The sequence below is a fragment of the Phyllobates terribilis genome, unplaced genomic scaffold (genome assembly GCF_046119375.1).
Source record: "Phyllobates terribilis strain yellow unplaced genomic scaffold, ASM4611937v1 Scaffold_5__5_contigs__length_657084704, whole genome shotgun sequence".
Taxonomy (NCBI): Eukaryota; Metazoa; Chordata; class Amphibia; order Anura; family Dendrobatidae; genus Phyllobates; species Phyllobates terribilis.
The window spans coordinates 378,549,110-378,621,198 of record NW_027362765.1 but is presented as its reverse complement, the minus strand read 5'-3'; the positions used below and the strand labels follow the sequence as shown (position 1 = coordinate 378,621,198).

General features: G+C 49.0%; 1 protein-coding gene across 4 annotated transcripts; it reads left to right on the top strand.

Moving 5' to 3' along the window:
• The first annotated feature begins 12,602 nt into the window (after positions 1 to 12,602).
• On the top strand, positions 12,603 to 49,610 carry ATN1 (atrophin 1). 4 transcript variants are annotated; one of them, XM_073684815.1, is made up of 10 exons: positions 12,603 to 12,949; positions 28,664 to 28,815; positions 29,089 to 29,229; positions 29,315 to 29,425; positions 29,771 to 31,485; positions 31,605 to 31,797; positions 31,996 to 32,809; positions 32,894 to 33,037; positions 43,226 to 43,406; positions 48,429 to 49,610. In XM_073684815.1, the coding sequence occupies exons 2-10, from the start codon at positions 28,789 to 28,791 to the stop codon at positions 48,460 to 48,462; spliced, it is 3,360 nt and encodes a 1,119-aa protein (XP_073540916.1). In that variant the 5' UTR covers positions 12,603 to 12,949; positions 28,664 to 28,788; the 3' UTR covers positions 48,463 to 49,610. The 4 variants fall into 4 exon arrangements, with proteins under 4 accessions (XP_073540916.1, XP_073540919.1, XP_073540917.1 ...); XM_073684818.1 differs by having other exon boundaries at positions 12,604 to 12,949; positions 29,092 to 29,229; XM_073684816.1 differs by lacking the exon at positions 12,603 to 12,949 and adding an exon at positions 12,985 to 13,328.
• Positions 49,611 to 72,089: the final 22,479 nt, after the last annotated feature.

Genomic DNA, 72,089 nt, shown 5'->3' with positions numbered 1-72,089 from the left:
TGTCAGCAGATGGCCCCCCATAAACAATAGCGGTAATGATCACTACTCCAATCATTGTCACATAGAAAGACATAAAAGACGTGCAACCAAGGGGGATGAGAAAAGATGGAGGAAGAGAAGGGGTGCGGGTGGTAGGTACCAGCAGGCATTGCTGAAGATTGTCTACACCGCCTGGAGCCTCGGAGACACCCCCCAATTCTTCTTTCATTTTGAGAAATGCAGACAATCCTAGACAGTAGTTATATGGAGGTTATCATACACTCCTGGCCTTAGGTAGGGTCACTATAAATAAACTGGATGAAGGTTTTCATTCTAATGAACTTTGCCTAAATCAATAGAACAAGCAAATCTATAAAGCTTTGTAATATATCTTATTAGAGAAATATGTTTCTTTATGCACTTATGAGCCACTTCTCCTACTTGCCCCCCCTTGAACTCATCATTCACCCTAATAAATACTGCTAATAATGGGATCAGATTATAGCTTCTATTAAAGTATATAGAGAGGACCTATATAAAGGGAGAAGGTGCTGCTGCTTTATAATAATTTTTTTTCACCTCAGAGCTGGATTCACAGCTGCACTTCTGAGTACTGCTGTATATTGTCCTCCAAGCTGCTGATTTCTAGTAAATGTTTTATCTCAGTCAGAGGTGGATCTGCACCCAGGACAAAAATTCAGTTTGCTGCCTCCTCCTATGCACAGTTTAAGTAGTTTGTGTAGTCGTCACGTGTGCGATTTGCAGTTACAAGCACGTGAGGACGAGCTGATCTTTCTAATTCTCTCAATATTCAGTGAAATTCTACAGCCCCTGTTTCGTTGAGAGAATTAGGAAGAAAAGCTAGTCTGTACATGACATTATGGCCATGGCCCCGCTATCAGTATTTGGTCAGTATTCGGTCAGTATTTTTTCCTCAGGAGTAGGAGCCAAAACCAGGTGAGGAACAATCAGAGAAAAGGTAGAATAGAAACAAGTCACCAATTCTGCATTTATCACCCATTCCTTTTTTGGCTCCCACTCCTGAGAAAAATACTGACCGAACACAGATAGTGGGGCCGTGGCCTAAATGCGATTTTCATACTAAGTGATCATGCGATGATCGCTGGAATCGGCAAGCAGAACCGAATCCTGACCAGTGAGTATATTACACACTATTAAGATTTGGCACTCTACAGTGCATAATGTTATAATGAATGCTCCTAACATAAATACAGATGTAGCAACCCTTAACTTGTCAGATGACATAATATTTTGTCAACATGGCCATGTATCACGTTATCTGACAAATTATTACATGTGTACAGAATCAGAACTAATAACAGTACATGAAAACAGCTCCAGAACCACCGTCAGTACAGGAATACATCACCTGAACCAATGTCAGTACAGGAATACATCACCAGAACCACCGTCAGTACAGGAATACATCACCAGAACCACCGTCAGTACAGGAATACATCACCAGAACCACCGACAGTACAGGAATACATCACCTGAGCCACCGTCAGTACAGGAATACATCACCAGAACCACCGTCAGTACTGGAATACATCACCAGAACCACCGACAGTACAGGAATACATCACCTGAACCATCGTCAGTACAGGAATACATCACCAGAACCACCGTCAGTACAGGAATACATCACCAGAACCACCGTCAGTACAGGAATACATCACCAGAACCACCGTCAGTACAGGAATACATCACCAGAACCACCGACAGTACAGGAATACAACACCGTAACCACCGTCAGTACAGGAATACATCACCGTAACCACCGTCAGTACTGGAATACATCACCAGAACCACCGACAGTACAGGAATACATCACCTGAACCACCGTCAGTACAGGAATACATCACCAGAACCACAGTCAGTACAGGAATACATCACCGGAACCACCTTCGGTAAAAGAATACATCACCAGAATCACCATTGGTACAGGAGTGCATCACCAGTACTACCGTCACTACAGGAATACATCACCAGAACCACCATCATCAAGCTTAGTACAGCAATCAATTGCAATGTGAGGCTAGCCCCATATACAATAGGTATATCCTTAAACAATGGTAATGAGATGTTGGGAGTTGTTGTTACCAGCTATCATCAGACTGCGTGCAGAGGGGAAAAGTGCTGGAACTAGAAATATTATTGTTCCTCACGTACACACATGACAACCTACACATAAGGGGAGACCTGTCAGTTTAGGGAAGCGGGGTGGAGAGAAGCCGCTGCGAACCTGCGTAAAAGATACAAGGCTGCAATAACAGAGCCAGGCTCTGATTCGTGCTGCTCGAAGTCTGGGCATCAATAATCTACTGTCAGGTTCTCTTTAAATGCTGCGGTAAACCTATGGCAAAAGCATTTATGTGGTGCAATGACTTACCTTAATTATTCTGGTTCCCATTGACCACCCGCGTCCCTGTCACAGGGTGCCAATGGATTCCCACGGTGGCCAAGGACCTCACTTGCCGCCATCTTTGTACTCCCATGACAACCCAGCCACAGATTGAGCCTCATATTGGAGATCGTATTTTCATCTATGTAAAGCAATACTAAAGGACTGCAGTATACGGACAATTGATCAAACGATCGCAGGTTCAAGTCCCCCAAAGGGACTAAAAAAATGAAGTAAAAATTAGGAAAAAATGTTTTAGAAAATATATATATATTTTTTTTTTTTTACAAAATATCCATATAAAATGAAACGCCTGAGTTACCGTTTTGCCCCCAAAAAAGAATTTGGAAGAATGGCGGTTTTTATTTTTTCACCCATCTTGGAATGTTTCCCCCCCCCCCCCATTTCTCAAGTCCATTATATGGTAAAAAGAATGAGGTCAATAAAAACAGCCCTCATACGGCGATGTGGACGGAAAAAATAAATAAGTCATGGGTCTGGGGAGGAAATAACGAAAGTGCAAAGAACGAAAAAATTACCATGAAAGGGTTAAAACCCGTCTTTTATATGGGATTGTACTTGGAGATGGGAATACCTCTTTAACTAAGATCCTATACCAATATGTAACAGGTGTAATAATAATATTAGCAAATACCTCCAATTAGAAATGTAGTATAGTTCTTCTGATTAGCTATGTCGCTTACACCATGTGCAGGGCATTGCAGTAGCTTAGGTATCCATGGTTATGACCACTAGTAACTAGCTGACTGTCACTGGATGAGTGGTTGTAACTATGGATACCTACAATGCCCTGCACATGAGGTAAGCGACATAGCTAATCAGAAGAACTATACTACATTTCTAATTAGAGGTATTTGCTAATATTATTATTACACCTACTACATATTGGGATAGGGATGTTGGAGATGTCATTCCCAGCCATTGCTCAGTGTAAGAAAGTTCATCACGCTAACGACCTGCGATAATTCATTTGATTATCGTTCATCCGATCTTTTATGCTCAGCTATAAAATTGTTGTTCGTAAGACTCGGACCACCGACGTGACCCCCTGGACCAGGGTCCTGCAAACCTTTTTGCTCAACTCCTAATATTAGTGAATTGCATAAAGAAGTAATTCCATAATGGCGTGTAATCCCCAGATTGTTCCCATTCACTGACTGCAAGCAGAGAACTGAAACATCAAAATGGGTCAAATATTCATCACCGCCCCTTTAATAGTGTCTCCGAGGCTGAGCCCCCCGTGTAACATGGACCGTCCTATAATAAAGGCCTAGAGATGGAGGGAAGCGGATAATGCAGAGGAATAGGAGGCTGCCATTTATATCTGGTGTTACAGTAACGGGGGAGGGGTGCACGCGGGATACAGAATCTCTCGGATCCATTTTCCGGAGGCTCCACGTTCCGCACTGTGAAGACTTCAGCAGGAGGAGGGGGCAGAGCGACTGCCAGGGGCCTAGTCAGGGTGACACTATAGAAATGTACTGACACAGTGCTCAGATATATATACATCATACAGTCTGCCTATGGGGGAGGTACGGGGAGTGGGCTGACGGAGGAGCGCGGGGGGGCTCATTGCCCCTCGTACAATCTTATTCATTCATTTTCACTATATGTACCACCCTTCTGAAGGCCCGGGTACGGGGAAAAGTGACCCCTGCCCTAGAGCATATGAGAACCCCCCCCCCCAACTGGCACATCGAAGCCCCGAGCGTCCCTGTATGTATGCATTATATATCCTATATGCCCTGTATTTATCATGTATCCTATATGTACCGTGCAACCCCCTCAAAAGGCACATAAAAAAAACATTTACTGCCCCGTAACATTGTCATCCAGTTACTGCCCCGTAACATTGTCATCCAGTTACTGCCCCGTAACATTGTCATCCAGTTACTGCCCCCGTAACATTGTCATCCAGTTACTGCCCCCGTAACATTGTCATCCAGTTACTGCCCCTGTAACATTGTCCTCCAGTTACTGCCCCGTAACACTGTCATCCAGTTACTGCCCCGTAACATTGTCATCCAGTTACTGCCCCGTAACACTGTCATCCAGTTACTGCCCCCGTAACATTGTCATCCAGTTACTGCCCCGTAACATTGTCATCCAGTTACTGCCCCCGTAACATTGTCATCCAGTTACTGCCCCCGTAACATTGTCATCCAGTTACTGCCCCGTAACATTGTCATCCAGTTACTGCCCCGTAACATTGTCATCCAGTTACTGCCCCCGTAACATTGTCCTCCAGTTACTGCCCCCGTAACATTGTCATCCAGTTACTGCCCCGTAACACTGTCATCCAGTTACTGCCCCGTAACATTGTCATCCAGTTACTGCCCCGTAACATTGTCATCCAGTTACTGCCCCCGTAACATTGTCATCCAGTTACTGCCCCCGTAACACTGTCATCCAGTTACTGCCCCCGTAACACTGTCATCCAGTTACTGCCCCCGTAACATTGTCATCCAGTTACTGCCCCGTAACACTGTCATCCAGTTACTGCCCCGTAACACTGTCATCCAGTTACTGCCCCGTAACACTGTCACCCAGTTACTGCCCCCGTAACATTGTCATCCAGTTACTGCCCCGTAACATTGTCACCCAGTTACTGCCCCGTAACATTGTCATCCAGTTACTGCCCCGTAACATTGTCATCCAGTTACTGCCCCCGTAACATTGTCATCCAGTTACTGCCCCGTAACACTGTCATCCAGTTACTGCCCCCATAACATTGTCATCCAGTTACTGCCCCCGTAACATTGTCATCCAGTTACTGCCCCTGTAACATTGTCATCCAGTTACTGCCCCCGTAACATTGTCATCCAGTTACTGCCCCCGTAACATTGTCATCCAGTTACTGCCCCCGTAACATTGTCACCCAGTTACTGCCCCCGTAACATTGTCACCCAGTTACTGCCCCGTAACATTGTCATCCAGTTACTGCCCCGTAACACTGTCATCCAGTTACTGCCCCCGTAACATTGTCACCCAGTTACTGCCCCGTAACATTGTCATCCAGTTACTGCCCCGTAACATTGTCATCCAGTTACTGCCCCCGTAACATTGTCATCCAGTTACTGCCCCCGTAACATTGTCATCCAGTTACTGCCCCCGTAACATTGTCACCCAGTTACTGCCCCCGTAACATTGTCATCCAGTTACTGCCCCCGTAACACTGTCATCCAGTTACTGCCCCCGTAACATTGTCATCCAGTTACTGCCCCGTAACATTGTCACCCAGTTACTGCCCCCGTAACATTGTCACCCAGTTACTGCCCCCGTAACATTGTCATCCAGTTACTGCCCCGTAACACTGTCATCCAGTTACTGCCCCCGTAACACTGTCATCCAGTTACTGCCCCGTAACACTGTCATCCAGTTACTGCCCCGTAACACTGTCACCCAGTTACTGCCCCGTAACACTGTCACCCAGTTACTGCCCCCGTAACACTGTCACCCAGTTACTGCCCCGTAACATTGTCACCCAGTTACTGCCCCGTAACATTGTCACCCAGTTACTGCCCCGTAACATTGTCATCCAGTTACTGCCCCCGTAACATTGTCATCCAGTTACTGCCCCCGTAACATTGTCACCCAGTTACTGCCCCCGTAACATTGTCATCCAGTTACTGCCCCGTAACATTGTCATCCAGTCACTGCCCCCGTAACACTGTCATCCAGTTACTGCCCCGTAACACTGTCATCCAGTTACTGCCCCCGTAACATTGTCATCTAGTTACTGCCCCCGTAACATTGTCATCCAGTTACTGCCCCCGTAACATTGTCACCCAGTTACTGCCCCCGTAACATTGTCATCCAGTTACTGCCCCCGTAACACTGTCATCCAGTTACTGCCCCGTAACATTGTCACCCAGTTACTGCCCCCGTAACATTGTCACCCAGTTACTGCCCCCGTAACATTGTCACCCAGTTACTGCCCCGTAACACTGTCATCCAGTTACTGCCCCGTAACACTGTCATCCAGTTACTGCCCCCGTAACACTGTCATCCAGTTACTGCCCCCGTAACACTGTCACCCAGTTACTGCCCCGTAACATTGTCACCCAGTTACTGCCCCGTAACATTGTCATCCAGTTACTGTCCCCGTAACATTGTCATCCAGTTACTGCCCCATAACATTGTCATCCAGTTACTGCCCCCGTAACATTGTCATCCAGTTACTGCCCCGTAACATTGTCACCCAGTTACTGCCCCCGTAACATTGTCATCCAGTTACTGCCCCCGTAACATTGTCATCCAGTTACTGCCCCCGTAACATTGTCATCCAGTTACTGCTCCCGTAACATTGTCACCCAGTTACTGCCCCCGTAACACTGTCACCCACTTACTGCCCCCGTAACATTGTCATCCAGTTACTGCCCCCGTAACACTGTCATCCAGTTACTGCCCCCGTAACATTCGCAGCCATAGTCAGTGCCCTATAACATTGCCGGTCATAAATAGTGCCCCCATAATATTACCAGCCATAGTCAGTCAATGCCTCATACCATTGCAGGCCATAGTGTCTCCGTAACATTACCATAGTCAGTGTCCCCGTAATACTGCCAGTCAAAGTCCGTGTCACATAATATATTTAGTGCCCCAATCACATTGCAAGCAAGTCAATGCCCCCACAACATTGCCAGCCACATTGGTGCTATTTAGACTGCTTGCGCTTGGTGATAATAGTATTTTTATATTGCTCAGCTCTCCTTTCTCTTCCATTGTAAAAAAAAAGGGACAGGGAATAAAACTGACCTATTTAAAGGGGTATTCCCATCTCCAAGATCCTATCCCAATATGTAGTAGGTGTAATAATAATAATAATATTAGCAGCTACCTCCAATTAGAAATGTAGTACAGTTCTTCTCATAAGTTATGTTGCTTACCCCATGTGCAGTGCATTGCAGTAGCTTAGGTATCTATGGTTATGACCACTCACAACTAATTAACTGTCACTATATGAGTGGTTATAACCATGGATACATAAGATACTGTAATGCCCTGCACATGAGGTAAGTGACATAGCTAATCAGAAGAACTATACTACATTTCTAATAGTAGGTATTTGCTAATATTATTACTCCTACTACATATTGGGATAGGATCTTGGAGATGGGAATACCCCTTTAAGCATCAAAGCCGCCGTTCATAGGCTAATTAAAGTTAGGTGAGCACGAACAAGATGGGGACAGGCGAGTCTAATTAATCACGAGTTAGGCCGATTTTGTCCTTTGTTTGAAACAGTGGGAATTATTTTATTATTTTATTCATATTTATGCATTTTTACTATACAGCTTTATTTCAGGAGATATTTTACATGGTGTACTTCATATTCAGGGGGGGGCAGTAATGTTGCCGACAGCTGTATTTGCGACTACATTACATTTCTTGTGCTGATCTTGTACAATTTTTACACTCCAGAGCTGCATTCACAATGCAGTCAGCTCCATTCAGGTTAATAGGGTGGGTTGCAGTTCCTTGGCTGGAAACGTTGCTCTACACTGAACACTTGCACAAAAAGATGTCTTTTTTTGACCATTTTGACAGCGCAGGGGTCAATTCTACCAGATGGGGACCTGGATGGGGCATTACTACCGGATGGGGGACATTACTCCAAGACGAGGACCAGGATGGGGCACATTACTGCAAGATGGGGACCACCAGGATGGGGCACAATACTGCAAGATGGGGACAACCAGGATGGGGCACATTACTCCAAGACGAGGACCAGGATGGAGCACATAACTGCAAGATGAGGACCACCAGGATGGGGCACATTACTACAAGGTGGGGACAACCAGGATGGGGCACATTACTCCAAGACGAGGACCAGGATGGAGCACATAACTGCAAGATGAGGACCACCAGGATGGGGCACATTACTCCAAGACGAGGACCAGGATGGAGCACATAACTGCAAGATGAGGACCACCAGGATGGGGCACATTACTCCAAGACGAGGACCAGGATGGAGCACATAACTGCAAGATGAGGACCACCAGGATGGGGCACATTACTACAAGGTGGGGACAACCAGGATGGGGCACATTACTCCAAGACGAGGACCAGGATGGAGCACATAACTGCAAGATGAGGACCACCAGGATGGGGCACATTACTCCAAGACGAGGACCAGGATGGAGCACATAACTGCAAGATGAGGACCACCAGGATGGGGCACAATACTGCAAGATGGGGACAACCAGGATGGGGCACATTACTCCAAGACGAGGACCAGGATGGAGCACATAACTGCAAGATGAGGACCACCAGGATGGGGCATATTACTACAAGGTGGGGACCAGGATGGGGGACATTAATACAAGATGGGGACCACCTGGATGGGGCACATTACTTCAAGGTGGGGACGAGGATGGGGCACATTACTGCAAGATGGGGACCACCAGGATAGGGCACATTACTAGATGTTTGCCAGAATTACTAATATGGTGCTAATTGTAAAACAATATTACTGTATGTGGCCAATTGGAGGAAACAAAATTGTAAAAAAAAAATTAAAAATAAAAGCATGAAAAAATATTTTGCCACTAAAAATGCTGTTTTATATATGAACTAGAGTAAACACAAAAAAATACACGTTTATTATAGCCACATCCGTAACGACCCAAGCTATAAAAAAATAAAATAAACACAGCAAAAATGTTCAGACGGTGTATACAAAAAAATAGTATCACTAAAAATATCACTTTGACCTGCAAAGAATGCGGCCCTCCAAATTCAATTTTTTTCCATGTGAGGCCCATATACCCAGCCGAGTTTGAGACCCCTGCCCTAGAACATATGATGCCTTCAAGTTATTACACTCAGATCCTTCTCTACAAGTGACTCTCCTAGTTTTACTCCACCTAGAACATATGATACCTTCAGATTATTACATCCGGATCCTTCTATACAAGTGACTCTTCTGGTTTTACTCCTCCTAGAACATATGATGCCTTCATATTATTACACCCGGATCCTTCTATACAAGTGACTCTTCTGGTTTTACTCCCTCCTATAACACATGATGCCTTCAGGTTATTACTATCCAGATCCTTCTATACAAGTGACTCTCCTGGTTTTACTCCCCCCTATAACACATGATGCCTTCAGGTTATTACTATCCAGATCCTTCTATACAAGTGACTCTGCTGGTTTTACTCCACCCTATAACATATGATGCCTTCAGGTTATTACTATCCAGATCCTTCTCTACAAGTGACTCTCCTAGTTTTACTCCCCCCTAGAACATATGATGCCTTCAGGTTATTACCATCCAGATCCTTCTATACAAGTGACTCTTCAGGTTTTACTCCACCCTATAACATATGATGCCTTCAAGTTATTACTATCCAGATCCTTCTCTACAAGTGACTCTCCTAGTTTTACTCCCCCCTAGAACATATGATGCCATTAGGTTATTACACTCAAATCCATCTCTACAAGTGACTCTGCTAATTTTATTCCTTGTGGAACATATGATGCCTTCAGGTTATTACACCCAGATCCTTCTCCACAAGTGACTATTCTAGTTTTACTCCCCCCCCTAGAATATATGATGCCTTCAGGTTTTTACACCCAGATCCTTCTCTACAAGTGACTCTCCTAGTTTTACTCCCCCTAGAACATATGATGCCTTCAGGTTATTACACCCGGATCCTTCTATATAAGTGACTCTCCTAGTTTTACTCCGCCTAGAACATATGATGCCTTCAGATTATTACATCTGGATCCTTCTATACAAGTGACTCTTCCGGTTTTACTCCCCCCTATAACATATGATGCCTTCAGGTTATTACACCCAGATCCTTCTCTATAAGTGATTCTCCTAGTTTTATTCCTTGTGGAACATATGATGCCCTCAGGTTATTATACCCAGATCCTTCTCTATAAGTGACTCTCCTAGTTTTACTCCCCCTAGAACATATGATACCTTCAGGTTATTACACCCAGATCCTTCTCTACAAGTGACTCTCCTAGTTTTACTCCTCCTAGAACATATGATGCCTTCAGATTATTACACCCAGATTCTTCTCTACAAGTGACTCTCCTAGTTTTATTCCTTGTGGAACATATGATGCCCTCAGGTTATTATACCCAGATCCTTCTCCACAAGTGACTCTCCTAGTTTTACTCCCCCTAGAACATATGATGCCGTTAGGTTATTACACCCAGATCCTTCTCTAGAAGTGACTCTCCTAGTTTTACTCCTTGTGGAACATATGATGCCCTCAGGTTATTATACCCAGATCCTTCTCTACAAGTGACTCTCCTAGTTTTACTCCCCCCTAGAACATATGATACCTTTAGATTATTACACCCAGATCCTTCTCTACAAGTGACTCTCCTAGTTTTACTCCCCCCAGAACATATGATACCTTTAGATTATTACACCCAGATCCTTCTATACAAGTGACTCTCCTAGTTTTACTCCCCCTAGAACATATGATGCCGTTAGGTTATTACACCCAGATCCTTCTCTAGAAGTGACTCTCCTAGTTTTACCTCTTGTGGAACATATGATGCCCTCAGGTTATTACACCCAGATCCTTCTATACAAGTGACTCTCCTAGTTTTACTCCTCCTAGAACATATGATGCCTTCATATTATTAGCGTCTATGTGCATAACTTTACATTGAACCTCATCTGACATGTGGTTGCACAAACACTCAGTTTGTCCAAGTCAGCCTGAAACTTATGACCATCTTCTACACAGTTTGGTATCATCTGCAAAAATAAAAACAGAAACAGCACCATTAATCGTATCTTCCATATCATTCATAAATAAGTAGAACAATAGCGGACCCTGTACTGAGCCTTGGGGTCACCACTTACCACCAGAGACCATTCAGAGTAGCCATCATTCTCCACATCTCTCTGGCTGCAATATTTGAGCCAGTTTTCGATCCAATTACAAACCTTAATTTCTAAGTTTATAGCCCTTAATTTACCCATTTGGCGTCTATGTGGGACAGTGACAAACATCTTTGCAAAGTCCAAAAACACAATATCAACAGCTCCCATCAGTCCAGGTCATTGCGGGAATTGTCCTGGACAGGAGGATCCCTGGGCCCTACGTAAGGTCTGACAACAGATCAGAGGATTTCATCCCAGTATCTAAAGTAGTCAGGTCATCGATGTGCAATCCTTCAAGAATATGCTTCGTCAGACCATTACTGACCCAACGGCAAAATGGTCAGACTGCAGAATTATAAATGCAGCTCTGCAGTATACAGAAATAGAATGCTATCACAAATTGTTATTAAAATTACTACTTACTCCCCCCCCCCTGATTCTAGGGGTCAAATCTATAAAATGAGTACCCCTTTAATATAGAATTACGTAAGTGAGGTCATAGGTTTCTCTGGAGTGACACTGGCGGTCACAGACAGAAAAGGGCCCCTGTGCAAGGACAATATATGGGCCCTTTGCAGCCCAAGAGCTCCTAAAATGCAAAATTGCACCTGCTTTGGAGGTAGAAATGGGCCCCCGTGCGGCCGAACAGGATGAACCAATGATATGTCTGCCCCTGCATTAGGGGCCCCCCCAGGTGCAGCTCATGTTTGGGGCCCTAACACTTGGCAGCCCCCTATTTTGCTTGTACAGACCTTTGCGCCATTTTTTTTGCAACATTAAAGCAATGCAATTGTTAAAAGTATTTGAAAGGTTCGTCGTATGTAGATGCAATTTTTGCAAAACCTGAGAACGAGGCCTCATGCGCTGCACGGCGCGCGTACATCCAATGTAATACCTAGCACTCACACAGTTACTTTCTCGTCCTGCAGATAAGTCCCCCCCCCCCCTTTTGTGTTAGAAATTACAGGAAGAGCAGGGGGAGAGAAAAGCGAGGAGGGGGAGAGAGAGAGAAAGAGACAGCTAGTGGGAGAAGGACAACATTCCTGTCTCTCCTCCCTCTTACATATGGAGGAGACATGAGACATCTTAAGCCCCCCAAAAATACCAACTTTGCACCCCCCCAACCCCCATCTATATCTTCCCCCTCCACCCTTCCAGTTTTGCTCCTTGCTGCTGTTTTCTGAGACCTCAAGGAAGAGAGTAGAGAGAGGGAGGGTTAGACAGGCAGGGAGATGCAGAGAAAGAGAGGGAGGTAACAGGCAGGGGGAGTAACCAGCAGGAGGGGGGAGGGAGCAGTTTAGGAGGGGGGGAGGAGGAGGTAAAAAAAAAAAAAATTCGTCTTTTGTGGGATTTTCACTGCACAACGGATTAAAAAAAAAAGCAAAAAAAAGGCAAAAAAAAAAAAAGAAAAAGCTTTTTTTTTTTTTATTCTTTCTGCCGTGTGGCTGGTTTCCTGCGCACCCACTTTTTCTTTTTCGGCCTCGGTCATCATCGCAGGCACAGAAAACCCTGGGCACAATGATTCGTCAGGGCTCGCACTCCGATATCCCGCTCGGCCCTGGATGACTGCGATCGGAGGGATCGGAGACGCTGCAAATATAAAGACGAGTGAGGGCGATACGTGAGGATTCACAGCCTCCTGCGCCCCCCAATCCTTTTGTTAGGTGGGTGCCCTTCTGGATCCTTCCAGATATTCGCGAGCCGGGATTGAGATGGAGGTGTTAAGAGATTTACACACGTACACACACACGCACGTATCCATGTAACCGTCCAAAGCCGCGGAGGGGACGGACGCAGGCGACACGCTACATGACACACGTATGAAGCCATCCATCGTGTAGGTGGACGGGAAAGATATTGAGGGCAGAGACAGACAAAAATACACACACACCCCTCTCCGGTGTGATCCCCTCCGTGTACACACCCCCGGCACCAACATACACAACTGCGCAGTACACACAGAGGGGTAAGCGTGCACCCCTGGGCTCAACAGCTTGCAATCTACATGGAGAGAACACGGGAGAGGCCTACGAAAGGGAGCAGGTATTGCTACATTTTTGGAATACTGCTGAAGGGTTCTTGGGTTTAATTGCTTACTGTTTCTTTAAGACGTACTAACCTATTCCACCATGTTATTCTCATTCTATTATATGTATATATATATATATATATATTCGTACGGCAGAGATAGAATTGTGTACGATCACGTAATGAAATGTTAGATCGTCGATGTACCCCCTGCACTGCCTTCATGATGGTATAGGTGGAATCTCATGCAAATGATTGAAAGGGTTAATCGATATCGCTTCTTGGTGTCGTGCATAAGACGGGAGGTCAGATAAGGTTTGCCGGGGGACCGATGCTTTACAAAAATGTCACGTCGGAATCTAAAAATATCGAGAGAAAAATATATATGTATTAAAAAGAGAATCTCCAATTTGCACCCAAGTCCTTGCGTCGTCCTCTCCTGCTCAGCTCTCCATCACTTTCTGGGAAAGCTGAGTGACGCTCCATATGACGGCCGTCACATTCCGTACAGAGATGGTCACCCGGCTTTCCTGCACTCCTGAAAGGCAGATCTGCTCCTGGATCTCCAGCCGTGGAGGCAGATGTGTCATATTGATTGTCCCCCAGCTTTCCCAAAATTGGTGTTAGTATAGATAATTTTTTTATTTTAGGGTATTTTTTTGTCTGATACTTTACGTATAGAATACACATGGCTTGTCCATTTATGTTGCTACCCTTTACTAGGGAGTATATTCATCACTCCAAAAGTGAAGGATTTGTCTGATGTGTTCCTGTTGTTACATGTATTGGGGACGTACATAGAAAAATGGGGACCCCCCAATGTTGTGCAATAGACTATGACTTCATTCTAGTAAGAGGAGGGTCCTCGTGTAACCTTTGGACCCCCATTTGCTCTGGTGGGGGGGGGTTCATATTACTCAGCTGATTGCTAATTTGGGGCCTGCCCTATAAACGCCATCTCTTTTTGCCCTAGTGTACATGTCAGGAGTGTAATTATAGTGAAAGTGCGGGTTGCGGTCAAACCCGGGCCTTGGAGCCTAGTAGGGCCCAAAAAGGTCCCTCTGGCCCAAATGAGAAGACCAATAATATTGACGACCTGTGATAATTGGGGTCCCCCTGTTGAAGATTTTGCATTGGGGTCCTGAACATCAAGTTATGGAGAAATGCCAAATACGTCCTACAGTAGTGACTGGTGGGGGAACAAGTGCACCGGCCCATGCTGAACCCCAAATTGTGGTAAACCTGTTGATGGAAAATCATTGGAAGCTATCGAAACTTCAAGTCACTCAACCCTAGGAAATAGTGAGCCCCATTTTCCATTCTCAATGCCTAACTTTCCAGTAAGAGTTGGGTAGAGGACTCCCTTACTCTATAGACTGTTGGGGTGCACAACACCTAAGCCCACCCATGCCCACTGATCAAATGTGGATGCAACACTGGCCTCTTTACCTGGGGCACAGGCAACATCCGGTACCCCTCTTTAGGCTGCATGACCCATATGTGACCCCAATTCTTATCCCCTTCATGGGAGAGTTTCCACACATTCATGCTCAAATCTATGTAAAAAATCAGGAACAGGACCCCCACATTTTTGAAAATGCAAATAATCACATGACTAAAAAATCAGTATTACAGGTAAATGGTAGAAACGTTGTCATATATCTTATTGAGTGAAAGTGTCATTTTTCAGTAGTTTGTACGTTTCATTTTCTGCTGCAGAATTTCTACAAGTGTTCACGAACATTCTAAGTTACCCCCCAAAAATTATAAATCTAGAGTAAAACAGTAAATAGAAGACGGGGAGGAGGGAGATGCAGCTGCAGCTTCTCTCACTCTACTCTGCATGCTGTGAGAGGGGAGAGGGAGCAGAACAGGGTGATACTTGGTTTGCTCAGCATCGGTAAAACATCAGGAAGAGCAGATCCAGTACGGGCATGATAAAAGAAAGCTCATACAAAGGAATAGCAAGAAAAAAACATCTTAAATACAGGTGAGACGCACTGGCTGTGTCTACTTTATTTTTTGCGGGGTTTTTTTTTTTTTTTCTCTACTTCTTTGATGTATGCATATTTCTAATTATATGCTCTGATCCAATCAGATGTCTCCCCTCTTCTGCTCCTCCTCCCCTCTCACAGCATATGATGCTCTGATCCAATCAGATGTCTCCCTTCTTCTGCTCCTCCTCCCCTCTCACAGCATATGATGCTCTGATCCAATCAGATGTCTCCCCTCTTCTGCTCCTCCTCCCCTCTCACAGCATATGATGCTCTGATCCAATCAGATGTTTCCCCTCTCCTGCTTCTCCTTCCCTCTCACATCATATGATGCTCTGATCCAATCAGATGTCTCCCTTCTCCTGCTTCTCCTCCCCTCTCACATCATATGATGCTCTGATCCAATCAGATGTCTCCCCTCTCCTGCTTCTCCTCCCCTCTCACATCATATGATGCTCTGATCCAATCAGATGTCTCCCTTCTTCTGCTCCTCCTTCCCTCTCACATCATATGATGCTCTGATCCTATCAGATGTCTCCCCTCTCCTGCTTCTCCTTCCCTCTCACATCATATGATGCTCTGATCCAATCAGATGTCTCCCTTCTCCTGCTTCTCCTCCCCTCTCACATCATATGATGCTCTGATCCAATCAGATGTCTCCCCTCTCCTGCTTCTCCTCCCCTCTCACATCATATGATGCTCTGATCCAATCAGATGTCTCCCCTCTTCTGCTCCTCCTCCCCTGTCACAGCATATGGTGCTCAAATCTAAATGATGTCTCCCTTCTTCTGCTCCTCCTCCCCTCTTACACCATAGGATGCTCTGATCCAATAAGATGTCTCCCCTCTTCTGCTCCTCCTCCCCTCTCACAGCACATGATGCTCTGATCCAATCAGCTGTCTCCCCTCTTCTGCTCCTCCTTCCCTCACATCACATGATGCTCTGATCCAATCAGATGTCTCCCCTCTTCTATTCCTCCTCCCCTGTCACAGCATATGATGCTCTGATCCAATCAGATGTCTCCCCTCTTCTGCTCCTCCTTCCCTCACATCACATGATGCTCTGATCCAATCAGATGTCTCCCCTCTTCTATTCCTCCTCCCCTGTCACAGCATATGATGCTCTGATCCAATCAGATGTCTCCCCTCTTCTGCTCCTCCTTCCCTCACATCACATGATGCTCTGATCCAATCAGATGTCTCCCCTCTTCTATTCCTCCTCCCCTCTCACAGCACATGATGCTCTGATCCAATCAGCTGTCTCCCCTCTTCTGCTCCTCCTTCCCTCACATCACATGATGCTCTGATCCAATCAGATGTCTCCCCTCTTCTATTCCTCCTCCCCTGTCACAGCACATGATGCTCTGATCCAATCAGCTGTCTCCCCTCTTCTGCTCCTCCTTCCCTCACATCACATGATGCTCTGATCCAATCAGATGTTTCCCCTCTTCTATTCCTCCTCCCCTGTCACAGCATATGATGCTCTGATCCAATCAGATGTCTCCCCTCTTCTGCTCCTCCTCCCCTCTCACAGCATGCAGCCTCACAGTCACAGAGAGAGGGAAACTGCAGCTGCATCCCCCTCCTCTATGTCTACCATTTACTATTTCACTCCAGTTAGATTTTTTGGTGACCGATGAAGATTTTGAACATTTAGAGAGATCTTATATACAGGGAAAGGGGAACTATAAGCTGCAAGAGGTGAGGAAGATATGACATAGAGGTTTCCTGTACTCACATAGTTTACTTATTTAGGCAAAATCGATATTATAATTCTAGATGGTATTTAAATTATTATAATGTGCTGAAGATATTGTGGGCCGTGTCTGGTGGTACTGGAGGTACTATTTGGGTTATGTGGTCACTGCAGGATACCGTTATTTTTGCAATGCATGGTAGTTTTTGAAAGATTGTTCTTATAGATATTAGTATTGTCTGAAAATATTTAGTAAATATATAGTTGAGCAAATTTAGCAAAGGGACTATATGCTACATGGCAACAGCAGAGGGGATGCTGCAGAGTAACAGGAGCCAGGACTCTGCAGAGTATTATTTACTATTATGCTTACTTATATAGCGCCATCATATTCAGCAGCTCTTTACAGACATTGGTATCGCTGTCCACATTGTGGCTCACAATCTAAATTCCCTGTCAGTATGTCTTTGGAGTGTGGGAGGAAACCTTTGAACTTGGAGGAAACCCACGCAAACACGGGGAGAACATACAAACTCCTTGCAGATGTCGCACTTGGTGGGATTTGAACCCAGTTCTCCAGCAAAGCAACAGTGCTAACCACTGAGCCACTGTACTGCACAAGAGAAGTAGGGACGCTGCAGAGTAACGAGCAGGGGCGCTGCACAGTAACAGGAGCAGGGACGCTGCACAGTAACAGGAGCAGGGACGCTGCACAGTAACAGGAGCAGGGACGCTGCAGAGTTTCAGGAGCAGGGACGCTGCACAGTAACAGGAGCAGGGACGCTGCACAGTAACAGGAGCAGGGACGCTGCAGAGTTACAGGAGCAGGGACGCTGCAGAGTTACAGGAGCAGGGACGCTGCACAGTAACAGGAGCAGGGACGCTGCACAGTAACAGGAGCAGGGACGCTGCACAGTAACAGGAGCAGGGACGCTGCACAGTAACAGGAGCAGGGACGCTGCAGAGTTACAGGAGCAGGGACGCTGCAGAGTTACAGGAGCAGGGACGCTGCACAGTAACAGGAGCAGGGACGCTGCACAGTAACAGGAGCAGGGACGCTGCACAGTAACAGGAGCAGGGACGCTGCACAGCAACAGGAGCAGGGACGCTGCAGAGTTACAGGAGCAGGGACGCTGCACTGTAACAGGAGCAGGGACGCTGCACAGTAACAGGAGCAGGGACGCTGCACAGTAACAGGAGCAGGGACGCTGCACAGTAACAGGAGCAGGGACGCTGCACAGTAACAGGAGCAGGGACGCTGCACAGTAACAGGAGCAGGGACGCTGCACTGTAACAGGAGCAGGGACGCTGCAGAGTTACAGGAGCAGGGACGCTGCAGAGTTACAGGAGCAGGGACGCTGCACTGTAACAGGAGCAGGGACGCTGCACAGTAACAGGAGCAGGGACGCTGCACAGTAACAGGAGCAGGGACGCTGCATAGAAACAGGAGCAGGGACGCTGCACAGTAACAGGAGCAGGGACGCTGCACTGTAACAGGAGCAGGGACGCTGCACAGTAACAGGAGCAGGGACGCTGCACAGTAACAGGAGCAGGGACGCTGCACAGTAACAGGAGCAGGGACGCTGCACAGTAACAGGAGCAGGGACGCTGCAGAGTTTCAGGAGCAGGGACGCTGCACAGTAACAGGAGCAGGGACGCTGCACAGTAACAGGAGCAGGGACGCTGCAGAGTTACAGGAGCAGGGACGCTGCAGAGTTACAGGAGCAGGGACGCTGCACAGTAACAGGAGCAGGGACGCTGCACAGTAACAGGAGCAGGGACGCTGCACAGTAACAGGAGCAGGGACGCTGCACAGTAACAGGAGCAGGGACGCTGCACAGTTACAGGAGCAGGGACGCTGCACAGTTACAGGAGCAGGGACGCTGCACAGTAACAGGAGCAGGGACGCTGCACAGTAACAGGAGCAGGGACGCTGCACAGTAACAGGAGCAGGGACGCTGCACAGTAACAGGAGCAGGGACGCTGCAGAGTTACAGGAGCAGGGACGCTGCACTGTAACAGGAGCAGGGACGCTGCACAGTAACAGGAGCAGGGACGCTGCACAGTAACAGGAGCAGGGACGCTGCACAGTAACAGGAGCAGGGACGCTGCATAGAAACAGGAGCAGGGACGCTGCAGAGTTACAGGAGCAGGGACGCTGCAGAGTTACAGGAGCAGGGACGCTGCACAGTAACAGGAGCAGGGACGCTGCACAGTAACAGGAGCAGGGACGCTGCACAGTAACAGGAGCAGGGACGCTGCACAGTAACAGGAGCAGGGACGCTGCACAGTAACAGGAGCAGGGACGCTGCACAGTAACAGGAGCAGGGACGCTGCACAGTAACAGGAGCAGGGACGCTGCACAGTAACAGGAGCAGGGACGCTGCACAGTAACAGGAGCAGGGACGCTGCACAGTAACAGGAGCAGGGACGCTGCACAGTAACAGGAGCAGGGACGCTGCACAGTAACAGGAGCAGGGACGCTGCACAGTAACAGGAGCAGGGACGCTGCACAGTAACAGGAGCAGGGACGCTGCACAGTAACAGGAGCAGGGACGCTGCACAGTAACAGGAGCAGGGACGCTGCAGAGTTACAGGAGCAGGGACGCTGCAGAGTTACAGGAGCAGGGACGCTGCACAGTAACAGGAGCAGGGACGCTGCACAGTAACAGGAGCAGGGACGCTGCACAGTAACAGGAGCAGGGACGCTGCAGAGTTACAGGAGCAGGGACGCTGCAGAGTTACAGGAGCAGGGACGCTGCACAGTAACAGGAGCAGGGACGCTGCACAGTAACAGGAGCAGGGACGCTGCGCAGTAACAGGAGCAGGGACGCTGCGCAGTTACAGGAGCAGGGACGCTGCAGAGTTACAGGAGCAGGGACGCTGCAGAGTTACAGGAGCAGGGACGCTGCACAGTAACAGGAGCAGGGACGCTGCACAGTAACAGGAGCAGGGACGCTGCACAGTAACAGGAGCAGGGACGCTGCGCAGTAACAGGAGCAGGGACGCTGCACAGTAACAGGAGCAGGGACGCTGCACAGTAACAGGAGCAGGGACGCTGCACAGTAACAGGAGCAGGGACGCTGCAGAGTTACAGGAGCAGGGACGCTGCAGAGTTACAGGAGCAGGGACGCTGCACAGTAACAGGAGCAGGGACGCTGCACAGTAACAGGAGCAGGGACGCTGCACAGTAACAGGAGCAGGGACGCTGCAGAGTTACAGGAGCAGGGACGCTGCAGAGTTACAGGAGCAGGGACGCTGCAGAGTTACAGGAGCAGGGACGCTGCAGAGTTACAGGAGCAGGGACGCTGCAGAGTTACAGGAGCAGGGACGCTGCAGAGTTACAGGAGCAGGGACGCTGCAGAGTTACAGGAGCAGGGACGCTGCAGAGTTACAGGAGCAGGGACGCTGCGCACTAACAGCAGCAGGGATGCTGCAGAGTATCAGGAGCAAGGATGTTACAGAGTAAAAGCAGCAGGGATGCTGTAGCATAACAGGAGCAGGGATGCTGCAGAATATAAGGAGCAAGGATGCTGCAGAATATAAGGAGCAAGGATGCTGCAGAATATCAGGAGAAGAGATACATCAGAGTAAAAGAAGCAGGGATACATCAGAGTAATAGGAGCAGGTATGCTGCAGAATAAGGGGAGCCGGGATCCTGTAGAGCAACAGTAGCAGGGATGCTGCCGAATTACAGGAGCAGATATGCTGCAGAGTAACAGGGATGCTGCAGAATATGGGTGGGGCTTTTCCTAGACTTTTTGTTGTGCTGCTGATGGCTTTCACACAAGTGACAGCTGCAGTTCACAAGGTTACATATCACTCTGTGGAGGGAAGACCTGCATTTTATACGCTGGTCTTTGACGCGCCCCCAGGGCCGTGGGGTACTCGGCAGCCGGGCCTCTTATGGATGCCGGGGAATATCACGGTGGCTGGCCCGCTCTGTGACCCAAGGCGGTCAGTGCAAAAGGGGGGATACTTATATATGTGGGTTTTTTTGGGGATTGTTCGTGATGCCACCTTTGGATTGCGGCTAAAGGGTGCCTCCGCTGCGGAGCAGTCCTCTGGAGCTGGTGTTACGGCAGCAGGGATGGCGTGGCTCTCCACAGGAAGAGCTAGCTCCAGGGCAGTGTAGAAAGATGGTGGTTGCGCTGGGCGTTGTGGTGAAGGGAGGGAAAGATGGCGCAGATGAAAGAATGGACGGAGGCAGTGCGGTGCAGTCATCCGAGTCTTTACTCACAGTTCTTATGACAGTTCCACTGGTGCACAGTACAGGTGTCAGCCTCCCCCGTCACGCTGCGTTCACCAAGCAGGGGTTCAGAACTTCCTCAGGTAGATCAGGAGTACCTGGCAGAACCCCACTTCCTCGTGTTCTTAACTAGACCGACTTCACGCTGGGTCTTTCTCCCTCCAGCCCTGCGCTGCCCACTCTCAATCCCGCTCGGGTGCTCTGATGTCCCTCCTGTCCGTCGGAGTTCTCGGACCTGCTTGACCATTACGGGGATTAGAATGCATCTTCGACAACTGACTATACAAGCCAGAAGCCTCCGGTTTTTCCAGCCGAGACCTGGAGTACACGACTGGGCCAGGAGCCGGTCCCCTTCTTGGGGCCTACGATCCCTCTGTCTTCTGGCAGAATTGGGGCTTACGGGTGTTTCCTGCACTCGCCGTACACCCTAGGATCCCTTCTTAGAGCGGAGCCTACTCCTCTGCTCCCCTCCTGGGCCTCTATCTCTAGGCCCCTACCTGTGGAGCAGGTTCCCCGTGGTGGCGTGTGTAGGTGACTCTATCACCAGGGTATAAATTCCGGTTGGGATGGCCCTCTTCCAGCTCGGACTCAACATCCCGCCTGTTAACAAAGATGTCCCTTGCAAAGTTGGGATCTCTTATAAAGCCCCACCCAGCCTTCAGATCAAACTTTACCACGATTCCCTCGTCGCGGGGGCTGGGGTGGGCTGACTCCGCCTGGTGGACTTGGGCCTTTGCGGCCTTGTCCCGGGCCTCCAGGCGTTCACGGCTCGCCCGCCGAGCGCGCCACTCCTTTTCCAGCTGCCGGAGCTCCCGCCTGCAGAACTCCTTCCTCTGCAGGGCTTCGGCCTGGGTCTCCCACGGGAACCCTATCAGGTCCCCCCCTGGTTGTCCCAGCAAAACTCCTCTCCGCCGGAATAGGCAACCAGGGGTGCTGGTGTCGGGAGTAGCATGCTCGGCTGCTGGTCCTCGATTCGGGCAGACCAATCGAAGACCGGAGCGCCGTACACCCACTCGGGTGCCGGAGGTGGAGGCGCCGGGAAGGAACCAAGTAGAAGGCTCCCAGTTTCCGTGCTCGGGAGTGAAGGTTCCGGGAGGGCACTAGGTGGAGGCTCCTCAGGGTCAGCGCCCGGGGGTGGAGGTTCCGGGCTGAGCAGCTGCTCCAAGGAGGGCATGGTGGCATACGGGGAGTGCTGGTGAAAGAGGTCCAGGATCAGGTTGGCGCTTGCAGCGCCCGGGACAGGGGACTCTTTCCTACCTGCTCCTGTGCTGCATCCGGCCTCCTGGTACTCAGGGGGCTCCGCCCTGGGCTGGGGTGCCGCTGCTGGCTTCCGGTGCTGCTCTCCGCCGTGCTGCCATCTTTTCCAACAGTTCGCTCCTCCATCTGGTGACCGCTGCCTGCTGAGCCTGTTCCACTTGCCGGTTCAGTTCCAGGACTTCACTCTGGAGGAACTCCGCGTCCTCCAGGGACAATTTTCCGGCTGCTCCCTCCTGGGTGAGGGGGGTCGCTTGCCATTGCAGCAGGCCAGAGGCGGAGGCTTGTTCCTGGTGTCCGTCTATGCTGGCTGCCGGGTGCGGTCTGTCTAGACTGGTTAAGACCACACCCTGTCTCCATTCCTTTTCTCCTCCTCCTCTCTTTTTTCGGGGGCGGTCCCATGGCAATCTGCTGTCGGTCACTCCCTGTGACGGCCTCCCTGCCTTGACGGACACATCTACACGGACAGTCACTGTTGCAAGGGGCAGGGTTGGCTTTTAGCGCCATTCCGGGACCCGGCCCACGATGGGAGGTTCCATTTTGTTGTCTTTGAGCATGCACATAATGGCGCCCGTTCTTCTGAGGCGGGCGCCACATTCAGTAACATAACACAGTTCTCTAGGCACACTTCACCCGCCGGTACGGGCTGGTCATGTATCCTGTTCGTGACGCCAAACTCTGACGCGCCCCCAGGGCCGTGGGGTACTCGGCAGCCGGGCCTCTTATGGATGCCGGGGGATATCACGGTGGCTGGCCTGCTCCGTGACCCAGGGCGGTCAGTGCAAAAGGGGGGGCACTTATATATGTTTTTTTGGGGGGATTGTTCGTGACGTCACCTGTGGATTGCGGCTAAAGGGTGCCGCCGCTGTGGAGCAGTCCTCTGGAGCTGGTGTTACGGCAGCAAGGATGTTGTGGCTCTCCACAGGTAGAGCTAGCTCCAGGGCAGTGTAGAAAGATGGTGGTTGCGCTGGGCGTTGTGGTGCAGGGAGGGAAAGATGGCGCAGATGAAAGAAGGGACGGAGGCAGTGCGGTGCAGTCATCCGAGTTTTTACTCACAGTTCTTATGACAGTTCCACTGGTGCACTGTACAGGTGTCAGCCTCCCCCGTCACGCTCCGTTCACCAGGCAGGGGTTCAGCACTTCCTCAGGCAGATTAGGAGTACAGGACAGAACCCCACTTTATCGTGTTTCTAACTAGACCGTCTTCACGCTGGGTCTTTCTCCCTCCTGCCCTGCACTGTCCACTCTCAATCCCGCTCGGGTGCTCTGAAGTCCCTCCTGTCTTGTTGGAGTTCCCGGACCTGCTTGACCCTCCTGGGGATAGAATGCGGCTTCGGCAACTGACTTTACAAGCCAGAAGCCTCCGGTTTTTCCAGCCAGGGGCCGGTCCCCTTCTTGCGGCCTATGATCCCTCTGTCTTCTGGCAGATTTGGGGCGTACGGGTGCCTTCCTGCACTCGCTGTACCCCCTAGGATCCCTTCTTAGAACGGAGCCTACTCCTCTGCTCCCCTCCTGGGCCTCTATCTCTAGGCCCCTACTTGTGGACAGAGCTCCTGCTGAGACTCTGCTCCCGGACTGTTCTTCTGAACTGTCCTATCGACTGACCTGCCACCCTAAGATGGCTTCCCTTTATATATACCTACTACCATAGTGCTCCCTTAAACTATTTCCTCTACCCACACCCACTACTGGTTCCCCCTACCTCTGGGTTCCGCCCACTCCAGCCAGGGACAGGGCTCAGCGGAAACATACATTGCCTCTTGCCCTTCCAGCCGGCCTGGAGCAGTGTAGTGATGGATGCAGGTGTTGGGGTTCCGGGCAGTACTCCCTCCTTACCTGAGAGAAGGAGACACCACACCTCTGGGTGAGGTGCAGTACCTCTGTGGCGACTGAACCCTCAGGTGCGCCACATCTTCATACACAGCATGTAGCAGTAGGCTTAGCTTGCTTACTGAGAGATGCACGCCTATAAATATAGCACATGTATGGGAGTCCATGCACCAGAAAATCAAATTAGCGGAATATGGTGTAAAATGATATTACATTTGTCAGGCCGCGGATGACCACGCCCCGTCCATTAAGCTTCGCCAACCATATTGTGTCAGGAAAAGGAAATGATGTGCCCCATAATTCACAACTTTTTTATACCTGAAAACTGGTATGGATGGGTGGCTTAAGCAGAAGACAACCCAACAAAAGTCAAAGGAGCATTCTGGCTTTGCCCCCTTTTGCTTCTGGCGGTGAGGGGGTCCGCTGATGTCATGTTGTCTACTTCTAGCTGTAGAACAGGACAGGTGGGTGACAAGTGCCCACTGCCCACGTGCCGGTAGAAGTGACATCACTGACCCCTTTCACCTCCAGATGCGGAATACCCCTTTAACTCAAATCAAACCTCGGGGTATTGGGGTATACTGATTGTTTTGTTATGGTCATTTACAATTATTAATTAATCATTAACAGCATGAAGTGATAATATTCCGTCCAAGAAAGTCCTGCACATGAGCTGACTATTAAATAGGCGAAAACATCTGTATAATGAAAACTGTGCCAAACTCCCAAAAAAATGACAAGGACTGAGAAAAACTTATGTAAAAATGACACAAAAAAAGCTATAATGATTTGGGGGCAAAAAAAAAAAAATATTCTTAACATTCAAATATTTTCTCCAAAAAGAAAGCTAAAAAAGAATGATGAATCGGGGCTTGGGTGCATAGTTAGAGGGTTAGTCCTGCTCTGCTCAATTTTGCATCGAGAGGAGAACGATAATGACGTCACATCTACTGATACCTTCCAGAAGACATTGGAGGTATCAGGCACCTGACCCCTCTCCCTTCTCAATGCAGAAGTGAGCGGAGCAGGACTAACCGTTGACTTTTGCTGAACCATCTAAAACCCCTTCAAAGTTTTGTGCCTATATAACAAAAAATCCCAATGACTTGTGGATTTTCAGCACCATTTCTGCACCGATCTGTTAATTTAGGGATTTTTTTTTTGCTGTTTTTAGGGCAGTTTTAGGGCAGTTTTTCTACATACGTTTTTATCTTTCATACACAGTTTTTGAAGGTTCTCTGCAGGAGATTGTTCCAGACATCTTGGAGAACTGACCCCAGATCTTCTATGTGAGAAGACTGGATGATGTGAGATCATCACCTCCACGACTCCTCATTCTTAATGACATTGGTTGGATGTACGCACGCTTAGGGAGAGACCTGTCAATCTAGGGGAGCAGAGCGGGAAGGAGACGCCAGGAACCGGTGTCTGATCCATCATTTGTGGGTGAGGGGGGGGGGGTTAAGTCACTTTTTTTGTCTTATGGTACTCGTTGACATTTTTTGCACCAAATTCTTCAAAAAAAAAAGGTGCACGCTGTTCTTGAATTCTGTGAAAATGCAAAAAATGCTCTGTATTTTTTGTCTTTAACCTTTTTTAGAGCAAAAAGTTGCATGATGTTGAAAACTCCTAAAAGTACATAAAAACACTCCGGCGGGGAACTGGAGTACATTTGAGCATAACATTTTTTTTAAAAAAAGCAATTGATGAATCAGCTGAAAACATCTGGAAAATCCCAACCCCCACCCACAATGACAAACATAAAAAAAAGGCGAACACATAAAATAGACTTAAAGGGGTATTCCCATATCCAATATCCTATCCCAGTATGTAGTAAGTGTAATAATAATAATATTAGAAAATACCTTCAATTAGAAATGTAGTATAGTTCTTATGATTCGCTGTCGCTTACCCCATGTGCAGGACATTGCAGTTATTTAGATATCCATGGTTACGATCACTAACAACTAACCAGCTGTCACTATATGAGTGGTCGTAACCATGGATACCTAAGCTACTGCACATGGGGTAAGCGACAGCGAATCAGGAGAACTATACTACATTTCTAATTGGAGGTATTTCCTTTAAAAAAAAAAAAGGCACGAAGTAAATACAGAATAAGGTGCAAATAAAAGAAACATTTTTAGTCCAGAAAGAAAAAAACGATGATGAATCGGCCCGTGTATGTACGGAGGTATGAGAAAGAATTATATTCCCGGGGAGAGTAACTCCGTCACGCTGTGCCGCAGCGAGGCACCGTACAGCGGTATCCAGTGAGATAAGCCCTAAATTAAAGAAGATCCATATTTACTCCGCAGGACTGTTCAGATCCCGCATTGTACCTCCAAGATGGGCACTGTCACTGTCAACTGGTAAAAAAAAAACAAAAAAAAACAAGTTATATTTAGGATTTGCGGTAAATGCTGTAGGCCGTCGCGAGCGTTCAATCAATAACCTGGGAAAATGTGAAACCCAAGCAGCTCTCCACCTGCGGAGGACTCTCTTCCTGCAAGGCTCTGCCTCCTGCTCACATGACCGGTAGGCTGCACGGCTCATCTTCCACCAGGCAGGGTGAGTATAAACTACCGGGGAAAGAGAAGGGTGCACATACTTTTTTTTTTTTTGCTTAGCTTACATTCTGCAGTGTGTCCGGTCGGTGGGGACTTCCAGGTCCCCATTCACATTGGAGTCTCTGCTGCAGGTTTACCAAGTGCGTCGCTCTCTGTCCTGGCCGGTGACCGCCTGTCTGACCACATCTTGATTAGCATTATGATGATAAACATGCCTCAAAAGCGCAGCTTGCAAGCCGCGAGCCTTCACGTCATATTTCTACTGTTTTTATTTAATATGTTTTGCATTTTTTTCGTTGCATTTTTTTTGGGATTAAACAGTACCCATCACCAGGTCAAAAGTGTCCAGTTTTTGCTCTATTTTTTTTTTCCCCCCTGCTGCTCTCCTAAGTATTTTAATTTTTGTTTTATGAAAATCCGCCATACGGTTCCAGAGATATGTGACATTATAGTCAGTGTTAATTTTTATGGTCTTTACCAAAGGGGTGTGTCTTACTGGATTCTGTGGGGTCGTGTCTGTATTATTACCCTGTGAGCAACGCCCCCTTGGTAAAAGTCATAAAAGCTAGCAGTAAGTAAAAAGGCCCATATCTTGGGAATTCTGGATTTTAAAAAAAAACAAAACAACTAAGAATGGAATATTCAGGAATGAAACAAGCGCAAAAACTGACATTTTAAGGTCTGCATTTGATGCAGTTTGCGTATGGGACAACATTATTTTGCTTCTATTGATTTAATGCTGAAAGAATAAAAAGGGATTGGGCATGTTGGAATTCAACATGCCCAACCCTTGTTTTCCATAGGACATTCCCATACTTATGGTCAGCGGATTTGGCCTATGTTCATCTAATGTGTATCAGACCCCATAAAGATGCTGATTTTTTTTTTTTTTAGGGAGGGGAGCATTATTGTATGTGGTAGCCCAATGGCACTTTCGATACCCCTTCATGAATGTTTCTTTTGGTACTTGGCTATGGACAACTACAGTCTGACAATTAAAACCCTCATATAGGGCTTGTCTGGGATCTCAAAAATCATAACAACTCAGCATTTTTTATTATGTATTTTTTCCAGTGTTGATGTATCAGGCGTGCGACATTTATATTCTTTCTATGCTGTTGGTCTAGGGGCATGTCAATGAGAAGCTAGCTACTTTTACAGTAAGGCACCTAGTATAATAGCCTTCCTACTACACCTCCTGGCTATATGCTATACTGATACAACCAGCCCATTACCCCCTCAGTAAAGCTTTATACTTTCCCCACTACACCCATGATCTTCCTTACTTCCCTCTACCTATTTCAGAATACAGGCTGCATACATTATTAAATAGATATTTGCCCTAATGGTGTACTTACTTTAAAAAAAAAAAAAAAATACATGTCAAAATGGCTGTATAATCCTTTTTTGAAAGTTTAAACTCAATCTCTTTCACCTAGCCTAATTGACAGCCCCTCAGTGCCCCTCCTCCCCGCTGCTGCTGATAAATCTCACACTGCTCAGTATAAGCTGCAGCTGAGTGGGAGAAGACTGAATACATTAGATCTCATGAGATCTCTCACTTTTTTTTTTTGCTGGACTCATAAAATCCTCATTTCAAAACATCAGGATTATACAGCCATTCTGCCGTGGATTTTTCACAGCAAGTACATCAGCCTCATCAGGCTTGAGATCTATGTAATAATGTATGCCGATCGTATTTTTTGAAATATGGTAATTTTTATTTATGCTCATCTATATTTCTCTGTCATTTTACAGGTAGGATTTCTCTTACCGAATATTTTTGCCCTCTTCCCTTAACCCTCCCCCCTCCTGGCACTGTCGGAGGGGAAGTTCATGGTATCTGTTAACTGCAAGGAGATGGGGCCTGTGCACCCTGCAATATGAAAACGCGACAGAACAAAGACTCGGTGAGTACTGGATAATGCAGGTATGGGGCCGATCGCATCCCGGGCTCCATCACATTGCCCTTCTGAAATACTTTGTGCTGCGGAGCTCTTTCCTAAATCCACCATCTAGCTCTGAGTCTTCTTTCTCCATCCTTTCCCTATTCCTGTCCTCACTGTCTTAAAATAAAAAAAATAAATAAATAAAATAAAAAATAAAACTCCTTTTCAAAATGTTTCTGTTTTGCTTGAAAACCCAACCAATACGACTTGTCCTCTGTTTTCTGTGTCGTCAAGAAGATGTCGATGAGGAGCGGAAGGAAAAAGGAGAGTGTGGGTCCACGGGAGGAGCGCAGAGCGAGGGGGAGAGCCTCTCCTGGTGCAATCAGCACATCCAGTAGCGACAGCAAGAGCGAAAAGGGCCGACCAAGTGCGAAGGTGAAAGATCTCCTTCTAAGTCATCTTGGAGCACCGTGGTCAGATATGTCCACTTTTCTTTAGCTTTCCCATCTTTCTCCCACAGAAGGGACGCATGGATGACTCTGTCCCTAAGAATAGTAAACGAGAAAGAGTAAAAGACTCCTCCGAGAGTGAGGGAGAAGCAGGGAAAAGTCAGAAGAAAGCTAAGATGGAGGTGAGAGACTCATCATTTTATTTTATTTTACTTTTCCAAAAATCTGCTTACTATAGCCCAGTTGGAGCACTGCTGAGCTCCTTGCGTGCTGCTTTAACCCTCATTATTAGGGATGTGTTACCTGATGGTGGGGTTAAGAATGAAATGTATAATTATATGAGTAAATTTACACCACATGTATTCTGGATTGTAGGTGTTGTACAATGTCCAAATCCAGTTTGGAGAGTGGGACCCCCACCCATCCATGACGATAGTTCATCGATCTTCTAAACCTTGAAAAACACCTTTATTACCGAATACTCAAAATGTAACGGTCATTACTCTTCATTTGTATTTTTCCCACAGTCTCCTGAAGTTCCCCGTCCGCCTCCCGATGAAGAAAGCTTAGACGGGCAAAGCGGTAATGAAGATGGCGGGAGCGACCCCCGCGATATTGACCAGGATAACCGCAGCACGTCTCCAAGCTTGCACAGTGGGGACAGTGAAAGTGATGCGTCTTCGGTCCCTTCACCAAAATCATTTCCTTCTCTGTACAGGGGCCCTGGTTCTCCCCTTCCTCCTCCTTCACCAGTTGCTGAAAATCTTGTGTTGCCACCGCCACCTCAGTCTTCTCAGCCACCCGCACTGAATGAGCCTCAGGCTACTAGACCATACCCGGCTCCCCATCTTCCACAATTATATCCCAGTAGTGTTGGGATGGTAAAATCCGGACCTACCCAGACTTCTCAAGCCAAGCCTCCACCCACCACCCCAATAGCAGGGTTGGGTTCTCCAAGGCCGTTGGCGTCTCCTACAGCTCTCCCTCCTTCTTTACCCACCAGTGCTCCATCCACAGCATCATATCCCCATGTTTCCCACAACCTGCCTCCACCTCCAGCTTTGCGTCCCCTCAATGCATCTCCAGGACTGCCACCTCAGGTTGGAGAAAAAACTAGTCAACCTCTACCTTCGTCTTCTTGTACACTTCGATATCCTCCTTACCCAGGACAGTATCCACCTGGTTATCCTCATCAGTACCCTACACAAGGGAAATATGGACCACCTCAGCCAGGTCCCCATCCATCTTGGGGCCAAGGTGGACTAAATTATGGACGGAATGAAGGAGCTCCTCGTTACCCTCAACCACCTCCTCAAAATGGACAAGTAGGTGGAGGACAGAACCTTGGAGGCGGATTTGCTGCCCCTCACCACGGCAGCACACGTGCTCAATCCCCTCATAATAACCATCCCCCTCACCCAATGCCTACACCAGGACCGGGCACAATTCAATCTCCAGCATCCCAAAGCAGTGTTCTCCACCCTCACGGAGGGCCACCAGTTGGACAGAGTCAGTCTCCGAACCATAATTCAAATAATTCTCACCATCCTCATATTCTGCCTAACAGAGGACGCTCTCCTACCCTACAAAGTGGCCAACCATCAGGGGCTGCCCCCCAATCCAGCCATCACCCTCCTCATGTTCTGCCTGGTGGGATTTTGTCTCCAAGTTTACACCATCAGAACAACACTCAGATTTCAGCTCCTGGGTCTGGAAATGGTGGTGGACAATCACCTGTGCCCCCAAATACGTCTCATCTCTCATCACAGCCTCCATCTACAGGTGGGAATTTGGGTTACTCCACCCAAGTGGAGGCCCAGAATCCTCAATCAACAAATACTCCTTATCAAAACCACTCAACTTCGTCTGGTTGCCATCATCCTCCAAACACTCAGGCTTATGCTAACTACCCTTTCCAAGGCTACAAAGGAGCTCCTCCAGCAGCACCACCTTATAAAAGTGGGCCTCCACCACCGTATAAGGCGGGAACTCTTCCTGTTTCAACTCCTCCACCTGTCTCCACCCAGAGCTTTAAAGACTCTTCACCTTCTGCTCCTACGAATGCTGCCCCACCGGCTCCTCCGCCTGCACCTCCTCCGCCAGCACCGGCCCCAGTACAGATAAAACAGGAGCCAATTGAGGAGTGCGAGCCAGAGGGTGATAGTCCTGTTCCTCCTGTCAACAGCCCTTCACCTCCACCCAAGATTGTGGACACGCCGAGTCATGCCAGTCAATCTGCAAGGTAAAATTAAATCAAGTGTGTCATTTTTTTTTTAATATTACATTTGACCATAAAATAAATGCATCAGCCCATAGGAATCTCTTAACCCATAAGGTAATCAAGCTTCATGCCCCTAACAGGTTTAACAAACACCTAGATCGAGGCTACAACTCTTGCTGCCGGACCGATTTGTATTTTGTGCCCTTGGAAGGGTCAAAGCTTTCGAAGAAGAGATCCGAGCAAATTGAGAGAGCGCGACGAGAGAGCGAGCAGAGGGCCCGAGAGGAACGTGACCGAGAACGTGAGCGGGAACGCGAACTGGAGAGGAATGTGGTAAGGGTGCGTCCATTGCCCACAACATTGGTTCTTAGTTTTCCATTCCGCAGCCATTAGCCAGAGTAAGAAAGCTCCAATAGCCATGGCCAGGAGACCTACCTGGTTTTATAATGTGCCCAAAATCTGGTGCCATGATTGAGACTACAAATATAATGTGGTAATCTTGTATTTCTCTTTCTTTCTGTTATATTTTAGCAAAAATTGGAGTCTCGATCTCACGACTGTCCTCAGCTGTGTCCTCAGCCCCCTCACCACCATCCCTCTTTGGCCTTACCGTCTCCATCTTCGGCCCCACCTCGTCCACCTCACTTTGAGCCCCCCGGAGCTGTAGCTGCTGTCCCTCCTTATTTAGGACCCGACACACCTGCTCTTCGTACCTTAAGTGAATACGCTCGACCTCATGTACTTTCACCAGCTGGGAGAGGGCCTCAACATGGCCACCCTCCTCACCACCCATTCTATTTACCGCTCGGAGATCCACTTCTCGCATACAATTTGCCCGCTGTTTTCGCCAGCGACCCTTCCCGGGCAGAAAGGGAGCTGCGAGAAAGGCTGAAACCTGGGTATGAAGTGAAACCAGGAGAGCTAGACCCTCTTCACGCAGCTACACTTTCCCTGCCTCCTCCACCGCCGCATCACCAGCCCCCTCCACAGCCACCTCCCTCTAGTGCTGGTGTTCCTCCACAAATGGGATTGCACCCCGCCTTCCAGTACCACCATGGGCAGCACTCTCACGCACATGCCCTGGAGAGGGAGAGGATGGCACTGGGGGCCGCAGGAGCAGGGCATGGAGCTGGACCCGGAGGCGCAGGAGCAGGTGGAGCGGCCCGAGGGGAGCTCTCCTACGCTGAGCGACTGGCCGCAGAACGACAGCACGCAGAAAGAGTGGCTGCACTTAGTGGTGACCCCTTGACCAGACTCCAAATGTTGAACGTTACCCCACATCATCACCAGCATTCCCACATCCACTCACACCTACACTTACACCAGCAGGACGCCATACATGCAGGTAAGTCCCGAGGGTCCTGGTTTTGTGTTCAGAAATAATAATCATTGTCAAGACTTTGAAAACTTTCCCCTTTTGCATCCCCAGCTTCTGCCGCTGTGCATCCACTGATGGATCCACTCACGTCAGGTTCCCACCTGACACGGATCCCGTACCAGGCCGCCGCCCTCCCAAATCCCCTGATTGCTCACCCTCTGCATGATAGCGATGTCCTCCGACAGCAGATATTTGGTGAGTTCTACAGCATTGATTCCCCGTTCTCTTATGGATGAATTGTCTGTGCTGCCTAATTTCCCAATATTTCTTAATAATGGTCATATCTGCGTATACAATACAAAGCTCCAAACCCCCTGCATAGACCGAGATGCAGCCACCACTAGGGGGCGCTTACTGCATACTACTTATATTTAACCTCTTACTGACCATCCATTCCCTGGGCGGTGCAGGTCCTCAGACTGCAGGGGCGTCTTCTGGTTCTGCTGCTAACCGCTCCTGTTCTGAGATCCGCCTCCTGGCCCCCTGTTCGCCGTGGTCCATGACCAAGACATGAGCACAAGAGATTACACCCTTCAATGGACCCCTGGGCTGTCTGTACAATAAGTCGGTTCTTAGGGTGTCGTTGTGACAAAGAGGATAGTGTAAAAGTGCACAGGAGTATGCTAATACATTTTACATTTAAAGCTGATCTGTCACCAGATCTCACATTACAACCTGCATACATTATTAAATAAATCTCTTAAACCTGATGAGTCTGCTATACTTGCTCTGAAAATCCATGTCAGAATGGCTGCATAATCCTTCCTGGAAGTTTAAACTTATTCTCTACTCACCTATGTGATTGACAGTTCTTCGGAACCTCTTCTCATTTGGTACTGAAAGTCCGCCCACCTGGCCTGATTGACAGCTCCTCAGTTTTATTCTTTCCTGCAGTTGCTGAATCGCTACCCACCCATCTTATTGACAGCTCCTCAGTATCCCTCCTCCCTGCTGAAGCTGAGTGTCCGCTCATACCGTCTGATTGACAGCTCCTCAGTGTCCCTCCTCCCTGCTGAAGCTGAATCTTCGTCCACCTAGTCTTATTGACAGCTCCACAGTGTCTCTCATACCTGCTGAAGATGAATCTCCATCCCTCTAGTCTTATTGACAGCTCCACAGTGTCCCTCCTCCCTACTGAAGATGAATCTCCATCCCTCTAGTCTTATTGACAGCTCCACAGTGTCCCTCCTCCCTACTGAAGATGAATCTCCATCCCTCTAGTCTTATTGACAGCTCCTCAGTGTCCCTGATGAAGCTGAATCTCCATCCCTCTAGTCTTATTGACAGCTCCTCAGTGTCCCTCCTCCCTACTGAAGCTGAATCTCCATCCCTCTAGTCTTATTGACAGCTCCTCAGTGTCCCTCCTCCCTACTGAAGCTGAATCTCCATCCCTCTAGTCTTATTGACAGCTCCACAGTGTCCCTCCTCCCTACTGAAGCTGAATCTCCATCCCTCTAGTCTTATTGACAGCTCCTCAGTGTCCCTCCTCCCTACTGAAGCTGAATCTCCATCCCTCTAGTCTTATTGACAGCTCCACAGTGTCCCTCCTCCCTACTGAAGCTGAATCTCCATCCCTCTAGTCTTATTGACAGCTCCTCAGTGTCCCTCCTCCCTGCTGAAGCTGAATCTCCATCCATTTAGTCTTACTGACAGCTCCTCAGTGTCCCTCCTCCCTACTGAAGCTGAATCTCCATCCCTCTAGTCATATTGATAGCGCCACAGTGTTTCTCATACCTGCTGAGGCTGAATCTCCGATGGAGAGTGGGTGGGCAGAGACTGAATACATTAGACTAATGAGCTCTCTCACTCTTTAGCTGGACTGAAAAGCTTATTTTAATAACAGGACTTTTGAGCCATTCTGACCAGGATTTTTAGATGAAGTACACCTGCCCAGTCAGGTCTTAGAGATCAATTTCAAGGGGTTGACTACTGGGCAACCCCATCTTGACTGCTAAAGTGCCCCGGATGCAATAATAAAAAGCAAACACATACTCATCTCTTCGACTGACTCAGTGATGTGACACTGAAAAGTTGCAGCAGATCAGCAGCCACTGATTGTCTGCAGCGGTTACATGACATAACAGTGTCACTAGGTGGACTGTTGACATATCCTTTTTAAAATAAAGATGTAAAATAGTAACTCCTGATTGGAATTTAAAAAAAAAATCATGCATAAAAATATTATGTATAACTAGTACATGCGCGAACATGATATAAATGCAAAAAAAAAAAAATAGAAAAAATAAGACGGAATTTATTTAAAAGATTATTTAGTTTATATCAGCTCTTCATAGCTATTTTATAGAAAATAACGGCTCTGTGATGCAGAACTCACTATGGGACGCTATGAAGGCCTGTCTGAGGGGAGTCCTGATACAAGCTATCAATAGATCCAAGACTTGGGGAATTCTTGCAAGACAGGGTTAGACTCACGGAAAATAAATTTGTCCAATCAGGTACAGAGGAGGACCTAATGACCTGGAAAGAGGCGCAGAAGGTGTGAAGGACGCTGCTAACAGCCCTCCCTGGGAAATTGGGGGACACTCGGAGCCGGGTCGGTGTAAGGGTAGCGGGGGATGCAGTTGTGGCCTGGACCCGGTCCGTGCCCAGGGCGGTCACATAAAAGATTTTTAATGGGCTTTCAAGTAAGAGTGGTATTTTCTGACTACACCACCTACGGTTTCCGGTGATGAGCACCAGCGCTGCTTCAGTCCACTGAGACCGGTGTTCAAAGGCAGCTTTGATGGGACGGCTCCCCGCAGGCGGAGCAGGCCTCAGGGCAGTGTGACGAGGAATGGTGGGTGCAGTGCCGCGCAGGAAATGACAGGCTGAAGCGGGGTGTGAAGTCATCCAGGGTTTTTACTCACATTAAGATGAACTTTAGCCGCAAAGCTTCCCTCTGCTCCTCGCGGCGTACTGCGGCCACCGGGAAGGGGGTTCAGCACTTTCCAGATAGGAGCACCTGTCAAGACCCCGTTGGTGTGTGTTCCTGTCCTAGGTATGTTCTCCCACTGAGTCTTCACTCTACTGTTTGTGTGGTTAGAACTCGGTGTAAGGCCGGGTCCCACTGGATAAACGCAGGTAGAGAGGTACAGGTGGCCTATGCCTCTCCGTCCGTACCCCTCCTGGGATCCACTAAGGGCTTTTCTGACAGAGACTTGAAGTAACAAAGTCAGATATCGGGGGCCGGTCACCCCTCTTGCAGCAGGAGTCCTTCTGACTAGGCCAGAGTAAGAAATACAGGTGGCGTATGCCGCTCCGTCCGTATCCCCCTGGGATCCTTTTGCCTGTGGAGCTTGTCTCCTCTGCTCCCCTCCAGGCCTTCTTAGGTAGGGACCTTGACCGGGTCGAGGCAGTGGTTAACTCAGACCCGCTCCTCGTCTCAAGGCCAGAGCACGAGCACCGTGTATGTTCAGTCGGATGAGGCCTGTAGATGAACTCTGGTGGGTGACCACAATCAGAGAGGGAGACCACTATCACTGATGAAGATCACAATCAAAGACCTTGAACTTAAGATGGCCGTTGGTTAAATATGATGCTATTAGTGCATCCTAAAAGTGTGTCCTCCACCCTCACCCACTACATGGTTCCCCCTATCTTTGGTTCCCCCCCATCTCCTCTATCCCGGGCCGGGGCAGCACCCTGGTGTATTTAGGCCCCCTACAGGACAGGAGTGGTGTAGTGTTGAGTGGTGAAGTAGGGTCCTGAGAAGTGCTCCATCCTTACCTGGAAGAGGAGATACCACACCTCTAGCTGAGGTGCTGTACCCCTGTGGCGACTGAACCCTCAGGGGCGCCACATTCCCCCCTGGTGAAACACAGCACGTCCGCGGGCTGCAATAGAGTAAAAAGTGGTACAGACATTTCAAATTTTTATTTTTTTTTGTACAACAATAACAATCTTCCCTTTATGGGAGGTGAGGACACTTTAACGTTGCAAGATATATAGTATAAATATAGAAAACATCACAGAGACATTATGCATGTAGACAGATCAGTAGAAAATTGTAGAAAAGTGTCAGTTCAGCAGCATGAGGGACCTGTCCCAAACCCTCAACGTAGGCCCTGGGGTGGCTGCAGGGCATGGAGATCCTGAGTTGGACCTCCATTAGAGCCACTCCAGACAGGTTTTGCTTCTGAGGTCTGAGGTAGAAGTAGAAGTGGTTTTGCATAAAACCAATAGCGAGCACCTAAATAGGTGCAAAACTATATAAAATACGGAGTCTGTCTACTGCCCGTGTCCGCAGGGACAAATGTCTCTGTAAACTCAAATCCGGGTGTAGAAAAGAAAACCAAAACAAAACAGTTCACTCTAACGTTCACTCAACAGGGAGATACATCTCCCGGGTCTGCTTAGAAGCGGTTTCCCCACCAGGGAAAAGGCTCGTTTTTGCCTTCTGAGCCTGACCGGTCCTCTGCGGGCATGTGAGTGGGGGCATCCCCTTTGAAAACCCTGTGGACGTCCAGGGCGTACCACCCACGCTCCCTGTGGTGGCGAGTGTAGGACACCAAGTCGCCCGGGTAAAGGTTCCGGTCAGGGTGGCCTTGCTCTAGCCGCGGCTCGACGTCCCGCCGATTTACAAAGTCGTCTCGATGGAACTGTGGGCTGCGGATGAAGCCCGATCCGGCCTCCTGGTGAAAGCGTACAATCAGGCCTTCCTCCCGGGGGCCTGGACGGGTGGCCTCTGCCTGGCGGGCCCGCGACTTTGCGGCCTTGGTTCGCACCTCCAGGCGCTCGCAGTGGACCTCCTTCTGGCGTCGCTCCTTGTCAAATTGGAGGAGCACATCTCTCGGCACATCTCCTCCTTCCTCCGCGCTTCAGCCCGGGTCTCCTGGGGGAAGCCCATCAGGTCGCCCCCCTGGTTGTCCCAGGCATACTCGTCTGCCGCTGGGCAGGTGACTGGAGGCGCAGGGAGCGGCCGAAGTAGAAGCTGCTGCAGATCCCCTATTAATGTGGACCAGTCCGGGTTGGGGCTGATGGATTCTCCATGAAACTCAGGACTTTCTGGGCCAGGAGCCGGAAGGCACAGCAGATCTCCGGTGACGGCGGTGGCTTGGGCCTCGGCCTCCGGAGCCGATAGCTGCTCCCATAGGATGGCGCCCAGGGACAGGGGTGCCGGCAGGACACTTAGGAGCGGTACAATGCGTCCCGCGACCGGGCTAAGGGTTTCCGCCTTACCCGCTCCTGGGTTGCGAACAGCCTCCTGGGCTTCCTCCGCCTGTGCTGCGACCTCCATGGACCGACATGCTGAGCTCTGGCGGCGGGCCTGGATCCTTTGCAGCACCGCCTCTCCCCACTCCGCAGTGACCGATCGCTGGGCCTCCTCGACCCTCCGGGTCAAGTCCTGGGTTTCTCCTCGGAGAAACTCGGCCTCCTCCAGGGTCAGGTGCATTCCCTTCATGCCGAGGAAGGTGGCAGCTTGTGGAACAGCGTCGGAGGCCTCAGAGGACTTCTCTTCTGCTGCGTCCATCTTGACTGCAAGGCGTATTCTCTTTTCCCTCCTCCTTTTTGGGCAGCTCCTGGGCGACTGGCTGACGGGCACTCCTTGGGACGTCCCATCCGTCTTGACGGACACAACTATGCGGACAGTCTCTAATACAAGCGGCGGTCTTAGCTTTTGGCGCCACTGTGTAGCCAGGCCCACGATGGGAGGACTTTGGTTGCTGTTGTTTTTGCCCATAATGGCGTCCGTTCTTCTTGGGCGGCGCCACATGGAGTGTACAACGACAGTCTTTTAGTGAAAAGGCGCACAGTACCCGACGGCAATGGGGGTTATTCTCTTCCGTTGCTGAGGGCACGCAATCCTGCTGACTACGCCAAAGTTGTGAAGGACGGTGCTAACAGCACTCCCTGGGAAATTGGGGGACACTCGGAGCTGGGTCGGTGTAAGGGTAGCGGGGGATGCAGTCGTGGCCTGGACCCGGTCCGCGCCCAGGGGGCGGTCACATAAAAGGGGTGTTTTAATGGGCTTTCAAGTAAGAGTGGTATTTTTCGACTACGCCACCTACAGTTTCCGGTAATGAGCACCAGCGCTGCTTCAGTCCACTGAGGCCGGTCTTGCTGACAGCTTAGATGGGACGGCTCCCCGCAGGCGGAGCAGGCCTCAGGGCAGTGTGACGAGGAATGGTGGGTGCAGTGCCGCGCGGGAAATAACAGGCTGAAGGGGGGTGTGAAGTCATCCAGGGTTTTTACTCACATTAAGATGAACTTTAGCCGCAAAGCTTCCCTCTGCTCCTCCCGGCGTACTGCGGCCACCAGGAAGGGGGTTCAGCACTTTCCAGGTAGATCAGGAGCACCTGTCGAGACCCCTCTGGCGTGTGTTCCTCTCCTAGGTATGTTCTCCCACTGAGTCTTCACTCGACTATTTGTGTGGTTAGAATTAGGTGTAAGGCCCGGTCCCACTGGATAAACGCAGGTAGAGAGATACAGGTGGCGTAGGCCGCTCCGTCCGTATCCCTCCTGGGATCCACTAAGCCTCCAGGCTTTTCTGACAGAGACTTGAAGTAACAAAGTCAGATATCGGGGGCCGGTCACCCCTCTTGCAGCAGGAGTCCCTCTGACTAGGCCAGAGTAAGAAATACAGGTGGCGTATGCCGCTCCGTCCATATCCCCCTGGGATCCTTTTGCCTGTGGAGCTTGTCTCCTCTGCTCCCCTCCAGGCCTTCTTAGGTAAGGACCTTGACCGGGTAGAGGCAGTGGTTAACTCAGACCCGCTCCTCGTCTCAAGGCCAGAGAACGAGGACCGTGTATCTTCAGTCGGATGAGGCCTGTAGATGAACTCTGGTGGGTGACCACAATCAGAGAGGGAGACCACTATCACTGATGAAGATCACAATCAAAGACCTTGAACTTAAGATGGCCGTTGGTTAAATATGATGCTATTAGTGCATCCTAAAAGTGTGTCCTCCACCCTCACCCACTACATGGTTCCCCCTATCTTTGGTTCCCCCCCATCTCCTCTATGCCGGGCCGGGGCAGCACCCTGGTGCATTTAGGTCCCCTACAGGACAGGAGTGGTGAAGTAGGGTCCTGAGAAGTGCTCCATCCTTACCTGGAAGAGGAGATACCACACCTCTAGCTGAGGTGCAGTACCCCTGTGGCGACTGAACCCTCAGGGGCGCCACAGAGGCATACTCCACACACATTAGGGAGAAGGCCAAGAATAAGCGACTATTCTCCCAAACACATTTTTATGAAGAAGGGGAAAAGGCAGGGCATTTACTGGCTATGATTGCAAGGGCTCAAATAGGGACATCCTTTATAGGCGCTTTAAAAAATAAGGAAGGTGCAATGGTTAATCAGCCAGATCAAATATCAAATACTTTCAGAGAATTTTATCAGGACTTATACAGAACCAAAACAGGGTTTAGCAGAGAACAAATCCTGACTTATTTGGAGGGGATTGATCTTCCAGCTATCTCTGCAGCAGATAAAAAATACTTAAATAGTCCCCTGCAATTAGAGGAGTTACAAATGGCCACAGCTTCAATGGCCAGTAATAAATCACCAGGGTTGGATGGGTTCCTTATGGAAATATACAAAAAATTTGGGGATATATTACTACCTCAATGGCTGTGCACCTTCCAGGAGGCAGCCAGGGAAGGCATTCTGCCCCTCTCAATGAGAGAAGCAGTTATTGTAGTGATACCCAAACCGGGTAAGGATCGATTGCTCCCCGAATCCTATAGGCCTATATCCCTGCTACCTACGGACATTAAAATTATAGCAAAAGTTCTGGCCTCCAAGTTAAATAACATAATATCTAATGTTATACATAGTGATCAATCGGGCTTTATGCCAGCTAGGTCTACAGCCGTTAATATCCATAGACTATTTCTTAATCTTCAGCTGCCAGTGGACAATGCAGGAGACAGGGTTATTTGCTCGCTAGTCTCTGCTAAAGCATTTGACTCTGTTGAATGGGAATATCTATGGGTAGTTTTGGAGAAATTTGGTATGGGCGCTGGATTTATTTAATGGATCAAGCTACTATATGAGAGGCCATTGGCACGATTAAGGGTAAATGGGCGTCTTACTTCAGCCTTTGAACTGGGGAGGGGTACCCGGCAGGGCTGCCCGCTGTCCCCTTTACTGTTCGCACTGGTCATTGAACCACTAGCTGTGGCTATCAGGATGCACCCTGGCATAATGGGATTTCGCAGAGGGAATATAGAGGAGAAAATTGCGCTTTATGCTGACGATGCACTACTATTTTTAGCGGAAGCCTCCAAAACATTATCTGTAGCTATGGAGACAATCGAGAAGTTTGGGAAATTTTCAGGTTTGGCGATTAATTGGACTAAGTCAGTATTGCTTCCAATAGATAATGGGAACATTAATGCACCTCACTATACTGACTCGGGCTTACAAGTGGTCAATGAATTTAAATATTTGGGTATTAATGTAACATCTAAAGTAATTGACTATGAGAAACTAAACCTCAACCCAATACTGGCCAGATTCAAGTGTAAACTGTACACGTGGTCTAAATTGCCGCTGTCAGTGGTGGGCCGCACTAACTTGGTCAAGATGATCTGGATGCCACAATTGCTATATGTATTGCATAATTCTCCAATATGGCTTCCCCAGAGATATTTCCTTAAAGCAAACAGCATGTTCAGGGACTTAATCTGGGGAAAACAAGCTCCAAGAATTAAACTGGAAACTTTGCAAAGAGATAAAACAATGGGTGGCCTTGCTGTCCCAAATCCATGGGTTTATTATATGGCAGCTCAGCTCCAGCACATTCATGGGTGGGACGACCCTGGAGGGGGAGGGGGGGCTCAACGTCTTCTACTCCAATCACATTTTAAATCACTCAGACTCTATGGAGCATTGGAGGCTCACAAATTTAAGACACCCTCTTGTAGAACCCCAACTACGCTGTTAATACACAAACTTTGGTGGGCAGTGAGGAAATTACAGGGGATACAAGGGATCTCACAATTTACATCACTGTGGGAAACGTCATGGCTCCCTGACCTATATAAATTGGAAGGGTTTAAAAATTGGAGTCTAAAAGGACTAGAAAGATTCACTCATGTTTTAGCGAGAGATTCACTCAAGGAGTTTTCACAGATACAAAATGAATATGGACTGCCCAACACCGAATTTTATAAGTACCTTCAGTTACGACATGCATATCAGGCAGAGGGTCTTGTCCTAAATAACGGAGTTCCTCAAAATGCTATAATACAGAGAATGGCTAGCTCACATAATTCTGGGGGGCTAATCTCATTGCTTTATAGGGGTCTGCTGGACCTGGTATTAGCAAAACACCCCATAAGATCAAAAGAAAAATGGGAGGGCTTGATAGGCCCTATTGAAGAGGGGCTGTGGTCTGAAATACTGGAAAGAGTTCCCCAGTTATCTCTGAGTGAGTCCCATAGATTCTCCCACTTACAGGTGCTGCACCAGTCATATAGAACACCCCAATTTCTTCACGATATAGGACTTCGACCAGACTCCCTATGTGCTAGATGTAAAACATCCCCGGCTAACATGCTTCATATGATGTGGACCTGCCCTGCTCTGGAAAACTTCTGGCGGGATGTAATAGTGATCATTGATACTCAGTCGATTCAGATCCCTCACCATTAGTATGTATACTGGGATATACAGAAGATCTGAGCACTGACGAACATGGCAAAATAGCGGTGGCACGCATGTTATACATGGCCAGGAAACTAATAGCCCAACATTGGTTATCAGAGCAGGCGCCCACGGTGACGGAATTTATAAATAAGATTAATTGGTTATTAAATCTGGAAAAAAAGTATATATCTGAAAAGGAAGGCCATCTCTAAATTTGAAAAAATATGGGCTCCATGGATTGACGGCTCCGGCCTAGCATCCAGAGAACTACATAGATTTCCACTTGGTCTGCTGTGATTGATGTATAGATTACTTGACAGGTGCAAAATCCTACATTGGACTGCTTTAGGCACGTATACAACTGCTCCAAAGCAAGAGTTAGATAGCCCTTAATACAATTGTGACTATCCATACTGTAAGATTGTTAATTTGCTGTGGACAGAACTGTGGAACATTTAACTCAAAATGTTTTGTTTGAAAGGGCAATGTGTTGTGGGGGCAGGGATAGAATAGGGACGGGGTCCCTTCTTTGGTTGGGTTGTTTTATTTGTTTTACTGTTGTGTTACAAAAAAAGTTTTAACAATAAAAAATATTTGATTTAAAAAAAAAAAAGATTATTTAGTGTGAAAATTGTTGTCTCCTATATTCTCCTATAAAATAACCCCAATAAGACCACAGTTATATCTTACTGTAGGTTATTGTCCCCATGTACCGATATGACCAAGAGGAGAAAGTTCTTATTACTGACCCTTACATTGTTTTTTTTCTTTTTTTTGTAACCCCACCAGCTTCTCCGTACAGAGACCTCCCGTCCTCTCTATCCGCCCCGCTCTCGGCCGCTCACCAGTTACAGGCCATGCACGCTCAGTCCGCAGAGCTGCAGCGCCTGGCCCTGGAGCAGCAGCACTGGCTGCAGGCCCACCATCCTCTGCAGGGAGTTCCCCTTCCTGGACAAGAAGACTATTACAGGTGAGTCGTTTGGATCCGGGAGCCTAAAACCCACCTTTCCATATTATCACATGGAAATAGGTCAGATGGGTGGATATTGGGAGTTATCACTCTACTACTTAATAAATGATAAACGTTATGACTCCCTCATCAAGTTCTGCCTGTTAAGGAGGTTGTCCTCCTATACGAAGATTTCCAAAAATCTGATTAATACTGCAGGAAGATGCAAAGGGCGGTCCAAATATATGTGGACCCCTGACAAGGCTGGCTCCAGGTTTATGTAGAGTCCCAGTGGGCCACTCTTCGCTTTTGCTTTACCTCTGTCCTCCCCTTCCATGAGCCATGACTTTTCTTTATTTTTCAGTCCATACAGTTATTTCAGGTCTTGTGTTTTTCCTATACGAGCTATAATTTTTATTATCATTTTGGGGTTCATACGACTTCCTAATCGGTTTTTACTATTTTTCTTTCGGGGAGACAAAGTGACAAAAAAAAGAAACGTTGCCATTTTGATTTTCTTTAATTTTTCATTTCATTGTTCATCATGTGATCAATTTTACAATATTTTATTAGTTTATTTTTTTTTGTTAGTTTACAATCCGGCAAACGGGGAGAGGATGGGGGGGGATATGAACTCTGTTTCTGTATTATTTACTTGTTTTTATTATTTTATTATACTTTTTATTATTCTTTATATTTCATTCATTTAATATAAAAATATATATACAGTATATATATATATATATATATATATATATATATATATATATATATATATATATATATATACAGTACAGACCAAAAGTTTGGACACACTTTCTCATTTAAAGATTTTTCTGTATTTTCATGACTATGAAAATTGTACATTCACACTGAAGGCATCAAAACTATGAATTAACACATGTGGAATTATATTCTTAACAAAAAAGTGTGAAACAACTGAAAATATGTCTTATATTCTAGATTCTTCAAAGTAGCCACCTTTTGCTTTGATGACTGCTTTGCACACTCTTGGCATTCTCTTGATGAGCTTCAAGAGGTAGTCACCGGAAATGGTTTTCACTTCACAGGTGTGCCCTGTCAGGTTTAATAAGTGGGATTTCTTGCCTTATAAATGGGGTTGAGACCATCAGTTGTGTTGTGCAGAAGTTAGGTGGATACACAGCTGATAGTCCTACTGAATAGACTGTTAGAATTTGTATTATGGCAAGAAAAAAAGCAGCTAAGTAAAGAAAAACGAGTGGCCATCATTACTTTAAGAAATGAAGGTCAGTCAGTCCGAAAAATTGGGCAAACTTTGAAAGTGTCCCCAAGTGCAGTTGCAAGAACCATCAAGCGCTACAAAGAAACTGGCTCACATGAGAACCGCCCCAGGAAAGGAAGACCAAGAGTCACCTCTGCTTCTGAGGATAAGTTTATCCGAGTCACCAGCCTCAAAAATTGCAGGTTAACAGCAGCTCAGATTAGAGACCAGGTCAATGCCACACAGAGTTCTAGCAGCAGACACATCTCTTCAACAACTGTTAAGAGGAGACTTTGTGCAGCAGGCCTTCATGGTAAAATAGCTGCTAGGAAACCACTGCTAAGGACAGGCAACAAGCAGAAGAGACTTGTTTGGGCTAAAGAACACAAGGAATGGACATTAGACTAGTGGAAATCTGTGCTTTGGTCTGATGAGTCCAAATTTGAGATCTTTGGTTCCAACCACCGTGTCTTTGTGCGACGCAGAAAAGGTGAACGGATGGACTCTACATGCCTGGTTCCCACCGTGAAGCATGGAGGAGGAGGTGTGATGGTGTGGGGGTGCTTTGCTGGTGACACTGTTGGGGATTTATTCAAAATTGAAGATATACTGAACCAGCATGGCTACCACAGTATCTTACAGAGCAATGCTATTCCATCCGGTTTGCGTTTAGTTGGACCATCATTTATTTTTCAACAGGACAATGACCCCAAACACCCCTCCAGGCTGTGTAAGGGCTATTTGACCAAGAAGGAGAGTGATGGGGTGCTACGCCAGATGACCTGGCCTCCACAGTCACCAGACCTGAACCCAATCGAGATGGTTTGGGGTGAGCTGGACCGCAGAGTGAAGGCAAAAGGGCCAACAAGTGCTAAGCATCTCTGGGAACTCCTTCAAGATTGTTGGAAGACCATTTCCGGTGACTACCTCTTGAAGCTCATCAAGAGAATGCCAAGAGTGTGCAAAGCAGTCATCAAAGCTAAAGGTGGCTACTTTGAAGAACCTAGAATATAAGACATATTTTCAGCTGTTTCACACTTTTTTGTTAAGTATATAATTCCACATGTGTTAATTCATAGTTTTGATGCCTTCAGTGTGAATATACAATTTCCATAGTCAAGAAAATACAGAAAAAACTTTAAATGAGAAGGTGTGTCCAAACTTTTGGTCTGTACTGTATATAAACACATACTGTACATATATATAAAGTTAATGAAATATAAAAAAATAAAAAGTATAATAAATTAATAAAAATAAATACATTATAATAAATTTACATATATATATATATATATATATATATATATATATATATATATATATATATATATATATATATATATATATATATATACACTACCGTTCAAAAGTTTGGGGTCACCCTGACAATTTTGTGTTTTCCATGAAAACTCATACTTTTATTTATCAAATGAGTTGCAAAATGATTAGAAAATATAGTCCAGACATTGACAAGGTTAGAAACAATAATTTTTATTAGAAAGAATAATTTTCTCCTTCACACTTTGCTTTGGTCACAGAATGCTCCTTTGCAGCAATTCCAGCATTGCAGACCTTTGGCATTCTAGCTGTTAATTTGCTGAGGTAATCTTGAGAAATTTCCCCCCATGCTTCCTGAAGCCCCTCCACAAGTCGGATTGGCTTGATGGGCACTTTTTCCGTACCTTACTGTCAAGCTGCTCCCACAACAGCTGAATGGGGTTGAGATCTGGTGACGGCGCTGGCCACTCCATTACAGATAGAATACCAGCTGCCTGCTTCTTCCCTAAATAGTTCATGCATAATTTGGAGGTGCTTTGGGTCATTGTCCTGTTGTAGGATGAAATTGGCTCCAATCAAGCGCTGTCCACAGGGTATGGCATGTCATTGCAAAATGGAGTGATAGCCTTCCTTATTCAAAATCCCATTTACCTTGTACAAATCTCCCACTTTACCAGCACCAAAGCAACCCCGGACCATCACATTACCTCCACCATGCTTGACAGATGGTGTCAGGCATTCTTCCAGCATCTTTTCAGTTGTTCTGCGTTTCACAAATGTTCTTCTGTGTGATCCAAACACCTCAAACTTTGATTCGTCTGTCCATAAAACTTTTTTCCAATCTTCCTCTGTCCAATGTCTGTGTTCTTTTGCCCGTATTAATCTTTTCCTTTTATTAGCCAGTCTCAGATATGGCTTTTTCTTTGCCACTTTGCCCTGAAGGCCAGCATCCCGGAGTCGCCTCTTCACTGTAGACGTTGACACTGGCGTTTTGCGTGTACTATTTAATGAAGCTGCCAGTTGAGGAGCTGTGAGGCGTCAATTTCTCAGACTAGAGACTCTAATGTCCTTGTCTTGTTGCTCAGTTGTGCAGCGGGGCCTCTCACTTCTCTTTCTACTCTGGTTAGAGCCTGTTTGTGCTCTCCTCTGAAGGGAGTAGTACACACCGGTGTAGGAAATCTTCAGTTTCTTGTCAATATCTCGCATAGAATAGCCTTCATTTCTAAGAACAAGAATAGACTGTCGAGTTTCACATGAAAGTTCTCTTTTTTTCGCCATTTTGAGAGTTTCATAGAATAAACAAATGTAATGCTCCAGATTCTCAACTAGCTCAAAGGAAGGTCAATTTTATAGCTTCTTAAATCAGCCAAACCGTTATCAGCTGGGCTAACATACTTGTGCAAGGGTTTTCTAGGGTTTTCTAAACGTCCATTAGCTTCTTACACAGTTAGCTAACACAATGTACCATTAAAACACTGGAGTGGTGGTTGTTGGAAATGGGCCTCTATACACCTATGTAGATATTGCAATAAAAACAAGACGTTTGCAGCTAGAATAGTCATTTACCACATTAACAATGTATAGAGTGTATTTCTGATTCATTTAATGTTAGCTTCATTGAAAAAAAATGTGCTTTTCTTTTCAAAAATAATGAAATTTCTAAATGACCCCAAACTTTTGAATGGTAGTGTGTATATATATACATATATATTTGTATGTGTGTGTGTGTGTGTATATATAGAACCTGTGATCACTTGATCATTTGTGCAATACGCTGCAATACTATATTATTGCAAGTATATTGTAAAACTACCTGTCTCATCGGAAGCCCAGCCACTGGGCAAAACATGGCGGACAGAGGGGCCTTCAGCCTGCTCCTTGGCTGGCATGACAATGCCACCCTGCAATCATAATGCAGGGGTGTTGATGGTTGTCGGAAGGAACACCATCCTAACATTTCAAACCTCTTAAATGCTGCGGACATGAATGATGGTAGCATCTAACAGGTTAAACTGCTGTGCTCGGAGCTGGCGCTCGCCGGCACCCACGCGGTTTGGGAGGTGTTCAGCTCCTGAGCCCGCTGCACTCATACACTGTGCCCCTACATGTGTGGGGAATGTTGCCAATGGAAATTTGGACAGAGTAAGTCCTTCAGATACCATCGGCACTTGCCTGGGATCACCAGGTGCTGGTCAGAGTCACAATTTACCCCCTCCAAAGTCAGACCACCATGGGCCAGCCTGGGCGCTGTGTGCACTGAAATCCGCTAAGATTTGCTTGGTGCTGATGCCGCCACTTGTCCTTTTTTTATTTATGGCAATCAGCCTATCTCCAGTAATGAAGATTTTTTTAGCTGAATTAGTACTGACAACGGAGAAGGAAAAGCCTCCTGGCCGCAGTTATATCGTTCCTTCCATCTGCCTTATTAATCAGATTTTTCTAAAGAAAAAGTAGATGCAGAAACTAAAAAAAAAAAAAAAACTAAAAAAAAACTTTTACGGTTTGTTTCATCCTTTTTGCAGTCACTTGAAGAAAGAAACTGATAAAACCCTGTAATGAAGTTATGACGTCAGAGGTCATCTCACTCATCGCAAGCTTCTGATTGGACGAGACAGGATGACATCACAGCTCCAGATATGTGACTCTGCTGCCCAGGAAAGGGAGTAATATTTATCGCGACCAAAAAGAAAAAAATAAATCCCAAAAGATGGTAGCAAGAGAGACATGCTTCCATAGAGTATTGGAGACTGTATGAAAGAGACTCCTGGATACCGAATCTGTGCCAAGAGACATACTGTATCCGTGACATCTCGTGAGAGTGAGATTCAATATGGAAAACAACCCCCGAGTTTCCCAAGAGGGAAATATCGACACCCCATTACAGCGAGACAGCCCTTCACTGACGCACTGCACCTTGAACATATTGAGATCCTTATGTAGAAAGAGATGCCCTGTAACACCTTAGACGTCCTGGGACAGTCCGTGACCCTCTCGCGGGAAGTACACTGTGAGAACTTCTATAGACTAAGAAAGAGACAGCCCCACGACTGACGGAAGCACTTGTGACAGAGGCCAATGCCTTCTGCAAAAGAGACACTTCCTATGCGAAAGAGACATCATAGGATAGTATCAGCGAGATTCCTTTTACGTGACGCACATAGAGATTTCCTTCCCCGCCGAGAGACATCCTACAATAGTGAGACCACGTAGTTATAGACAGAGACCGCTTGCTCCATAAACCTGACATCTAATGGACATGATTTTTTTTTGTATGTAACGTGTCACTAATTGTTCGTCTGGATGTGACTGAGCTCGGCTCTCCCCCGTACGTGTCTGTCTGTCTGTCTGATATTATAATTGAAGGTTAGCACTGAGGCACAGGTACATAGATGGCGGGTAAGTTCACCTGACTAATGAGAAGCTCAATTACAACATGACAACGGCCATTTTGTGGCGAAAACTGGTGACGTTGTCTTGTCTCAGTTTTGTTTTATGTCTATGGCTTCCATACCAAGACATGTTTTTTTAAAATTTCTTCAATTTGTAGCAAAATCATTCCCTAATATTATTACTTGTGAGACATTTCTACCTAAAATGGCCGACATCCTTAAATGAATGCAACTTGTGACAAAATGTCTGCCTTAAAGGAGTATTCCCATCTCCAAGATCCTATCCCAATATGTAGTAGGTGTAATAATAATATTAGTAAATACCTCCTACTAGAAATGTAGTATAGCTCTTCTGATGAGCTATGTCGATTACCCTATGTGCAGGGCATTGTAGCAGCTTAGGTATCCATAGTTATGACCACTAGACTGTTAGTTAGTTGCTAGTGGTCATAGCCATGGATACCTAAGCTACTGCTATGCCCTGCACATGGGATAAGCTACATAGTGAATCAGGAAAACTATACTACATTTCTAATTGGAGGTATTTACTAATATTATTACTATTATTATTATTATACCTACTACATATTAGGATAGGATCTTGGAGATGGGAATATCTCCTTAAAGAAGTGTAGGTGACTTGTGAAATGGTTGCTGGTGCTAACAGTTTACAAAATGGCTGCTATACATAGGAATTGTTGCCCATAGCAACCAATTACAGCACAGCTTTCATTTCAAAACAGCTGTTTTAAAAATGAAAGCTGAGCCCTAATTGGTTGCTATCAACTGCAAAGACCGTCTTTATTTTAGAAAGTTTGATAATTGCGGCCCGGTGTGTATGCTTGTTGAGGACAGTTTACAAAATGGCTGCTAGACACAGCGGGCCTCATTTATCAAAAGTGTGTAAAGGAAAGACTGTCTTTGCTACCGATAGAAACCAATCAGGGATTAGCTTTCATTTTTAAACTAGCTGCGGTTAAGTGAAAACTGCGCTGTGATTGGCTGCAATGCTCCACAACCAGTTTTGATAAATGAGGCCTACTGTGTCTAGCCGCCATTTTGTAAACTGTTCTCAACAGCAACCGTTTTACACAGACACAGTTTTTTCCTTTTAGACAGTTTTAATCAATCTATAGAGCCAGTGATTCTCATTTGTATGAACTGTCTAACAACAGGACTGTCCTTGTTTCCCAACGCGACCAATCAGAGCTTAAGAAATGGAAGTTTAGTCCTGTCTGGTTGCTATGGGCAACAAGGTCAGACTTTCTATTCGGTAGTTCCGATCAATGTATATATTTTAGACCATGGATGGGTAACCATTAACTCCTTACGGTCAGCTTCCCTATGATGTCATTTGTCCCCGCTAATCATTGGGATGATTGATGACATCATCATGTAACAATTAATTGATTGGTCAGATGAACTAAAACGTCACCCGTGTACCTCGTTGCCCTGTAGTCTGTATATAGCCGTGTATGGATGTACATATATATAGGTGCGTGTGACTCTAGTTTACCTTGTATATACCCGTATGTGAGCGTGGATGCCCGTTCTTGTCACTTTGTATATATATTAGCGCGAGTCTATGAGAGAGTAATGTAAACCTGTATATAACGGTGAGCACGGCGTTTTTAGGGTCAAGTATGTTTGAGTGTGTACGTATATATTTTTATGTATATACCGGTTACGGCTGAAGTTTTTCTTGGTTGTATATACATATATTTGAACCCCGCGTATAGATTATATCTGTGGATTATGCCTTCTGCAGTTTATGACCGGTGTATTTTTCCCTCCTTATATTATATATCTATATATGTTCTACGGAACTAAATATTTCATTTTTTTTCCTGACAAAAACAAATGTGCTGCCTAATCCCCACATATAAAAAATAGCAATTCAATGGAGTCCGGCACTCATTTGAAGATATTTATTGCAGTAACAGTATAGTGTATAAATAAATTGACGTTTCGGTCTCTATGACTTTCTTCAGATGTCTCAAGCGACAGCCCCTATAGGATCAGGGTATTGTTATAAGGTGCATTAGCGGCATATACTATATAATAGGGGAAAGACAGCTAAAGGGTCCCGCATGGACCTGGATCAGGGCTTGGAAAATCTGCAAGTAAGGCCTCTATGGCATATACAGAGTAAGAGGCCTTACTTGCAGATTTTCCAAGCCCTGATCCAGGTCCATGCGGGACCCTTTAGCTGTTTTTCGCCTATTATATAGCATATGCCGCTAATGCATCTTATAACTATACCCTGATACATGTGATCCTATAGGGGCTGTCACTTGAGCCAAAATCTATTTTTCCAATTTTTATACGCACACATTGAATGATCTTTAGTGTATTATCTGAAGAAGGTCATAGAGGCTGAAACGTCAATTTTTTTTATACACTATTCTGTTACTGCAATAAATATCTTCAAATGATTTTCTATATTGGATGGAGCGGGATCCTGTCCGTGCAGCAGAATTTGTGATTAGGAGTGCCGTTCTTCCCTATACAAACTCCACATATAAAAGTCTGTAGCTATGGCAGTGTATTCATAGCAACCAGTCTGTCTCAGATCCCCATCTCAGTTTGCCTTATTAATCAGATTATTCAAAAAAACAAAATCTGATTAATAGGGCAGAAGGAGACAATTTTTTTGAGTAATGTAAATTGTTAATCAGATTATTCTAAGCCTGCCCATTCCCTGCTTTCAGGTCAGAAATAATTCTTCTTAATATCTGAGTAATGTAAAATGTTGGTTCTGCCGACTGTTCTCTCCCATACACAGCTCCTGAATTCTCTACGAGACAGCTGCTTTCAGACATCTCTGATGGCGTATCTCATAGAGAACAAAAGGATCCGAAGTCCGGAATCGGTCATGCCAGATTCTTGTCTCCCCCCGACATAATTTGTCAGTGGGGAGGAGGGGAGAGAATCGGGAGGCCTCCATATACATTATACTATTGACGGCATCGGCGGGTTCTGCCTTCTTTAATCTAATACCCCTAATAAGGGGTATTCCTATCTCCAAGATCCTATCCCAATATGTAGTAGGTGTAATAATAATATTATTAGCACATACCTTCAATTAGAAATGTAGTATAGTTTTTCTGATTCGCTATGTCTCTCTCCTCATGTCCAGGGCATTGCTGGACCTTAGGTATCCATGGTTACGACCACTAGTAACTAGCTGTTACTATATCAGTGGTCGTAACCAAGGATACCAAAGGTCCTGCAATGCCTGCACATGAGGAAAGAGACATAGCAAATCAGAAAAACTATATTACATTTCTAATTGGAGGCATTTGCTAATATTATTATTATTACACCTACTACATATTGGGATAGAATCTTGGAGATAAGAATACCACTTTAAGGAGGAACGTTTCAAAGCCTGGAAGTGTAGCCAGAGCTTTCTGGATTACTAATCAGATTTTTTTTTTTTAATAATTAATAGTATTCTTACCAATATCTTATTAATAGTGTATCTATAGCTACTTAGCGTGAACCTCAAAGCTTGTTTGACATTGTCCTTTTAACTCCAGACTTTTCCTTCTCTGACCCTGCATTACTAATCAGATTTTTTTTTTTATAATTTAATATATTCTTACCAATATCTGATTAATAGTGTATGTATCTATAGTTACTTGGCGTGAAACTCAAAGCTGGTTTAACAGTTTCTGACAGCAAAGAATGGGAAAAATATCTTGGTACTTTATAACTCCAAACTTTTCCTTCTACGACCCTTTATTAATAATCTGATTTTTTTTTATTTGTTCATAAGAAAATTGCCATCCACATGTAGCAACAGTCGAGTTCTCAGAGTGAATGGGCCGTGGAGCTTATGTAGGATATCCGCTGCTCTGGCTTTTCCATCTGAAGTTGATGGATTTATATCTCCAATATTAAGATCTGAGATGCTCAACGACAAAAACGTTGAAACCCTCGTGAAAGGGGATCGGGCTTTACTGAAGGTGACATGACATGTTTGTATTGCACTTTTAGCATAATTTATGTTTTTAGTAGATGAGAGTAGCAATACAGGATATTAATACCTTATTACAGGTGAGCTCATTTGCATAATTTTCCCAGGGAGCAATGCTAGTAAGACTTCCTGAACTTGCTGGATCTCCTTAAAGAGAACCAGTGCCCCCATGATATGTGTGATTCAGCGGTAGATGACACAATATTTTGGTAATTTTTAAAAAATATTTATTTTATTTTTTTCTCTTTTAAGTCTTGGACAAAGAGGTGGGGTTCATTCCATATGTATCTTGAAGAGTCCCCTCCCACAGTAACTATATAGAGGACCTTAAAAAAGACCACTTTCTGAACTTTCCTTCCTTTACATAGGAGGGAAAAGGGAAATCAACAAATATGGTCTTGGTCAAGGACCCCATCATCTGACCCCTAGGTTTCTAAATCTTTTTGCCCTTTACAAAGGCCATCTATTGGTGTTAAATAAAGACCCTCTTATGCCTTATTGAATTTAATAATGACCGATCTGGAAAAATATTTTCGATCTGTCACCAGATTTCACAATATCAGTGTTTCACGTTATTAAATAGATTTTTTTTTTTTAGACCTGATGATGCCGGTAGACTTACTTTGAAAATCTATGTTAGATTGGCTTACATAATCCTTTGTGAAAGCTTCGTGCCTAATATTAAAGTTAACATTTTAGGAGTCCAGATCTAACTGGACTACGAAAAATGCTTACCTTTATTGAAAGAGATACTCTGATGGGGATTTTAAAAGTAAGTACAATAGCCTCACTGGGTCTATGAGATCCATTTAATAATGTATGAAGTTCTTATTGTAAAAATCCGGTGACAGATCTACTTTAAAGAAGAACCACACCAGTATTTGTATTGCAGAAGGGATTGTCCTTGGGAAGGTCATTCGATCTGGACCTCCACTCCCTGTTAGGGGTTGCTGTTTTTTTTTTTTCTTAAAGTTTCACAATTGTGGCCATTTGGTGCCACAGCGTGGGCCACGCAGTTAACTTCTATATGGTTATCTGCTGCTGAATCTAACGGTTAAAGGATTATTGCCATGGTCAGACATCCGGGGCACTTGTCATGAGAATAGTCACTGTGAATGGAGAGGTGGCCACAAGTGTGACTCTCTCAATTCACTTTAATGGGAACCGAAAAAATAACCAAACACACACTGGGCCCCATTTTTTGAGGTCGGTGTAATCCCAGAGATCGGACCTACCCTGTAGATACACCATAAAGGGGTATTCCCACCTCTGACATTAAAGTCCAAGACGGTATTTTTCGCTTTTTAATATTGTTATTGTATTTTTTTCCTATTATGCGGACTTTGTCTTTTTAGTCTTGTGTTTGGAGGGTCACGGTGGAGCCACTGATGTCACTGCCGACGTGATGTCTGCACTGCAGGCACAGCATCGGAGACTCAGTGCTGGACCTGGGGAGGGGGGTTAAAGCATGTTTGTATATATATTTATATTTATATATATATATATATATATATATATATATATATATATATATATATATATATATATATATATATATATATATATATATATATATATATATATATAATATACATTTTGTTTATGTTTTGGTCCTTTGATATATTTTCTTTTACTTTAGTACAAATGTATGCAGATGAAAATTGATGGCGTACGCGATGATCATCATCTCCACCTATGGATGAGAGTCTTTCATATATTCAGCTATGAAGTAAAACATATAAACCTTCTCTACTCCTCATTTTATAAATGACGTATGTCAGTAGAGAGCGTGACTGTAAACCCTGTATTTATATCTGAGAGACGTGTGTGTATTTGTACATATGGGTGTGGCCTTGTATATGTACATATGTTTGCGAGAGAGAGATGGGGGAGAGCGAGAGCCTATGGAATATAACTGTACAAATATATATGGATATTACACTCCTTCATCCACCCAAGCCCCACCCCTTTTGTACTCTCCGCCTCCTCTTGCGCCTTTGCACGATGACTCTGCACGGCCAGCGGTGTAACGCGCGGAGGGGGGGGTTGGAATAAAGTGAAAAGGCACTTACACTCTATATGTGGTGACGGTTTTTTTTTTTTTTAATGTGTAATTTGTAGAAAAAGAAAATAATTGTTTTCGATTCTGAAATAATGATTCCAATCCTTCTACAATATATTAATGCAAAGAAGAAAAAAAAAGTACGCCTGCGTCTAAGTAAATTGAATAGTGACAAATTCCCCCTGGCCCAGATGGCTTCATCCACGGGTACTGAGGGAGCTGAGCTCAGTAATTGACAGACCGCTGTATTATTTTTATTTATTATTATAGCTCCATTTATTCGCTTTACATGTGAAAAAGGGGGTATAGATACAAGAACAATTACAATGATCTTGAACAAAATGTGACGGCGACTGGTACAGGAGGAGCGAGGACCCTGCCCGCGAGGGCTCACAGTCTACAAGGGAGATCTCATGTTCTTAGACTTTCTTGTAACGAGGGTAGTGCCACAGGATTGAAGGAGGCTGACGTGGTGCCAATATTTCAGAAAGGTAAGAAGGTGGATCCATGTAACTACCGTCCGGTAAGTCTGACATCAGTAGTGAGTGACATATATGAGGGCATCATAAGAGATGAGCTGCGGAGATATATCGCAGAGGATAATATAATAAATGATAATCAGCACGGATTCCTGAAGAATAGGTCGTGTCTGACAACATGTCGGGTTCTATGAGGAGGTAAGTGCAGATCTGGATGTTGGTAATGCGGCTGATGTGATTTATCTGGACCTTGCGAAGGCATTGGATACTGTACCACATAACAGCCTTATACTGACGCTTCAGAAGCCGGGACTGGGGGAACTATATGTAGATGGGTAAGGAACTGGCTAAATGATAGGAAATAAGAGTCGTCATAAATGGTAGGTTCTCTAAATGGGATCTAGTCAGCAGTGGGGACCGCAGGGATCTGTACTAGGAGCAGTGAGGACCACAGGGATCTGTACTGGGAGCAGTGGGGACCACAGGGATCTGTACTGGGAGCAGTGGGGACCGCAGGGATCTGTATTGGGAGCAGTGGGGACCGCAGGGATCTGTACTGGGAGTAGTGAGAACAACATGGATCTGTACTGGGAGCAGTGGGGACCGCGGGGATCTGTACTGGGAGCAATGGGGGCTGCGGGGATCTGTACTGGGAGCAGCGGGGATCTGTACTGGGAGCAGCGGGGACCGCGGGGATCTATACTGGGAGCAGTGAGGACAACAGGGATCTGTACTGGGAGCAGTGGGGACCGCAGGGATCTGTACTGGGAGCAGTGGGGACCGCAGGGATCTGTACTGGGAGCAGTGGGGACCGCAGGGATCTGTACTGGGAGCAGTGGGGACCGCAGGGATCTGTACTGGGAGCAGCGGGGACCGCAGGGATCTGTATTGGGAGCAGCGGGGACCGCGGGGATCTATACTGGGAGCAGTGAGGACAACAGGGATCTGTACTGGGAGCAGTGGGGACCACGGGGATCTGTACTGGGAGCAGTGGGGACCGCAGGGATCTGTACTGGGAGCAGTGAGGACAACAGGGATCTGTACTGGGAGCAGTGAGGACAACAGGGATCTGTACTGGGAGCAGTGAGGACAACAGGGATCTGTACTGGGAGAAGCGGGGGACACAGGGATCTGTACTGGGAGCAGTGGGGACCTCAGGGATCTGTACTGGTGTAGCGCCGGCGTCCCTGCCCTCTGCTAGGCAGGGACGCTGCTCCCCTCACCGCTCTGCTCCGTGCCCGGCGTCCTCTCCCCGCTCTGCTGTCAGCGCGCGCTCCTTCCCGGCGTCCTCCTCCCGTTCTGCTCTCAGCGCGCGCTCCTTCCCGGCCCCTGTGCTTAGGGCGCGCGCGCGCGCGCTCCCCTCCTCTTAAAGGGGCCGCGCGCGCCGCCCTAAAGAGTCCCCGGCCAATGGCCGGAGGACTTCATCATATATAAGGCACCTCCTCCAAAATGGAGGTGCCCGAGCAATGTTGTTTGCACCTGTGTCTCACCTGTGCTTCAGCCCTCAGGTCCCGTTGCCAGTTACCTGCCAGTTTCCTGCTAGTTACCTGCCAGTTACCTGCCTGATTCCTGCCTGAATACTTGTTACCTGTCTGCCAGTCTGAGGTCCGACGGTCTGCCTTACTACTCCTGTCAGTCTGTCTAAAGGACCAGCCTGCCCGCTCACCTGGGAGCGCATATCAGCTACCTGCCTGCTTGCCTGAGGTCCGACGGTCTGCCTTACTACTCCGGTCAGTCTGTCTATGGACCAGCTTGCCCGCTCACCTGGGAGCGCTTCTCCGTTATCTGCCTGCTTGCCAGCCCAGAGGCTCCGTTGTCACGTGCTGTGACCACCAGCTATCTCAGAGACTCTTGCCCGCTCACCTGGGAGCGCATCTCCGTTACCTGCCTGCTTGCCAGCCCGGAGGTCCCGTTGTCACGTGCGGTGACCACCAGCTATTCCAGAGACTCTTGCCCGCTCACCTGGGAGCGCTTCTCCGTTACCTACCTGCCTGCCAGCCCGGAGGTTCCGCCGTCACGTGCCGTGACCACCTGCTATTCCAGAGACTCTCGCTTGCTCACCTGGGAGCACACATCTACCATCTGCCTGCTAGCCTACCCGGAGGCTCTGCCATCACAGGTCGTACCTACCCCTTACCCAGAGACTGCCCTGATCACTTGCCGTAACTCCCTGTCCGTTCACCCAGAGACTGCCACCCGCTCCCTTACAAGGGCCGCCCCCTTGTATAGTAGCTCAGAGGTTCCGCCTCCCGGACCCGTTACAGTCCGCCTCCCGGACCCGTTACAGTTTGCTCGGGCACCGGAACCCGGTGGCACCCAAGCTCCCTCGCTCACGGACCTGTGTCATGAACTGTCCCGTCAAAGGTCCCAACAGGAGTCCATCCTGGGTCACCTGCGGAATGTCAATACTCGCCTGGACACTCTGACTGCACCACCTGCAGCCACTGCCAGTACCATGACTCGCAACCCGGCAGCTCCGCTACCCACTAATACCATGGTAACCTATCCCGGTCCCCGGCTGTCTGCACCTCCTCGCTTCGGAGGCGACTCCGTCCAGGCTCGGGGCTTCATAAATCAGTGCACCCTGCACTTTGAACTTTTGTCCCATCAGTTTAATTCCGACCGGGCCAAAATTGCCTTTATCATGTCCCATCTCACCGGGGAGGCCCTGGCCTGGCTAAATCCTCTATGGGAGAGAGGAGACCCCCTGGTGTCCAACTTGCCTGCTTTTCTCTCGGCTTTCCGGAAAGTCTTCGACGAACCCGGACGGAAGACCTCATCCGCATCCTCTCTGCTACGCCTCCGTCAGGAGGGTCTCACCGTGGGCCAATATGCCATACGGTTCCGCACCCTTGCCTCGGAGCTGGCTTGGGATAACGACGCTCTGGTATCCGTCTTCTGGGAGGGTCTGTCCGGTCGTATTAAAGATGAACTTGCTGGTCGGGACATTCCTACCTCTCTCGATGATCTAATAACCCTTGCCACCCGGATTGACCTACGGTTCCAGGAGCGTGCCAAAGAGGTCACCCGTGAGAGAAGGATTCCACGTTTAGCTCCTACTTTCCAGAAACCCGTCATTCCCTCCATCTCTCCCCAGGTACACTCTCCTGAGCCTATGCAGGTCGACCAGACCAAGATGGTCAAAACCCGTCAGGACTCACGCCGTGCCGAGGGGAGCTGCTTCTACTGTGGCAGTAAGGAGCACCGGATCCGTGCCTGCCCGGAGAGGTCGGGAAACGCCTGTGTCTAGGTTCGCTCAGAGAGGTCCACCTAGACAAGAATAAATCCTCTCCATCCCTGCTGTTGTCAGTTTCGATCATCTACGGGGAGAACCGTTATTTCGAACTAGCCCAACTTGACTCTGGAGCAGCCGGGAACCTTATTTCACAGTCCCTGGTTGAGAAATACCGCATCCCCACCAAACCTCTGGCTGTACCCTTGTCTGTCGCTGCCGTGGATGGGGGCCTCTTACCTCGCCCCATTCAACTCATCACCGAATCCATTACCCTGCAGGTGGGAATGCTGCATTCTGAAAGTATCTCCTTTCATGTTCTGCCTGGACTCTCTCACGCCCTCTTGCTAGGTCTGCCCTGGCTCCAGAGACATGCACCCGTGCTAGACTGGCAAACCGGAGAGGTCCTTCGCTGGGGACAAGACTGTCATAAAACCTGCCTGGTTCCCGTCCATCCCGTCCGTCCCTCTCCTACCCCAGCTAATCTACCTGGACTTCCGATTCCTTATTGGTCTTATGCAGATGTCTTTAATAAAAAGGAGGCAGAGATATTACCACCACATAGACCATACGACTGTCCCATCGATCTACTACCCGGTACTACTCCTCCCCGTGGGCGTATCTATCCTTTATCCGCTGCTGAGACCCGGTCAATGTCCGAATATATTGAGGAGAATCTGGCCAGAGGATTCATCCGGAAATCTACCTCCCCGGCGGGAGCAGGCTTCTTTTTCGTCAAAAAGAAGGACGGCTCTCTCCGTCCCTGTATAGACTATAGAGGCCTAAACCTGATCACGGTGAAGAATAAGTACCCCCTTCCGCTCATTCCAGAATTATTTGATCGTCTGAGGGGGGCTAGGATCTTCACCAAACTGGACCTTCGTGGGGCGTACAACCTGGTTCGTATTCGTCAGGGGGATGAATGGAAGACGGCATTCAACACTCGGGACGGCCACTATGAATACCTGGTAATGCCCTTTGGTCTCTGTAACGCTCCTGCCGTCTTTCAAGAGTTGGTCAATGACATCTTCCGGGACCTTCTCTACTCCTGCGTAGTGGTGTACCTGGACGACATCTTGGTCTTCTCTCCGGATCTCCAGACTCACCGGAGGGACGTTCGTCAGGTCCTGCTCAGGCTAAGGCAGAACCATCTCTACGCTAAATTTGAGAAGTGCCTCTTTGAGCAGACCTCGCTTCCGTTTCTGGGCTACATTATCTCTCAGACCGGCCTACAAATGGATCCTGAGAAACTGTCTGCCATCGAGAAATGGCCCCGACCGGAGGGGTTGAAGGCCATTCAGCGATTCCTGGGCTTCGCCAACTACTACCGCCTCTTCATACCACACTTCTCTTCCCGGACGGCCCCAATTTCTGCGCTCACCCGTAAAGGTACTAATCCCAAAGAGTGGCCACCCGAAGCAGAGGAGGCCTTTCTTTCCCTTAAACAGGCCTTCTCTTCCGCCCCAGTGCTGCATCGCCCAGATGGCAACAAGCAGTTCTTCCTGGAAGTTGACGCCTCCTCCTCTGGAGCCGGAGCGGTACTTACTCAAAAATCATCTTCCGGGAGGATGGTAACTTGTGGCTTCTTCTCTAAACTCTTCTCCTCCTCTGAGCGCAACTATTCCATAGGAGACCGAGAGTTATTGGCCATCAAACTGGCATTGGAGGAGTGGCGTTACCTGCTCGAGGGGGCTCTTCACCCGGTAATAATTTACACTGACCACAAGAACTTGGCTTACCTCCAGCATGCCCAGAGACTTAACCCGCGCCAAGCCCGGTAGTCCTTGTTTTTTGCTCGTTTTGATTTTGTCCTTCATTTTCGCCCGGCTGACAAAAACGTCAAGGCGGACGCCTTGTCTCGGTCCTTTCTGGTGTCTGATCTCGAGGAGGATCCGAAACATATCATCGATCCCGCCAGAGTAATGCAGGTGGCTCCCGTGAGTCTAAATCGTCTTCCTCCTGGTAAGACGTTCGTACCAGTACCTGATCGGGAGAAGATCCTACACTGGGGTCATTCGTCTAAACTAGCTGGCCACGCCGGTCAGAAAAAGACCCTCCAGCTTATTACCCGGCACTACTGGTGGCCTAACCTGCACAAGGATGTAATAGACTTTGTTTCTGCCTGTGTGTCCTGCGCCCGCAACAAAGTTCCGAGACACCTGCCGGCCGGCCGCCTCCTACCTCTGCCAGTACCTGCTGCCCCCTGGCAGCATATAGCGATGGACTTCATTACTGATCTGCCCGTCTCTGCCGGTTGTACGGTCATTTGGGTGGTCGCTGACCGCTTCTCCAAGATGGCTCACTTCATTCCACTGCCAGGTCTTCCGTCTGCACCCGAGCTGGCTAAAGACTTTATCCGCCACATCTTCCGTCTTCATGGCCTGCCCCGTCACATCGTGTCGGATCGTGGGGTACAGTTCACTTCCCGTTTCTGGAGAGCCACTTGTAAATTGCTGGACGTCACCCTGGACTTCTCCTCCGCTTACCACCCACAGTCTAATGGTCAAGTGGAGCGGATCAATCAGAACCTGACCAGTTACCTTCGGCACTTCGTTAATGCCCACCATTCTGACTGGGTGGATCTCCTGCCATGGGCCGAATTCTCGTACAACAATCACGAGAGCGAGTCTTCCTCCAAATCCCCGTTTTTTGTAGTCTACGGTCAGCATCCTCGGATCCCGTTTCCCGTCTCCACCTCGGCGGACAATCCGGCTGCGGAATCTCTTGTTAACAAATTTTCCTCCATATGGGAGAGTACCCGGTCCGCACTCCTTCTGTCATCCGAGCGTATGAAAAGACACGCTGACAAAAAACGCCTGGATCCTCCACAATTTCGTCCAGGAGATAAAGTCTGGCTCTCGTCCAAATATGTCCGGCTCAAGATCCCTTCCTATAAGTTAGGGCCTCGGTTCATCGGCCCACTGGAGGTCATCAGTCAGATCAACCCGGTGGCCTATAAATTGAAACTCCCGGCCAACTTACGGATCCCTAACTCCTTCCATGTGTCTCTCCTCAAACCTGTGGTGCTTAACTCTTTTTCCAAGTCTACAGGTACGCCTCCTGCTCCGGTTTCTGCTGAGGACGAGTTTGAGGTAGAGAACATTCTTGCCACCAAAAGGGTAAGAGGAAAGACCTTTTTCCTGGTAGATTGGAGGGGGTTTGGTCCTGAGGAGAGAACGTGGGAGCCCCGGGAGAACATCCATGCCCCTCTCATCCTAGCTAAATTTCTGTCTGGCCTAAAAAAGGGGGGGCCTAAAGGGGGGGGTACTGTAGCGCCGGCGTCCCTGCCCTCTGCTAGGCAGGGACGCTGCTCCCCTCACCGCTCTGCTCCGTGCCCGGCGTCCTCTCCCCGCTCTGCTGTCAGCGCGCGCTCCTTCCCGGCGTCCTCCTCCCGCTCTGCTCTCAGCGCGCGCTCCTTCCCGGCCCCTGTGCTTAGGGCGCGCGCGCGCTCCCCTCCTCTTAAAGGGGCCGCGCGCGCCGCCCTAAAGAGTCCCCGGCCAATGGCCGGAGGACTTCATCATATATAAGGCACCTCCTCCAAAATGGAGGTGCCCGAGCAATGTTGTTTGCACCTGTGTCTCACCTGTGCTTCAGCCCTCAGGTCCCGTTGCCAGTTACCTGCCAGTTTCCTGCTAGTTACCTGCCAGTTACCTGCCTGATTCCTGCCTGAATACTTGTTACCTGTCTGCCAGTCTGAGGTCCGACGGTCTGCCTTACTACTCCTGTCAGTCTGTCTAAAGGACCAGCCTGCCCGCTCACCTGGGAGCGCATATCAGCTACCTGCCTGCTTGCCTGAGGTCCGACGGTCTGCCTTACTACTCCGGTCAGTCTGTCTATGGACCAGCTTGCCCGCTCACCTGGGAGCGCTTCTCCGTTATCTGCCTGCTTGCCAGCCCAGAGGCTCCGTTGTCACGTGCTGTGACCACCAGCTATCTCAGAGACTCTTGCCCGCTCACCTGGGAGCGCATCTCCGTTACCTGCCTGCTTGCCAGCCCGGAGGTCCCGTTGTCACGTGCGGTGACCACCAGCTATTCCAGAGACTCTTGCCCGCTCACCTGGGAGCGCTTCTCCGTTACCTACCTGCCTGCCAGCCCGGAGGTTCCGCCGTCACGTGCCGTGACCACCTGCTATTCCAGAGACTCTCGCTTGCTCACCTGGGAGCACACATCTACCATCTGCCTGCTAGCCTACCCGGAGGCTCTGCCATCACAGGTCGTACCTACCCCTTACCCAGAGACTGCCCTGATCACTTGCCGTAACTCCCTGTCCGTTCACCCAGAGACTGCCACCCGCTCCCTTACAAGGGCCGCCCCCTTGTATAGTAGCTCAGAGGTTCCGCCTCCCGGACCCGTTACAGTCCGCCTCCCGGACCCGTTACAACTGGGAGCAGTGAGGACAACGGGGATCTGTACTGGGAGCAGTGAGGACAACGGGGATCTGTACTGGGAGCAGTGAGGACAACGGGGATCTGTACTGGGAGCAGTGGGGACCGCGGGGATCTGTACTGGGAGCAGTGGGGACCGCGGGGATCTGTACTGGGAGCAGTGGGGACCACCGGGATCTGTACTGGGAGCAGTGGGGACCACAAAGATCTGTACTGGGAGCAGTGGGGACCACAACGATCTGTACTGGGAGTAGTGGGGACCACAAGGAACTGTACTGGGAGCAGTGGGGACCACAAAGATCTGTACTGGGAGCAGTGGGAACCACAAAGATCAGTACTGGGAGCAGTGGGAACCATTTGGATCTGTACTGGGAGCAGTGGGGGGGCTGCAGGGTTCTGTACTGGGAGCGGTGGGAATGGCAGATATCTGTACCGGGAGCAGCGGGTAGCGCAGGGATCTATACTGGGAGCAGTGAGGACTGCAGGGATCTGTACTAAGAGCAGTGGGAACCATTTGGATCTGTACTGGGAGCAGTGGGAACCGCAGGGATCTGTACTGAGAGCAGTGGGAACCATTTGGATCTGTACTGGGAGCAGTGGGAACCGCAGGGTTCTGTACTGGGAGCAGTGGGAACCGCAGGGTTCTGTACTGGGAGCAGTGGGGACCGCAGCGATCTGTACTGGGAGCAGTGGGGACCACAAAGATCTGTACTAAGAGCACTGGGAGCCACAAGAATCTGTACTGGGAGCAGTGGAAACCACAAAGATCTGTACTAGGAGCAGTGGGAACCATTTGGATCTGTACTAGGAGCAGTGGGGACCGCAGGGTTCTGTACTGGGAGCAGTGGGAACCATTTGAATCTGTACTGGGAGCAGTGGGAACCATTTAGATCTGTACTGGGAGCAGTGGGAACCATTTGGATCTGTACTGGGAGCAGTGGGAACCATTTGGATCTGTACTGGGAGCAGTGGGGACCGTAGAGATCTGTACTGGGAGCAGTGGGGACCATTTGGATCTGTACTGGGAGCAGTGGGGACCACGGAGATCTGTACTGGGAGCAGTGGGACCGCGGGGATCTGTACTGGGAGCAGTGGGGACCGCGGGGATCTGTACTGGGAGCAGTGGGGACCGTGGGGATCTGTACTGGGAGCAGTGGGGACCACAGGGATCTGTACTGGGAGCAGTGGGGACCGCGGGGATCTGTACTGGGAGCAGTGGGACCGCGGGGATCTGTACTGGGAGCAGTGGGGACCACAGGGATCTGTACTGGGAGCAGTGGGGACCGCAGGGATCTGTATTGGGAGCAGTGGGGACCACAGGGATCTGTACTGGGAGTAGTGAGAACAACATGGATCTGTACTGGGAGCAGTGGGGACCGCGGGGATCTGTACTGGGAGCAACGGGGGCTGCGGGGATCTGTACTGGGAGCAGCGGGGATCTGTACTGGGAGCAGCGGGGACCGCGGGGATCTATACTGGGAGCAGTGAGGACAACAGGGATCTGTACTGGGAGCAGCGGGGACCGCGGGGATCTATACTGGGAGCAGTGAGGACAACAGGGATCTGTACTGGGAGCAGTGGGGACCGCAGGGATCTGTACTGGGAGCAGTGGGGACCGCAGGGATCTGTACTGGGAGCAGTGGGGACCGCAGGGATCTGTACTGGGAGCAGCGGGGACCGCAGGGATCTGTATTGGGAGCAGCGGGGACCGCGGGGATCTATACTGGGAGCAGTGAGGACAACAGGGATCTGTACTGGGAGCAGTGGGGACCACGGGGATCTGTACTGGGAGCAGTGGGGACCGCAGGGATCTGTACTGGGAGCAGTGAGGACAACAGGGATCTGTACTGGGAGCAGTGAGGACAACAGGGATCTGTACTGGGAGCAGTGAGGACAACAGGGATCTGTACTGGGAGAAGCGGGGGCTGCAGGGATCTGTACTGGGAGCAGCGGGGGACACAGGGATCTGTACTGGGAGCAGTGGGGACCTCAGGGATCTGTACTGGGAGCAGTGGGGACCTCAGGGATCTGTACTGGGAGCAGTGAGGACAACGGGGATCTGTACTAAGAGCAGTGAAGACAACGGGGATCTGTACTGGGAGCAGTGAGGACAACGGGGATCTGTACTGGGAGCAGTGAGGACAACGGGGATCTGTACTGGGAGCAGTGGGGACCGCGGGGATCTGTACTGGGAGCAGTGGGGACCGCGGGGATCTGTACTGGGAGCAGTGGGGACCACCGGGATCTGTACTGGGAGCAGCGGGGACCGCAGGGATCTGTACTGGGAGCAGCGGGGACCGCAGGGATCTGTACTTGGGAGCAGCGGGGACCGCAGGGATCTGTACTTGGAGCAGCGGGGACCGCAGGGATCTACTGGGAGCAGTGGGGACCGCAGGGATCTGTACTGGGAGCAGTGGGGACAACAGGGATCTGTACTGCGAGCAACGGGGGCTGCAAGGACCTGTACTGGGAGCAACGGGGGCTGCAGGGATCTGTACTGGGAGCACTGAGGACAACAGGGATCTGTACTGGGAGCAGCAGGGATCTGTACTGGGAGCAGCGGGGTCCGCAGGGATCTGTACTGGGAGCAGTGAGGACAACAGAGATCTGTGATGGGAGCAGTGGGGGTCGCAGGGATCTGTACTGGGAGCAGCGGGGGCCGCAGGGATCTGTACCTGGAGCAGCGAGGGCCGCTGGGATCTGTACCGGAGGCAATGGAGGCCATTTTGATCTGTACTGGGAGCGGTGGGAATGACAGAGATCTGTACCGGGAGCAGTGAGGACTGCAGGGATCTGTACTGGGAGCAGTGGGAACCACAAAGATCTCTACTGGGAGCAATGGGGGCCATTTGAATCTGTACTGGGAGCAGTGGGAACCATTTGGATCTGTACTGGGAGCAGTGGGGACCACAAAGATCTGTACTGGGAGCAGTGGGGACCACAACGATCTGTACTGGGAGTAGTGGGGACCACAAGGAACTGTACTGGGAGCAGTGGGGACCACAAAGATCTGTACTGGGAGCAGTGGGAACCACAAAGATCAGTACTGGGAGCAGTGGGAACCATTTGGATCTGTACTAGGAGCAGTGCGAACCACAAAGATCAGTACTGGGAGCAGTGGGAACCATTTGGATCTGTACTGGGAGCAGTGGGGGGGCTGCAGGGTTCTGTACTGGGAGCGGTGGGAATGGCAGATATCTGTACCGGGAGCAGCGGGTAGCGCAGGGATCTATACTGGGAGCAGTGAGGACTGCAGGGATCTGTACTAAGAGCAGTGGGAACCATTTGGATCTGTACTGGGAGCAGTGGGAACCGCAGGGATCTGTACTGAGAGCAGTGGGAACCATTTGGATCTGTACTGGGAGCAGTGGGAACCGCAGGGTTCTGTACTGGGAGCAGTGGGAACCGCAGGGTTCTGTACTGGGAGCAGTGGGGACCGCAGCGATCTGTACTGGGAGCAGTGGGGACCACAAAGATCTGTACTAGGAGCAGTGGGAACCATTTGGATCTGTACTAGGAGCAGTGGGGACCGCAGGGTTCTGTACTGGGAGCAGTGGGAACCATTTGAATCTGTACTGGGAGCAGTGGGTACCATTTAGATCTGTACTGGGAGCAGTGGGAACCATTTGGATCTGTACTGGGAGCAGTGGGAACCATTTGGATCTGTACTGGGAGCAGTGGGGACCGTAGAGATCTGTACTGGGAGCAGTGGGGACCATTTGGATCTGTACTGAGAGCAGTGGGGACCACGGGGATCTGTACTGGGAGCAGTGGGGACCATTTGGATCTGTACTGGGAGCAGTGGGGACCACGGAGATCTGTACTGGGAGCAGTGGGACCGCGGGGATCTGTACTGGGAGCAGTGGGGACCGCGGGGATCTGTACTGGGAGCAGTGGGGACCGTGGGGATCTGTACTGGGAGCAGTGGGGACCACAGGGATCTGTACTGGGAGCAGTGGGGACCGCGGGGATCTGTACTGGGAGCAGTGGGGACCGCGGGGATCTGTACTGGGAGCAGTGGGGACCGCGGGGATCTGTACTGGGAGCAGTGGGGACCACAGGGATCTGTACTGGGAGCAGCGGGGGCCTCAGGGATCTGTACTGGGGGCAGCGGGGGATCGCAGGGATCTGTACTGGGAGCAGTGAGGACCACAGGGATCTGTTCTGGGAGCAGCGGGGGCCGCAGGGATCTGTACTGGGAGCAGCGGGGGCCTCAGGGATCTGTACTGGGAGCAGCGGGGGCCTCAGGGATCTGTACTGGGAGCAGTGGGGATCGCAGGGATCTGTACTGGGAGCAGTGAGGACCACAGGGATCTGTTCTGGGAGCAGCGGGGGCCGCAGGGATCTGTACTGGGAGCAGTGGGGGCCTCAGGGATCTGTACTGGGAGCAGCGGGGGATCGCAGGGATCTGTACTGGGAGCAGCGGGGGATCGCAGGGATCTGTACTGGGAGCAGTGAGGACCACAGGGATCAGTACTGGGAGCAGTTGGGGCAACAAGGATATGTGTTAGGACTGATTTTAACCCTTTATTAATGACCTTGGGGATAGGATTAATGGTAAAGTGTCTTTCTTTGCTGGTGACACAAAACTATGTAGGATAATAAAAGCTGAGCTTGACCGTATAATATTACAGAACGATCCGGATAAGACGTCTGTATGGGTGAAAACACATTGGCAGATGAAGGGTAATGTTGATAAATGTAGAGTAACGCACCGCGGCCGCAGGAACCCTACTGCTACATATACAATGAATGGAAATATACTCGGACTACAGAACAGGAGAAGGTGTTCAGGTTATAAGGACACCGAGCAGCAGACCTCAATGTCAGAGAATGTATAACTGGTGGAGAAAGGGTTAACTGGATAGATCTCTGTCTTTTTTCAGCCTATATAACCCTGTAATGAGTAAGTGACCGGCACTGATAACGGAGCCAGCCGCATCCAGATCAAGAAGAACCACCAAGATACAAACTAAAAAACAAATGATCCAATGCATTGTCCCACACCGACCTCTCCATAACAGCGCGTCATCCACAGATCCCCCATAACAACGTCACCCACAGATCCCCCATAACAGCGCGTCATCCACAGGTCCCCCATAACAGTGCGTCATCCACAGATCCCCCACAACAGTGAATCATCCACAGGTCTCCCATAACAGTGCATCATCCACAGATCCCCCATAACAGTGCATCATCCACAGATCCCCCATAACAGTGCATCATCCACAGATCCCCCATAACAGTGCATCATCCACAGATCCCCCATAACAACGCGTCACCTACAGATCCCCCAAAACAGCGCATCATCTGTAGCACCCTGAGGATTCGGCTGCTACAGGGGTATTGCACCTCAACCCAGAGGTGTGATATTCCACTCCCGGGTAAGGAAGGAGTGTGGAACTGAGCTCGGTAGGCTGCATGCACTACACACATCCCATTTCCGAGGAACAGGCCGACGGTACTCCCACTTAGAAATGTGCAGGTACGACCGAGTCTGTTCCTGGCTGGAGTGGGAGGGGGGTGGAACATCCCATGTAGTGTAGGGGCAGATAGGGGGAGCAGCCTGGGTAAAGATAGGAGCTCATTGGGTGCTGGTCACCTGAGCTCACACATAGAGGGTGTATATAAGGTGGGCACCAACTAGAATCAGGGTCAGACGCAGAGAGAGTCAGATGCAGAGAGGATCAGCTGCAGAAAACAAGTTAGGAGAGGAGAGAAGAAAGACCAAGACCCAGAGTGAGAGAGGAGAAAAGAGAAAGACCCAGAGCACAGAAGAGAAGGGACCCAAGAACCCAAATCAGAGCACCGGGTGAGGAGTCAGCATCAGGGTACCGGAACCCAAGCTGGGGGGGGTAAAAACAATCCCCAGCCAGAGACCGGAGACCGTGGGCAGTGTCTGTCACGGTCACCCACCACATTCACCCCGAAGGCACACCACATGAAGGGTCAGGGAACCCAGGGCCAAGGGTGTCCCAACAGAAGGCCCGAGGGAGCTGGACCTAGGTGGATCACTGGTGGGGACGGCTGAAGAAAGGACAGAGGGAGAGCTCAGGGCCACGCTCCGGACTTGTTTGGGGGTTGGCTGGATCCAGGACCTGGTGGACGCAGCACGGCTCGGGTGGTCACTAGCAGCTGGAGTGACCAGTACAACATCTGCAGTAAGTAAACACCCTTAACTGCACAACCCGACTCTGTCTTCACTGCCGTCTGCACTACACCACCACAACCCCCATCCTCTGCGCCTGTCCCCTCTGAGGCTATACCCCTCCCGTTGGGGGTTATCTCACCAAGCTGCGCACCCACCATCAGCCTCAGCGGACCCTGCTGCAGCGGCGGCCACAGTGACCGCATCACAACGGGTGGCGTAGTCGACACAAAAGAACTTTAGTAACATCTGTAGAACTGCCACATCACACTGAGCTTGACGCCCTGGGCACGGGACCGGGTCACAGCCGCTCGGAGACTACAACCCCCCATCTGATCCGGTGCCGGGTATTCCCCTCAAAAAGGAATATGTCCCAGGGGGCGCGTCAACTTTGGCGTAGTCGGCAGGATTACGTGCCCGCAACACCCGGGTACTGCGTGCCTGAAGAAAAGTGCAAGTTTACCTCAGAAAGAAGTCTCCCGCCGGTTCCGGAGGGTCCACGCCATCGGACCCCATCACAGGTCGTTTCCCGCCGATTGTCCGCCATTTCCAGCTTGTTCCCGCCATCTGCAGAGTTTCCCGCCACTGGGCGACGCTTCCCGCCAAAACCGCAGATTTCCCGCCTTGGAAGAGCAGCGGACGCCATTATGGGCGTGCCAAAGGAGGGCAAGAGGCCACCTCCCATCGTGGGCCAGGACAGAAAATGGCGCCAAAAGTGGAAACCGCCCCCACCAACAGAGACTGTGATGCTGGAGGTGTCTGTCAGCGTGAAAGAACTCCCCCTGGAGCTGACAGTCACCGAGATGCCCCAGGACCGCCCTCGAAGTGGGAGGAGACGAAAGAGAAGAGAAAAGATGGGTGTCGCTTGGAGCAGTCTGGAGCGAGCGCACCCGGAGGCAAGAGGTCTAACGAGGAGTAGCGGAGGAGCTTACCCGGAGATGGAGAGAAAGCAGAACAGCACCGGCCCGCTGGCCAGGAGTCTGCTAGAGTCCGAGGAAGGAGGGCAGAGCAGCACCGGCCCGCTGGCCAGGAGCCTGCCGGAAGAAGAGCAGAGCAGCACCGACCCGATGGTCAGGAGCCTGCTAGAGTCCACAACCCCGCTAGGTCTAGCGGAGATCTTAGCGCAGCTCCCCCGAGACCGGGAGTGTGCACAAACTGCCTTGGAGAGCCTCGCAAGGAGGATGGCCCGGGTGCAGCGCGAGATACTGGCGGAGTGGAGCCGGGAGATGACCCAGCAAGCTGAGACCAGTCAACGGAGCACGCTACCCTGGAAGAGGAAGCCGACCGCCTCTGAGGATGGCGCGGGAGGACCCAAGGCCGGAGACGGCGCCGAGGAGGGAGCCGAACGCATGGAGGCAGGTAAAGGGGACGCCTATACCCCAAGCCGTGACACCGCTCACCTGCCCCAGCTCCCCGTCGCAGAGCCCGAAAGTCCCCCTGCTGTGCCCGTAGCCGCCACGTCACCGCTATGGACTAGGCCCCGACCGGAAGCCGCCGCAGCGACCCCTGTGACGTCACGCGCCTCGATCCGGAGCGTGACAAAGCAGGAATTACCACCAGCCTGGTCGCAAGGCCTAGTACCCCCGGGCGCCGCAATACCAACAGCGCCCCCTACCTCCGCGGAGCCCCCGGCCTGGTCGCAGGGCCAAGTAGCCCAGGGCGCCGCCGTCCTAACGGTGCCCTTCACCTTCCAGGTGCCCCAGGCCTGGCCGCAAGGCCTGGGTAATCCGGGCGCCACCACCACCGCGCCCGCGCCCGCAATACCAAGGGTGCCACACCTGGGGGAGGACCTCTTCAGCCAGCTCACATGGCCGGACGGGCGGCCCTTCATCTGGCCCGAAGGATACCATGAGCTGGAACGGCAGCAGAGACTAAGACCCCTGGATGAACCCCTGATTCCGGCTCCGAAGCCCGTGGCACGGATCTCGCCCCCGCTAGCGGAAGCACAGTTTGAGTGGGACCCCACCGGAGAAGATTTAATGGGGTTCACTCAGGAAACTCGGGCAGTCGCCGCTGAGCGTACTGAGTGTTGTCGTCAGCAGCTAGCAGAGTTTACGAGAGAACGGGAGGAGAGGCGGGTCAGAGAACAACAGGCCCAAATCCGGAGTGCGGAGCAGAAGAGCCGGACTAGGAGGAACCCCCGTGCAGCGCACTGTCCCCGCACCATCGGGACGGTGATAAAGTTCAACCCGCAGCATGGGTGGGGCTTTATTCGGGACCGTAACAACCGCGGTGACGTTTTTGTGACCCGCAGAGACGTCGAGTCCCACCTGCCGGAAGGTCACAAAGGCCGTGACCTCTACGTCGGAGACGAGGTCACTTTCACCCGGCACAAGTGTGCCAAAGGACCTTACGCCCTCCACGTACACCGCTTGACGGAGGAGGAGTTGCGGTACGGGGAGGAGGAGCCAGAGGACCCGGACGGGTCTGAAGCAACACCGTATCACTAAGAAAAAGCAGGAGGGAGCCGTCGTTGAGGACGGGAATAGAGACTGTATATAGTTGCC

Excerpts from the sequence above, each read along its gene's own strand:
- ATN1 (XM_073684815.1), top strand. The coding sequence starts at position 28,789 with ATGAAAACGCGACAGAACAAAGACTCG. Across the intron at positions 29,426-29,770 it reads AGAAGAAAGCTAAGATGGAG|TCTCCTGAAGTTCCCCGTCC; the intron begins GTGAGAGACTCA and ends TTTTTCCCACAG. Across the intron at positions 31,798-31,995 it reads GCGAACTGGAGAGGAATGTG|CAAAAATTGGAGTCTCGATC; the intron begins GTAAGGGTGCGT and ends GTTATATTTTAG.